This window comes from Apodemus sylvaticus, chromosome 19, assembly GCF_947179515.1.
Source record: "Apodemus sylvaticus chromosome 19, mApoSyl1.1, whole genome shotgun sequence".
NCBI classification, from domain to species: Eukaryota; Metazoa; Chordata; class Mammalia; order Rodentia; family Muridae; genus Apodemus; species Apodemus sylvaticus.
The window spans coordinates 35,046,304-35,118,218 of record NC_067490.1 but is presented as its reverse complement, the minus strand read 5'-3'; the positions used below and the strand labels follow the sequence as shown (position 1 = coordinate 35,118,218).

Sequence of the window (71,915 nt, the reverse complement as noted above, 5' to 3'; positions counted from 1 at the left end):
CACAGTCTTCTGCAACTTCAGTGCAGTTTAGGGTTTGCTAGTCATTCTGCTACCTCGTTCTCTTCTGATGTGCTGACACATCACAATAAAACTCTTCTTCATCCCTGATCAGTGGGTGCTCACACTGGACCCTTCTCACCTCTCTCCAGGCCTTGCTTTGGTGCTCTCCACCCCCACCTCAGCAGGCACGTTCCTCCCTAGCTCTTTGTTCTAAGCTCACGCTTGCTCCTTTTGTTACAATTGTTCCCACAATTCTGCCCCCTTCTCCCTATGACCCCTGTGATTTTTCTAAACTCTGCCTGTATCAGCTTTCACCTCTTGTTTATTGTTTAATTAACCGCTGTCTGACTCCTTCCCGTTCCATATAACTGAAATTCTAAATCCTGGCTGCACACTTCCAGTTTCCAGAAATTTTTGTTCCCTGGCATTTTTCTCCACAGTTCTCCCTCCCCTTCGTGCCTTTTGGAATTTCTCAGTAAGTCTTAAACAATGTTCTTAAGTGACCTCAGTGTATCTCAGTGATGACGGCTCCTATACCCAAACTTTTAATACAGGGTTCCTCCCCATATTTCAGATTTAGTCAGTTGCCATTAGGTTTCTTCACTTAGATACAAAGAAGGATGTCAACACTACATGCTTCAAACTGAATTCAGCCTTCCTTCCTATACTTATAGTCTTCTGTGATTGCCTTCTTTCACTTAACAGAATATCCTCAAGGTTCATCCCTACTGTAGCCTATCTCAGAATTTCCTTCCTTTAAAAGGCTGTCTGGATTTATATATATATATTAATACACACACATACATACACACACAAACACACACATTGTATAGTATGTATATATCACATATACATATATTTGCATATCATATGACACATGATATATATATCACATATACACAATATACATGATATATATGTATATCACATATACATGATATATATGACATATATCATATATATGATGGGTTGTTATTCACTGTAGTCATTGGACAGTTGTATTGTTTATTTTGTCTGTTATGAGCACAGAAGTTTTTATATGGACCTAGATTGTCCCCCTTTTCTCTGGTGTCTATATAGGGACTACCAGCATTTTGAAGGACTGTTGTCCTATCTTCCACAGTGGATACATGATTTTGCATTCCTGAAGCAAATTTGACATTTTCAACTTCTATATATCCTCATCAACACACACTTGTGCTCTCTCTATCTCTCTCTATCTCTCTATCTCCCTCCTTCCCTCCCTCCTTCCTTCTCTCTCTCTCTTAATGAGTTTCAGGCAGCATCTCACTGCAGTTTTGATTTGTGCTTCCACACTGGCTAATGACATTGAACTTTTTTGTTGGTTTTTTTTTTTTTTTTCCGTTTGCTTGCTGGTCATTCGTATATTGTTTTTGGAGAGTCATAAATGCAGATGCTTTGCTTATTTTTAATAGTCTTATTTGTATCCTAATTATCACAATATAAGCATTCTTTAGATATTCTAAACACAGGTCTCTTATTAGAGATGTTACTTGCAAATGTTTTCTCTTTGAGTATGTGGGATTATTATTATTATTATTATTTTGGTAACATCCTTTCAACACATAGAAGTTTTTAGCTTTAAATGAGTTTGGTTTCTTTTGTGTGTGTGTGTGTGTGTGTGTGTGTGTGTGAGAGAGAGAGAGAGAGAGAGAAATTCATTTGTGTTTATAGCCTCATATCTACGATGGATTGCCTAGATCAAGTTCATGAGTATTTATGCCTATAAGTTTCTCGGGAGTTTAGAGTTTTGGCTTTTACATTTTGGTCTATAATCTATATCCAGTTAATTTTTACATATGATATGAGAAAGGAGTCCTTTGTACTCTTTTAATTCTTCATCTTTTTCTATCACTATTCAGTGACTCATATTTACTTTCAAGCTACATTACAGTATTTGATTGTACTGAATGAAAGACATGAAAATCATGTGATGCCAAAGTACCATGTACACACTGCTAGGGCACCAAGTTCACTCCTGTTTTGGGAGGGGGGAAGATAAAGTTCAATTCTGTGTTCACATTTGCAAAACAGAGCTAAATTCACCCCACTATTGCCATTCAATATAAGTCTAGAAGCCCAAGTGATGGATTATCTTCTATGGCAGGGGTCAAATGTGAATACAGTTGTGTTAGTAAATTAAAATAAGTCTAACATACATTAGTGCATGTGTGCGTATGCATGGTGTGTGTGTGTGTGTGTGTGAGAGAGAGAGAGAGAGAGAGAGAGAGAGAGAGAGAGAGAGAGAAGTTATATTGATTCTTAATGGGTAACTTTACAGTGGGATTACAGGCTATTTTTTATCATCTTTCTATATTTTCCCAGAGCTTTAAGACAGTTTATAGAGACTGAATGTTCCTTTCCTAATCAGAGAGTAATGTCATAATTGCATTAGAAACCACTTACTGTTGCTTCATACAGGTCAGAGCCATCTCTTTCTGGGGTTGGCTGTTTTGACCTATAAAGAGTCTAAAAAGAGTTGTGTGTGAGTCACTGACATTTGGACCCCAGCCTGCCCCAGACAGAAACCCCAAGCAAAGCCTCCGGCAAAGGCAGTGGGAGAAACCTGTTGCACACTACACCACTTGCTTTGTCTTGTTAAGAAAGACAATGAGCTGCCCAACATGCCTACGTTAGCTCTAGGCCAACTGCATCTCTTCCCACCTTTGTGAGCACATCCTTGCTGAGGTCATGGACAGGGGAAATCCGGTCTGGCAGATTCAGTTTTCCCAGTGTCAACACAGCAAACCCATCCCCAGTGTTCAAAATAAATGGACATCTTTACTGTAGATATCGGCAGAATTCTACATTCCCTACTTAAATGTATGCTGGTTCATATAAATATATGCTTGAATGAGAAACCTGTGCTGGTAGCTTTTCTACTTGCTGCCAACATATGCTGGGGCAGACAATTTGTATTAGTCAGGGTTCTCTAGAGTCACAGAGCTTATGGTAGTCTCTATATAGTAGGGGAAATTGTTGGTGACTTACAGTCTGTAGTTCAACTCCCAACAATGTTCAGCGGCAGCTGTGAATGGAAGTCCAAGGATCTAGCAGTTGCTCAGTCCACAAGGCAAGCAGGCAAAGAAGGAGTGAATTTTCCTTTTTCCAATGTCCTTATGTAAGTCTCCAGCAGAAGGTGTGGTTCAGATTAAAGGTGTGTGCCACCATGCCTGGATCTAGAACTTGCTTTGTCCCAGATCCTTGAACTCAGAGATCTCCCTGTCTTAATCTGGAATTCATAGCGACTATGCCTCAAGATCTCCAAGCCAAGATCCAGGTCAGAGTTCATTCCAGATATAGTCAAGTTGACACCAGGAATAGTCACTACACAATTTTATTTTATTTTATTTTATTTTATTTTATTTTATTTTATTTTATTTTATTCATTTGTTTATTTTGAGACAGGGTTTCTCTATGTAGCCCTGGCTGTCCTGAAACTCACTCTGTTGACCAGGATGGCCTCATATTCAGAGATACACTCGTCTCTGCCTCCCTAGTGCTGGGATTAAAGACATGCATCACCACCACCTGGAAATTTCAATTTCTAAACTCTTGGCTTTCCTCACTGAAGAGTTAATAATCATAGTTTTTTTAAAAAAATAAGCAGTAAATTTTTAGAAAATTGTGGCTATTTTAATTAATAGACATTAAAACCAATCCATGCTGACTCTGGCAAAAAAGAATAAGAAAATATTTTCCATGCTTAATAAAGGGGAAAGGGCTAGCTACCAGATTCAGTTAGGATCAGGCTACATCTCTCTGTTATGTAGGCCACTTTCTGCACTCTGTACATAGAAATGAAAACAAATTCAAACTTTGACAATGTGCTTTTTCTTGTCCCAAAATGAATCACTTGTCTGGATCCATGCCATCTTTTAGACAAGTCTTACAGAGTCATCAGGGTTTGTGGCCATTCTGGATAAGTTAAAGTTTTAGTGACATCAGGTTCTTCTTTTGGGGATTCTTGAGTATTTAACAAGTCAAGAAGTGAAGGTCGTGTCTATTTCCAGCTCTGTATAAAAGATAATTACGTAGGATAGGTCATTTCAGTATGTCACATACAAATGAAATGGACTGCTTCCCTTTTGGTGGAGGAGAGACTGAAATTCACCACTGAAATGGGAGACCTGGACAAGATCATCTATACAATACCTGTTTTTTTCCTGGCTGTGTGTCCAGGTCTTGAGTTCTTTTTAAAATATATTGCTAATAGGCCAGAGATGCAAACAATGGTGTAGTCAAGGAAGACCTTGGCGAACTTTCACTTTCTACTTCCCAGTTTTCTCACCTTGATACCAATATTGGCGGTCCTGGGAATATTTAAAGAAGTGTGTGGTAGTTGTAAATACTAAGCAAGTGTGATGAAAGTCATGCTGTATTAGGATTAATTAATGTAGCTGATCAATCATTGAGAAAGTACTAAATATTAACAGCAATACATACCTCAGGGCCAATGTGTACTGTGAGGACACACATATGCATTGTCTCTTTGGGAATCTTTCTCATTAGTACAATGTAAATTGGGGATAAAAAATAGGCTTATTTTTCAAATTCTGGCATAACTGAAAATGTCTTGAGTAATATGCCCGATGCCTGAAGAATCTATGACATTCAAGTTTTCATGTTTCATGGTTTTCCTCTTGTAATCTTAGTTTTAAGGGTTAGAAACTTTTCACAGTATGGTGAGAAATTTGTAGATTGTTTAATTTCTGGCTATGGTAATGCAACCAAAAAACACTCTAGGGTATGGAGCATTGTGCAATTTGTAAGCCCTTTTGCCTGGATAAGAATTTCCTAGGACAGAAAAAATGTGGTAAGAGTTGACTAATATCCTATATCTGCCAGTAGTGTGTGAAAGAGTAGCGTTAATGTCCTGCACTGATGAAGAGTGTATGAGTCAGGTTGTTCAAGTCCTAAATTGGGAGGCAGATGTGAAGGGGAATCCTCAAAGAGTTGGGGAGGGCGGAAATGGAGGTGGTGATGATCTGAATACATTATAAAATTTAACATATAAAACAGGTATGAAATTACCAAAGAAACTTGAAAATTATCTAGACTTGATTTGAAAGTATTATTCCAAAAGATAACTTTATAAATAATCTGAAGAGAAGTCTGAAATATCATTAGTATAGTAATAATAATGTGTGTGGCTTTTCTTTAAACAGAATTTTAATTGATTTCTCTCTTTTCTTGTTCACTCCATCCTGTTTGCCATCATCTCATCCCTGTTGTTGCTGTTGTTGTTGCTGTTGTCGTTGCTATTTTGTAGCTATCCAACTTCACTGGACTGTTGGCTCTGGAAGATTTTATTCTGTTGGCCAGTGGAACAGAGTCTATTGAAAATGACACCTTCAAAACTCTGAGTACATTAAAGACCCTAGAACTTTGGAAAAATAAATTGAGACGAGTCCCCAGTGCTCTCCCAGCCAACCTTGAGGTGTTAAAATTAAATGATAATTTGATATGTGCTTTATATGGATCAGATTTTGAAGGACTGAAGAAGTTAAAAGTCCTTGAACTTAGAAACAACTTGATCTCATCGCTGTCTCCCAGCATGCTCTCCTCCCTTATCAGTTTACAAAGTTTGATGGTGGACGGTAACAACATAGAGTCCGTGGACGGACCTCTGAACCTTCCGCATCTCAAGTACATGAGCATGGAGAACAACAAACTCCACCTTATACCAGGGAATGTCTTCACTTCTCTACAGGACTTGCAGTTCCTCAGTTTCAGTGGTAACTTTCTGACTAAAATTCCTATAAATCTACCCAAATCCTTGCTATCTTTAAAGATGGAGAGAAACCAGCTCAAAGTGGCTAGGTTTCGAGATATGAGACACTTGGAGAACCTGTCCCATCTTTACCTGTCACAGAACTTCCTGTCTTCCATTGATGGGGCACAGCTGCTGACCAATTTAACTACTCTGGAGGTTTCCCAAAACCGGCTTCAAATGTTGCCCCCCAGGCTGCCATCAAGGTTACAGAAGCTTGACTGTAGCAGTAACTTCATTCAGAGAGTGACAGCACCAGAATTCCAGGACCTCCGAGACCTGAAACATCTGTTTCTAGACAACAATGTTGTCAGTTTGTTCGAGGCCGGGGCTCTTCAGAGGTGTTCTCAGCTGTCCAACCTGGCCCTGGAACAGAATCTGCTATTGTCCATCCCTCTGAGGTGAGTGAGCACTGGCTTTTACAGTAGATACCAGAAGTATTTGCCAGGCTCTGGGACACATCAGCTGCTCAATCAGAAAATAAAACTAGGACGTAGGGACAGAAACTTCAAACAGTGGTTTAGAATCCCCAGCCTGCAAACTAAATCTATAGGGAGTGAACTTTGCTGATGGAACAATACTATAGTATCTACACTGACAATACAAACATATAGTATCTACACTGACAATACAAACATAGTATCTACACTGACAATACATAGTATCTACACTGACAATACATAGTATCTACACTGACAATACAAACATATAGTATCTACACTGACAATACAAACATAGTATCTACACTGACAATACAAACATATACTAGCTACACTGACAAGCACACTGTGAATACACTGTAAAAAGTATGTCTTTGTTTCTGAGTATGGAAAACTGGCTGACTGGGCATGGGTAGCCACTAACAAGGACACGAGGAAACACCAATGAGGAATGTTTGGTAAGATATTTTTGTTTTTAAAAAGTACCAAAGTCATACTTCTATAGAAAACATTGACTATATAATGTAATTACTTATTAGAAAGCCTCATATTCTTCTCAGTGCTATGACCTAAGGGCTTAAGCAGGCTCTGTAAATCCATCTATGTCTGTATGCCTGAGTGACTCTACCATCAGCTTTGGTCTTAACCTCTGTTTTCAGCTAAGTATCTGCTTTTTTTTTCCACTTTTTTTGTCCTCTCTCTTTCTGCCTGTTTCCTCCCCAACCTTTCCCCTCTCTTAAGCTCTCCCTCCCCCTCTTCCATTTTCCTTTTTCTCTTCCTTTCCCCTCACCACTCACACCCCAGAGTTTCCTTTCACAAATACCCTTCCCTCCCGCACAATGCACTTTGACTGTCTCCCTAACGACTCACCTGTCCTCTTAACTACTCAGTCATTTCTTTAACTACTCAATCTTCCCCTTAACTTCTCGTTACCTCATCATGAATTTACATCTGTGTGCATGTTTGTCTAGGGCACATGCCAAGGCTCCTGCATGGAGGCTGGAAAACAGCTTGCTAGGGTTGGTTCTTCCCCTTCTGTCTTGAGCCCTGGGGATTGAATTCAAGCAGTCACCTTCACTGGCTGAGCCATCTTCTGGCTCCCCATTATTCAGCTTTTAAGAGATACCATGTTGTTTATTATATTTGTTTAAAAAAAATCATAGAATCTTTCCAGCACCTCCTCTAAACACAAAATGAAACAGAAGGCTGGCTGTTTTTTGTCATGTGCATTATTTTTACCAAATTTATTATAATTAATACACACACTTCTGTCTTCCATACATTCCCATGGCTCCACTTTACCTAATTCATTGTTAGTTGCAGTGACAGTCAGGAAAGAAAGAATTATATCTAACATGTACAGAATTTTTTTTCCTTACTGGGAAGGAACTTTTTATTGAATAGCATGACATGTATATCCAGTCCAAAACATCAGAAAGTAATCCCTCCCCCCACAACACACAAGGGAGGTTGACATTTAAAATACATAGACAGTGATTGGAGAAGTGAACATTTGCTCACTCTTTCTCATCCATTTTCTATTTTGTTTTAAAATCGTCTTGCTTGAGCTTTGAGACTCCTGTGTTGGGGAGATAGCTGGCCATAGCATGGCTGCTCTTCTTCTGACTTTTGACTTTGGACATGCCTTTTACTTTACAGACTTTTTAAAATTTATTTTATGAATATGGATATTTTATCTGTATTTACATCTATCTGCACGTCAGGAGTGGTCATGTGGTCCCATGAGGCTACAGTTATAGATGGTTGTGAGCTATTATGTCAGTTCTGGGAACTGAATTCAGGACCTCTGAGTCTTCTCTCTATCCCTATACAAAAATGTTTAAATTTATTGATTTATCAGTTTTTAATAACTTCTAAGTTTTTGAGGCAGAGAAGCTTTTTTTTAATAGAATTAGAATTTTATATTTTTGATAATATTTTTATAATCATATAATAGCTCATTGTTTTATAATTTCTAAAATATTGGACATTAGTGATATAATGCTTTTTGCATTTATAATTCAACATATTACAAACACTTGCAAATAAGTCTTTATTCATTTTTCATATTATTTCCTAGCTGGAGTCATGACATTATTTAAATTCGTTACATATCACTACATTGTTTCTGAAATGGGACCAACCTTCCTCAACCTTTTTTTTTATACCTCTGGGAAAGGAACATCTGAAAGCTTAAAACGAAGTCATTTTGTAATTCCATACATCAAAACATACAGTTTGCCGGGCAGTGCTGGCACACGCCTGTAATCCCAGCACTCTGGGAGGCAGAGGCAGGCAGATTTCTGAGTTCGAGGCCAGCCTGGTCTACAGAGTGAGTTCCAGGACAGCTAGGGCTATACAGAGAAACCCTGTCTCTAAAAAAAAAAAAAATCCAAAAAAAAACAAAAAACAAACAAACAAAACCAAAAAACCATACAGCTTGTTTTCTGCAGGGAAGAGGCTCTATAGAGTCTACAGAGAAGCAGTGGCTGATTGTTGCATTGGTGGCTTTGAATGATGGCTCAGGGCGACAGCCTTCCTTTTCATGATTTTTTTTTTTTTTTTTCACTTTGTAGGCTCCCGAAAACCCTGGCCAGGCTGGACCTCAAGGGCAATGCCATCCAGGACATGGCTGAAAGGGAGCTCAGGGACCTCAAACAACTCCAGGTCCTCAACCTAAGGAACAACAAGATCTCTGCCTTAGACCTCAAGGCCTTGGAGGGGCTGCCTCGGCTCAGGCATCTGTACCTGGATGGGAATCCCTGGAACTGCACCTGCAGTCTCCTACGAGCCAGGGAAGTCCTGAAGGCCAAGGGCACGGACGTGAAAGGGGGGCAGTGTGCAGCCCCAGCAGAGCGCCTCGGGGAGAGCTGGATGTCCTCCAAGAAGATCCTGAGGCAGTGCGAGCACCATTTACAGCAGAATGAGAAAAGCAAAGAGACTAAGAAGAAACCAAAACCGGACGACTCTTCCAGCAGTAGACTCGGCACGGATGACGACGACGAAGATTACGAAATAGATTAGAGATGAGCTTGGTTTCCAGTGTAGAAAATGATTTTCAGTGTCCACTGTCTTGAGCAGAAATGAGCTATCAGATACTGCAAGCCTTCTTTGTAAGTGGTTCTTGCTATTTTTGAAGATGAAATAAGGGTTAAGGATTATTTGAAATGTGTGAGGAAACAAAAGTAGATGTGTTCCCTGATCTGAAACAATTCGTGTTTTAGTCTGAAACCTAGGCAAATAACAATGTCAAATAAAATTATCATTAAAATCAACTTTCCACCAACAGAGCATTTCATTTAACCAAATAATTGTTGACATTTTTACACAAAGCTGGTTTTTGTTTTTTTGTTTTGTTTGGTTTTGTTTTGTGGGTTTTGTTGTTGTTGTTGTTGTTGTTGTTGTTTTGGGGTTTTTTTTGTTTTTTTTGTTTTTGTTTTTGGTTTTTCAAGACATGGTTTCTCTGCGTAGCTCTGACTGCCCTGGAACTTACTCTGTAGACCAGGCTGGCCTCGAACTCAGAAATCTGCCTGCCTCTGCCCCCCAAGTGCTGGGATTTAAAGGTGTGCACCACCACTGCCCAACTTACAATGCTGTTCTTAATGGCCCACACTACAAATGTAACCAACAAGGACAGACTGACCAGGTGTGCAACAACTTGCTAGAACAATTCACAGTAATTCACAGAATCAAAGGAAAAGATGGAGAGTCGGTGAGGACAGTGTGCTTGCTCCCTTCCTAAATAAGTCTGCAGGGAAGACTTCTTCCTGTTCACAGCTTTCCGGAGGCATGAGTGCAGAGTTCTTTGGAGACAGCCTATACTGGAGGCCTTGTTCACCTCATGCCGACCAGGAAGGAAACAGAGATGGCTTTTAATATCTAACTTCTTCTAGTTATTCTCTAAAGCTTCGGTGTTCCATCTTTTCAACAGTGGGGGAGGGGGGAGTTATGGGGGTGGGGTGGGTTCAGGAGCCATTTCTGGTTCAAAGATAGGACCAGGAATGAGAACTCCTGGAGGGCCTCACACAGAAGTATGCAGTGGAGACACCCTTAGCTCCTCCAGGGCTCTCCTCCCTGGAGAATCAAGTGCCTTCTAGCACTTTCAAAGTCTGTGTTCCTCCCCTCAAGATTTCTACCCTCTGTGGTGGTGGGGAGGGAAGACTTTTGACCTAGTTTGATTTATCTGTTTGTCTCGGGACAGAAGGTCTTATCATTCTTACCAAAACCAAAAGAAAAGCAGGAGAGGAAGTGTGAGTTAGTGTTGTATTATCACAGATGTCACTGCACAGTGCTCTGATTTACAACATTCAGTTTCTCCAAGTTAACCACGGTTTCCACAGTGTGCCTTTCTTCTGGCTAACTCTTGCTTGTCTGTGTATAGGAGCACAGAGATTGCAGAATAGTGCTTTTCTATCAGTTCATCTTTGGGTGCAATTGATCTGTGAATACATTTGAAGCCCCATTCAAATGTCTTTGTTCCCGTTAGTAAAAGTTCCTTGTACAATGGGGAAGGACACTTTTCATCAAATACCCCTCATAGCAGAGAAAATAAATAGTAGGGACTATGAAACTGAGCAAAGAAGGCATCAAAGATAGAACTTTCTTCTGTGGTGTGTGCTTTAAATTATAATTTCACACAGATTTATACATTTTTTCAGCTTATGTTTATATTTTCTATCTTCAAGATATTTATGAAAATTGAAATTCTTTGAGAAGAGCCCCATGTGCCTTTTGGTTTCTGAGACTCCCTGGCACACTGGCACGCCCTTGTCCAACATGGAAATACATAAATAAGAGAATTTATACACAATTTTTCTTGCTACTACAAGTGTTAGATCTATAGTTCCATCTAAAAAATTAGTTATGTGTGAGTAATGATTTATATGCTCTAAGACCTTCTGTATATTTATTATTAGTTCCCAAGCTGCAAGGGATTGAGAATGAAGCTATTCTTTTGCACATGAGGGAGCTGTCCCAGAGGGGCACACCTACAGTGAAAGACAGAGTTGGAGGGGTCTCATCACACTTGGGTTGTGTGTTTTTAGTGCTCCCCAGCACTGAACACAGGGCTGTGTGGTATCACTGAATTACCCAGGGCATTAGTATGGGATGCACCCCACTACTGCATTTATTTTTGGTCTGAGTGCAGTCTTCCACCACAGAATTCATTCATCTCTCTCTCTCCCCCCCCCTCTCTCTCTCTCTCTCTCTCTCTCTGTGTGTGTGTGTGTGTCTGTGTGTGTGTGTGTTTGTGCGCCAAGCAGGAATCGAAACACTTGCACATACTAGGCAAGTTCTCTACCATTTATCAATTTCCCCAGATCTTTCAAAATTGTTTTATTTGGAGACAAGATCTCATTATGTTGGCCAAACTAGCTTTGAACTCACTCTGTAGCCCAGGCAGGGTTTGGACTTGTGATCCTCTTGCCTTTTATGCTTCTTGAGTAGGGATTACAGGCTTGCACAACCTACACACACACACACACACACACACACACACACACACACACGTATATGCATATGTTATATAGGTATACACATACGCTTTGCTATGTCTAACATCTTTTAGATAATTAGATAATTTGCTCAGCTAAATTTGCTTAATCATAAACACACATCAATGAATTAATTACTGTGCTTATCAGTGACCCAGAAATTCTATAATTTTCCATCATATTCTTGCAGTTATTTGATGAGTATTAAAAGCTGAATTATTGCCAGAGCAACTCAAAACCATAGGGAATGACACAAAGCCCAAAGCACAATTTATGACAATAAACTCTAAGTGACTGGTGATAACCCGGTTCTAATAACGGATTATCTTAACAGTCTGATGCACAGATTTTTGTACTACCTCTGAGCCCTAGGTTTATTCTAGGTGTATCTGTTTTTGACAAGGAATAAACATATAGCGGTTTTTCCTATTTTTATATCTAAGGCAAAGTATTATTTTGATACACTCTGTAAGTTTTCACCATACCCTATTTTTCGGAACCCAATATAGAGGATTTGATGCAATAGTCATCATTCAAATTCCCAAGTAGTCACCTTGATGGCTAATGTTCAAGGTCAGCTTGAGTGGATTTAAAATTGTGTAGAAGATTAAACCCCAGGCATGTATGCGGGCATTTCCAAGAAGGATTAACTGGAGAGAGATTCACCCTGAATGTGGGCTGTGCCATCTCGAAGGCTTGGACTCAGACCCCTGAAAGATCAAGTCAGGGAACCCACCTCTCCTGATTCCCACTCCCAGATGTGAGCAAAAGCTCTCTTAATCCAGCTGTTGTGCCTTCTCCGCCATGAGGTAACATAGCCTCAGCTGAAGTACACCCTTTTATATATGCATATATAAGCTGTTTGCTATCAGGTACTCAGTTACAGAAACAAGAGAAATAACCAAGACTGTCACAGACAAATGTCTGTACAAGGTGGGTGTTTATACGGGATCTAATGTGGATTCAGAAAATGTTTTATGGTCATTTAGCTGGGTTGTTCAGCTGCAACCATTTCCTTCCCAAGACCCTCCACCTCCAAGCCTGGACTGGGTCATGGTTAGTACAGCTTACGCTATTCATTTCTTCTCGGCCACTTCTGTCGTGCATATTGTAGAGTTGGGGATTGAGCTTAAGGCCTCGTGCAAATTGGGCAGGTGCTCTGCATCTGAGCTAAACCTCCAGCACCCACTGGAGGTTTTTAATAATCACAAAGGTTACCGAAAATGACTTGAAGACTGTGTCTGAGAGTTATTTAAAATGTAGCCCAGGCTAATAATAATTCCCTGGAAATATGGTGAAATTCCTAAATAGGCTCTCTATTTTACAGGCTGTGTATTGCTAACTTTAATTGATCAAAGGTACATATATATACATATGTATATATACATACATATATATATAAATTATTTTTAGATGTCATACAAAGTAATGGATTCCCATTGTGAAGTGTTCACATACATCTGTTATTACACTTTGTTGCAGTTTCTATTGCTCCCCTAGCTCTTCTACCTCTCTTGCTGGACCTATTCTTCCATCAAAGTCCCTCCAGTTTCCATGTTACATGCATTCTGTCACCTTCTCTGTCATCTCTTTTCTTTTAGACCTTTTCTTACCTTTCATGATTTGCTTTCTTTTTTTTTTTAAAGATTTATTTATTATTATGAATAAGTACATTGTAGCTGTCCTCAGACACACCAGAGAGGGTGTCAGATGCCATTACAGATGGTTGTGATCCACCAGGTGGTTGCTGGGATTTGAACTCAGGACCTCTGGAAGAGGAATCAGTGCTCTTAACTGCTGAGCCATCTCTCCAGCCCATGGTTTGCTTCCTATTTTTAATATTTCTAGGTTATATTTCACAAGAAAATTCTCTCCTCCCACTGTTGTATTCCTTCCTAAGGAGTGAAGGTTAGGCCGTTTCCCCATAATTTCCTTTGTTTAGGGGCCTTTAAAAATGTAACGACTGTACTAAGTGAGGTAACCCAGACTCAAAAGGTGAATCATGGTATGCACTCACTAATAAGTGGTTATTAACCTAGAAAACTGGAATACCCAAAACATAATCCACACATCAAATGAGATACAAGAAGAAAGCAGGAGTGGTCCCTGGTTCTGGAAAGACTCAGTGAAACAGTATTTGGCAAAACCAGAACGGGGAACTGGGAAGGGGTGGGAGGGAGGACAGGGGAAGAGAAGGGGGCTTACGGGACTTTCAAATAAAAAAAAAAAGACAAAAAAAAAAAATGTAACGACTGTGAGTACTCACCGTGATACTGTTGTGCTTTGTGCCTTATGTATTTTGTATATGTCATTGTGACAAAATATAATTTAAGAGTTTTCACAAACTTGTCTTCCCAGAACCTCTGCTTCTGGGAATGTATCCTATTAGTATACTCAGCTGCATAAGAAACAAGCTATACATGGAGATATTCATGTGATATTTGCAATAAAATTAGAATTATCAATAGAAAACTAACTAAATAAATTTGTATACGGTGGGATTAATAAAAAACAAGTTGTAAAGTGTATGAATGATGACTCTGTTACACATAGACAGACAGACATAGACATGCACACAGACACATACACACAGTTATATATACACACAGAGACATAAGACACACAGAAACATACCACACACACAGGCACACAGACACACAAGAGACACACACAGAGACACAGAGATATAACACACACACACACACACACACACACACACACACACACACTCACACACGTCTTTAAGTAGCTTCTACAGTTTCAAAGGTCTTTAGTGTTAGTTCCCTTTTCCTCCTCTATCCTGGCCTCCCAATCCACCCTATTTAACCCCTCCTGTTCCATTCTTCTTCATCATTTCATATCCCCTCCCCTGTTGGTATCTTACTAGTTTCTTGCCTCCTGGAGTTCCCCAATAATTGGAGGAATAATGCCACCCCCCAGACACGACAAGCTATTGTAGTGGTTTGAATGAGAGATGCTCTCTACAGGTCATGTGTTTGACTATTTGGTCCCCAGTTGGTGGAGCTGTTTGGGGAGCTGGTCTGGACTTGTTGGAGGAAGCACATCACTAGAAGTGGGCTTTGAGAGTTCATAGCCTCAAGTTACTTCCAGTTCTTGCTCTACTTCTTCTTCTTCTTTTTTTTTTTTTAAGAATTATTTATTTAGTTTATGTATGTGAGTACACTGTAGCTGTCTTCAGACACACCAGTAGAGGGCATCAGGTCCCATTACAGATGGTTGTGAGCCACAATGTGGTTGCTGGGAATTGAACGCAGGACCAATGCCCTCAACCACTGACCATCCCTCCAGTCCCTTGCTCTATATCATGTTTGTGGTTTAAGATGTGATAACTTCTCATGCCATGTCTCTGTGCCACGATGGACTCTTCTTTCTCTCTCTGGAGCCATAAGACATACTGAGCTCTTTCCTTCCTAAAGTTGCCTTGGTCATGCTATCTTATCACAGCAACACAAACTTAACTGATACAGCTATGAAATGAAAAGCTCAAGGTCTGATATAGATGACCTCTTTTCAAGTTATTGATCAGTAGGGTTGCACAGACTTTTCCCGTTACATCTTGTTGCTGTCATTCTTGGTTACCCACCAGAACTCAAAGGTAAGACCCGTTGCTGAAGACACCACATACCTGAGGCACAGGGCATAAAGATCATAGGCCCTAGGGGAGAACCTAGTACTGTGAGTCTCCCAAATGGACACAGTACGAGATTACCCTCCAAGTTCTTATCTTTATGCCTGGACTAGTACCTCTCAACCACAGGAGAGAAGCTTCTTTATGCAGTAGATGGTAATTATACAGAGAGCCTTAGCTATTCATTGTGCAAGATCTGAGAGATGATGGAGTGTTCAACTCCAAGGGGACATCTGTATCACACCCTCTTCCACAAGGCCCATAGCAGAGGAGGGGACAGAAAGATAGCAAAGAGCCAGAGGCTGTAGACACTTGCAAAATGATATTTTCCAGCCATGACAGTGAAACTGAACACACGAATTCCCAGTGGCTGGGACTGCAGGTGTGAGACTTGCCCGAAGGACAGAGGGAAAGGATTCTGTCTGTCCTTCTCTGGACCCATGTATGTCTTTGCTTTGTTTCCTTTTTGAGGCAGTGTCTCATGTACCCAAGGCTGGTCTTGAACTCAGACTTGCTATTTAGTTGAGGAGGATCTTGACCTTTTGATCCTCTTATTTGTCCGTCATGAGTGCTTGGATGACGAGTGTGTCTGTCACAACGTGTTAATGCGCTGTGGTATCAAAGTCGGGTGTCATACGTGCTGTGCAGCCTACCAACGGAGCTACATCTCTAGCCGCCCTGTGATTATTTTCATTCTTTCAGCTTTTGCCTCCTAAGCCATTCTCTCCTACAGTTAGAAACTTGAAGTTTCAGGAAGACAGATGATGAACAAAAATCTTCCTGTCAAACCATGGAGTTTATCCTTGGGATGAACTTAAGGAGTGGTTGAGAATGGGCCCAGGGCACGGTTATTCCAGATCTACATAGTGGCGATGTTTACCAAATGTTTAAGAAAAAAATTATATTAATTCTCTACAATATTATTTAGCATATAGAAGCAGAAATCATCTCTCCTACATTTTCCTTAAACTAGAACCAAGTAGGACATTGTGAGAAAATGATAGTTTGGGCACTAGCTAATGGCTTATCAGTTAAGAACATTGGCTACTCTTCCAGAGCACCCGGGTTCAGTTACCAGCACCCATTTGGTGACTCATGACCACATGTAATTCCAGTTCCAGGGATATGATGGCCCCTTCTGGCCTCTGTAGGCACTCTAGACACATATGGTGTATAGACAAACATGCAGGCAAAACTTCCTTACATAAAGTAATGTCTTAGCCAGGGTTTCTATTCCTGCACAAACATCATGACCAAGAAGCAAGTTGGGGAGGAAAGGGTATATTCAGCTTACAATTCTGCATTGCTGTTCATCACTAAAGGAAGTCAGGACTGGAACTCAAGCAGGTCAGGAAGCAGGAGCTGATGCAGAGGCCATGGAGAGATGTTCCTTACTGGCTTGCTTCCCCTGGCTTGCTCAGCCTGCTCTCTTATAGAACCCAAGAACACCATCCCAAAGGTGGTACCACCCACAAGGGGCCCTCCCCACTTGATCACTAATTGAGAAAATGTCCCACAGCTGGATCTCATGGAGGCACTTCCCCAACTGAAACTCCTTTCTCTGTGATAACTCCAGCCTGTGTCAAGTTGACACACAAAACCAGCCAATACAAGTAATAAAAAAAAAAAAGAAAACTAAAAAATTGGCTAATATCTCTCATTAACACAAATGTAAAATATTAATGTTACCAAGTCAAATATAAGAATGTAAATAAAGAATCCTGTATCTTCACCATATAAGACTTATTCTAGGGAAGCAATTTGTTTAGAATTCAAAAATCGACTAATGTGCTAGGTATAGTTATGTGCTGAGGGCCATGCAGGAGAACGACAAAAGGCTGTACAATGCAGCCCACTAGTGAGCACAGGCATGACGGGAGAGGCCACACTGGGCAGTATCACTGGCACTCACAACAATAGTGCTTGATCTCTTTTAGGCATTGCTGCTGAAATCACCACCCCAGGAAGGAACTTAGAGAAGTGGATTGTCAGCAGTGACCACCACCCTTAGAAAGCATTTGGAAAAATAAAATTGTTAATGTCTTACTTAGGGTCTTACCGCTGTGAACAGACACCATGACCAAGGCAACTCTTACAAGAACATTTAATTGGGGCTGGCTTACAGGTTCAGAGGTTCAGTCCATTATCATCAAGGCGAGAACCTGGCAGCATCCAGGCAGGCATGGTGCAGGAGGAGCTGAGAGTTCTACATCTTCATCTGAATACTACTAACAGAATACTGGCTTCCAGGTAGTTGGGATGAGAGTCTTAAAGCCCACACCCACAGTGACAAACCTATTCCAACAAGGCCACACCAACTCCAACAGGACCACACCTTCTAATAGTGCCACTCCCTGGGTTGACCATTTACAAACCATCACAGTGAAGCTAGTTTAAAATGCTCTATTTCATTAATCTCCATTGTGTTTATTTATTTGTTTTTATTCTTTAAGATCCAGAAGATGAGCCTTGCCTCTCTATTTTATTTTTTTTCAGAGCGGAAAATTTTAAATCAACTACTTTCAGCAAGAAAACAAGTTAATACTTAAGAAACATGAACAGTGTTTCCAGTGGCGAGGGGAGGGAGGATAAAGGGAAGACTGTGGGATTTACCTCTTTGTCAGCAGAAGCAGGACCCCAAAGGAAGGGCCAACTTCTCTCCATTCCGCTGGGAACCCAGAGACCACAGTCTGGCAAGTTTAGGGCAGCTGAGGGCAGGATGGAGGCAGCCCAAGTCTAGGCCAGAGAAGAGGAGGAGAGGGGTCCAGGAAACAACCCGTGAAGGCGCATCACCGTGCGGGCGTCACAAGCTGAGAATTCTACAGAAGGGTCATCACCATGGCAGAGACTGCGAGCATGAAGCCACTCCGTCATATGTTCGGTGTTCTCCGTTCTGAGAGTTGGCAGAGCTAACGAAGGATCAGAAGATGGCTGCCACCCCAGGACACCACGTCAGCAGGAGCATGAGGCCTCACGCGATGAGATTCATGCAGTAGGGTCGACCAAAGCCGGGTTGCAGTTGCTTTGCAGCTTTGCACAACTCTGATGGGCCTCCGTGGGTTGGGTCAGACATACTGTTTGTTGGCGGACATAGGGAACCGCTGCTGTGCCTCCTTCGATACTCCTGCCTCTTTATTTTTTTACCGAGAGGGTTTTACCACTTAGTGGGAGGTAAAAAAAAAATTATGTTAGATTATTTGTAGTTCAGCCATATCTATAATAGATATTAAATGGATTGAGGTTCTCTCTCTCTGTCCTCCCTCCCTCTCCCCTCCCTCTCCCCTCCCCCCTTCCTCTCTCTCTCCCCCCACCTCTCTCCAATTACTGAGAACTCACCCCAGACCAGACACAGGAAGCATCCCAAGCACATCACGGCTTTAGTCTTATAACAATCAGAGGAAGTCAGGGACAACATTTAGCAGGAACCAGGAACATCATTAGGAACCATCATGGTGCTATCTCCTGTTTGATGAGGTTGCAAGAATGAAAATAAGGGGCTAGGCGGGCTAAATCAGGTTTGTTGAGTCAAAGGCTGGCTTCTTATTCATTATTCTTTAAAATGTTTGAAAAAAAATTAAAACATTTTATTCATCATCATCATCGCCATCATCATCACTGTGTATGGGTGGCTTGCCTGCGTGCATGTCTGTGTACCACACTTATGCAGTACCCACAGAGGTCAGAATGACCTCAGATCCCCTGGGACTGGAGTTTCAAAAGGTGGTGAGCTGCTTTTTGGGTGGTGGGAATAGAACCTGGGTCCTCTGGAAGAGCAGCCAGTGTGCTTAACTAACAAACCAGCCGTCTCTCATCGCTCTAGTCCTTTTGTTCACTCTTCTTAATTATCAATAAACTTTTTTTTTTGCCAAAGCAAAACGGTATCATCTAGCATACACTGATTCTTTGTTCTATGTAATAATTACATTAAATAAATGCATTTTATAAATCCCCAGAGTGCTGGGGATTACAGGCGTGCGCCGCCCCCGCTAGAATTTTTTTTCTTTTTTGTTTCTGTTTTTGTTTTTCTTTTTTGAGACAGGGTTTCTCTGTGTAGTCCTGGCTGTCCTGGAACTCACTCTGTAGACCAGGCTGGCCTCCAACTCAGAAATCTGCCTGTCTCTGCCTCCCAAGTGCTGGGATTAAAGATGTGTACCACCACCGCCCGGCCCCCAAATTCCCCTAAAAGGTGACATTACCACCTTTTGGGGGCGGGGGATAGCAAACTAAGATTCATCAGGAGGCATCCACTGTGGCTTCTCTGTTATTTCAGACTAGCAGCTGAGCACGAAAGACATTCTCTGAGTGGAGAGATGGGCAGGAGTTTGGAAATCACTACCAGATGTAGATCCACCATGCTCTGGTCATGTTGTACCACTTTATCTTAGATGCACTGTTACTATTGCCTCAATCTAATAAGGCAAAGGTGTACCCGCACAGCTAGTTAGGCAAGGTGCTTTTATTATAGGTAGGCAGGAGGAGACAACCATAGTCTAGAACTCATGATGTATCTATCCTAAAATTCTGTCCAGAGAGGAGGGAATCTCATTTTCAAATATCTGATTTCCATGGCAGACGAGGCACCACAGACGGTGGCCTGTGCAGGGCTTTATCATCTGGACTGCCTGCCAGGTCACAGTGCTGAAGAACATCATTTCTACGGCCGTATTAGGACAAAGTCCCAGTTGTCGAGGCCAGTACTTTATTGCCCCCAAGATGTCACCTTCCAAAGACATTTAGAGTTATTTCTGTGAACTCTAGGGAAGGTGGAGAACTATGTCCATCGAAAGTGGCACAGAGAACTGTCCTGCAAAAGTTCTTCCCCCAGTCTACGGAGAGCCACAGGAGCAGACTAGTGGTCCTCTACTGCTCTATCCCATTAGGAGGCTGAACATCCTTAATATGAGGAAATTGTGTAGCTGCTTCAGGTATTTTAGAAGGAAAATGGTTGCCTAGAGGTGAAGGATCCATGTATCAGAGGGCAACGTCAGATGGAGATGGGACCAGAAACCAACTGCTTGAGTTTGTAATCTAACGTAGTGCATAGATGCAGCTCACAAGCTGTGGCGGATCTGAGAACTGGCCAACAGACATGAGATCTCACCAGAGCAGGGATCATGGGAGCAAAGGACTGAGTGCATCAGAGAAGCATGAAGGGGGTGGGGCAGCGGGATGGTCAGGTTTGGCACCTCTGGAGCAGTTAGCTAGGTCTCAGTGAGTGTCTAGCAGCTTCCGCAGGACATCATCTGGGCTGCAGAACACTGGCCAGTGCAGAAGACCCGCATTTGGCTGTTCATGGTCTTCCCCCTCTTCCACTGCTTTGTCTACTCTCCGAAGAGCTACGGCCGTCAGACCATGAGGGAGAGAAGCGTGTAGGGTATGCCTCAGCCCAAGCTGACACTTGTAGATGTGTCTTCCCCTCAGAGGAAGGGATGAGATGAGAGCTGTGCCCAGGCTACATGACTACATGGCTCGGGATGAAGCCAGAGTGTTCCCTTCTCTGTTCTAAATATCCCTAGACCGGTGCCTGGAAGCCTCTCTCCTCTATACAAGCTAATCTTCCAAGCTGACTGATTCAGTCTGGCTTCTTACTGAACCTCTCTGACTGGCTTGGCAGTATGTTCTAATATGTTCTGACTTTCTCATTCTCTGGCTCATTCTGTCTTCGCCTGTATCTAGTTGGTTCTCTCTGTGACCTGTCTCAGTAAAACTGTTCTTGTAAAACTGCCATACGCATATACCACCCACCATCCCACACCATTCTCTGTCTGTCTGTCTGTCTGTCTGTCTGTGTCTGTCTGTGTCTGTCTCTCCTCTTTCTTCCCTTAAGTAGCTTCTTGGGCGTATCCTATCTCTGACTCATTCTGTCAAATCTTTCTCTGATTCATCACTTTGTCTGCCCTTCAATTAAACATCAATTTCAAACATGGATGCTTCCTTCTACAAACTAACCTTACCTTCATTGTCAGGGATTAAAGGTGTGCGAAAAGGGAGTGTGTATATTCCAGCCAGATCCTACTGCAATCCAGGGCCGGTCTGCATTCTGGCCAAATCATATCTTTAGCTATGGTTTTCTAGAGGACCCACGTTGCTCGATTAAAATTCCTCTACAGGCATTTCCTGCCAAAGGCAGGAAATCTTGCAGATGGTCATGAAATTCAAGTCTTAAACTAAAGCAAAGGAATTCTTACAGACATGAGCCCAATTGGGAAAAGGTGATAATGGTATAAACATTAAGGCCTGTAGACATTTCCCAGTGGGAAAAGGGGCTAGACAGATAAAAATATGGCTGTATTACACAGATCCAACTGTATATGTTTATATACTTGTATGAAAATGTAATACATACATAGGCTATAGGCACACAAGGTAAACCTTGAGAAGTGGGTTGGGATTTGAGCAATACCAAACTGGGAAAGAGGAACTCAGAAGGAAGAGCCTAAGCAAAGGAGGCGATTATTATCCAGAACTGCTGCAGGGGAAGTTCAGAGTGGCCCAGAGGATTAAGTTAAATGAAGATTGGCTAGAACTTGGGGCTGTAAAATAACAAGGCTAGAGGTCACATTACACCAGGTGGCAGAAGAGGATTTGTCTCTGGGGAAACAACTTCATACAACTTGCTAGACTCTTTTTGTGGTAGGGACTGAGGCCGCGAGAGTGACAGATAAATAGTATACCACCTTGACCAGGATTTCTTAGCTACACCTATCTCCTGTTTTCTATCTGTACTAAAACTTCATTTTAGGATGCACACCGTGTGCACACGCCTGTATCTGGGCACTGAATCTCTTCTCAGTGCGGCCACATTGAATCCGGTTTCCCTTTTCTGTGTTCACTATCTATTGTGTCATTGGTCTAGTAAGGACAGGTGGCAGAGCTTGATTTGTGAGGGAAGCTAGGGTCTGAGTCTGACCCTAACGGTGTCATGGTAATCTGTTTCCAGGTCCTGTGCTGTAGGACCTCATCCTCACTCTGGGAAGTTTTACTGTCAAACTGTGATGAGACATCTCCAAGGACACTCGAGCCTTTGGGGACATCTCCTATCTGGGGATCCTGGTTGATTTCCAGCATCAGCACTTGCTGACGCGGTGGATTCTCTCTGCGTAACTTCCAGTTCGTTTCGATTACTTTTAACTTCTTGGGAATCGTTTTTGTCACGGCCCGTGAGGGTGAGGCAACAAATCTCAAGATGCAGAAGTCTGAGGAACAGCCCAACCCTTCCACCAGAAAAAGGCTAGAGGCGTTGGCGAGTCGCCCTCCTCAACCCCAGGGGGCGCCAGAGGCCTGGAGCCAGCCTCTTTCTCAAGCGCACGCCCTCTTTAGCCTTGGCGTGGCAATCGCCAGCCACGACTCCCGGTCGCGTCCGGAGTTCCCCGGCAGCCAATCAGAACGGTCCATGTACTAACGGGGGCGGGGCTGCCGAGGGCGGAGGAAGATGGCGGCGGGGGCTAGGTGAGGTGTTGGCAGTGGCGAGGGGCTCGGGCGCGGGGGGTGGGGGGACGCGGAGCGATGGCCCGCGCCGGCTGCTGGGGCGGATAAGACCCCCCGTCGCGCCGCGGGTGTGGGCCGGAGGGAGGAGACGGTGCCTGAGCGCCACAGGAGTATGACGGGGCTGTACGAGCTGGTGTGGCGGGTGCTGCACGCGCTGCTCTGCCTGCACCGCACGCTCACCTCCTGGCTCCGCGTTCGCTTCGGCACCTGGAACTGGATCTGGCGGCGCTGCTGTCGCGCCGCCTCCGCCGCGGTCCTAGCGCCGTTCGTCTTTACTCTCCGCAAGCCCCCGGCCGTCGGCAGGAACCGGCGTCATCACCGGCACCAGCACGGGGGACCGGGACCGGGACCGGCCGCCACCCACCCCCGGCTGCGCTGGCGCGCGGAGGGCCGGTCCCTGCAGAAGCTGCCGGTGCACATGGGCCTGGTGATCACCGAGGAAGTGCAGGAGCCCAGCTTCTCCGACATCGCCAGCCTCGTGGTGTGGTGTATGGCCGTGGGGATCTCCTACATTAGCGTCTACGACCACCAAGGTGAGGAGGTGGGGTGACAGGGCACTGCCGAGCCTGAGGACTTCGTTTCTAGCTAGTTTGTTCCTGGTGCTTTTGCGAGGCCGCCGCCCTCTCCAGGCCCTGCGAGTTTCGGTAGCCCTTGGCCCGTAAGGAATAATCACGGTGCCAGTGCTTTCGAGGAAGGGAGATCAGTCTTACTGAACATTGACTAAGTCTTTAGATTTGGTTAGTGTTTGCAACATTTAAATGATATTTATCGTAGTCCGTTAAGGGAGATGGTTTTCTCTGGCTTTGTTTCACAGAAGAGGGAGCTGACGTTCAAACATTAACTGATTTGCCCAAGGTCATAAAAGTAACGGCGAGATGACAGTAACCAGTCTGTGAGTTCTCCAAAGTGTCTCTTCAAGGGGGCTCAGTGAACTCATCTTAAGGGTGACCGGGCGGTGAAGGGAGCCGCTTCGCAGGTTTTCCATATGAGCTCCTGGAGTTAGGTGACATTTGAACGGGGTTTCTGAAAAGTATGTGAGACTTTAGATAGGCCGGGAAGAAGGCCTGAAATCATGTGTTATCATTTCTCCTTAGAGGCCGGCATAGTACCTGATACACTTGTCTTCCGGCAAGTTCTAATCAAGGCAATGGGTTTCACCGTGGTTTTGTTAAGTACAGTACTCGACACTTAATGCGAGCCTAAAGCGCTATGCCAAATATATTTCTTGGAATTTTGCCCTCGTCTCAGACTGGAGGAGAGAAAGGGACAAACTCACATAGGTGATGGATGACATTTGAGGAGTGAAGTTTCTACTAGAAAGGAGATTCTGAAGAGAGGAACTTGAGAGTTGGGGTAGAGGAGATGAAATGTGAGTAGGGCGTTGAAGAATAGGAGAGAGATAACGTGGAGACGAAATGTCAGCCTTGCATTTCCGTCAATCCTAAATGCATCGTCAATCCTAAATGCATCGGTGTTTCCTTAAAGCTTGAGGTGTGGTGAGAAGGATGAGTCGGGAGGATTGGAATGCAGGAAAGAAAAATGACTTTTTTAATTCTCTGGTAAATTGCCTGCATGCTCCGGAGAAGCAATTTGAGTTTTACCTTTAAATCTTTATCAGCCACGTATTTGAATGCGGAGTTTGGTTGGGGTAATAGTAACCTCTGACTACTTTATCCTCTTTTTTACAGCTAGCAAGCAGTAAGGCTCCCCAGGAGCCTGTCATCTGAAGTGATAATTTGCCCTGTGGGGTAAAGTGTAATATATTCAGAGACTGGCAGTACAGAGTTTCCAGAAGGACTCATGAAACCAGTAGAAGTCTAGGAGGTGACATGGCCCTCCACTGAACCAGTGCAGTCAGTAGAGAGGGAGCTAATAAGGCAATAAGAAATGAAAATCAAAGGCATTAAGTAATGTGGATTGACAAAGGTGATTAAGTAATGTGATTCCTTCCAGTAAGACGGAAAAGATAGAGCTGCGTTGTTTGACGAGACTGCTTCCAAGCCGGAGTTCACAATACAGCCACACTTCCTTGTTCCTGCAGTTCCTGTTACTGACTTTGTGATGTGACTCAAGTCCTGTGTCATGTGCTCTTTCTTAGAGGGAAAATTATTAGCAATGAAAAGAAGTTAACTTAAACCAAGTTTTGACCTAGAACTAAATGGGGATTTAAGGAACATTTTTTTTTAAACTGAATAGACTTCAAGGATTCTGTGTGCTGTTATAAAAGCATTTTTTTAAGGCTATAATTTCATAGTTTGAATGAGAGATCTTCAGTTTATGTATCCTGGCTTTTGACTGGTTCTTTCAGCAACCATAATTGGGTGTATATTCAATACCATAACTTTTTAAGCATGAGCATGCAGGAGTAAATGAAAACCGAATATAACTAGTATTTTAGGGAAAGTCTAGCATCTAATATAAATGTGTTGGAAAATGTGGGGGAAATGGGGGAGGAGAGATGTTAGCGGAAAGGAAAAGCCTGGGTTTTAACGAGTAAAAAGACCTTTGACTAGATAAAGGTGTTTACACTTTATTCTCTTTCCTTTGGTATGCCTCTATTTAAGATTGTTTTGCTATAGATATTCAGAAATTTTTTGGTGTATTGACATGTACATAAATGATAAAACATTCAAGGAGGGATATCTACTATACATTAATGCAAGCTGATACGTGAGTCATGACAAATGAGTATGAAAGACCAGGGAGGGAAAAGAGGAAATTCTCTTAGAGGTGCTATTATCCCCGGGTGGCTCTAGGAAAAAGGGAAGTGGGACCCACCAAAGGCACATAGGATTTGGAGCTCAAACTCTACCGTGTCCCTCCCAATATGTGAATTGGAAATGCCACCTCTTTGGTGGCATTCCCATTAGCTTTTACTTAAACAATAGTGTTGAGTTGGGCAGTGGGAACAGTGAATATAACAGGTAGGTTTCTGGCACAGAATATTGGAGACAAGATGAATGCTCGGGCTGCTGTTTTGCTCAGACCACGTTTTATAGAAATCTATCCCAAAGTTCAGAGTTTTAAAATAATTATGTGTTGACTCAGTCCAATTGGGCAATCTTCCTCACAGTCGCTTACATACATAGATTTCCAGCCAGTCAACTGGCAGGGACACAAAGGTTGCCGTGTGCCATCCATTTTATGACTGGTCCGTCATGGCTGGAATGGGAGAGAGGTGGTCACCTGTCTTCAGAGGGCTGCTGAAGGCTTTCTTATGTAACAGGGCTTCAAAATGACCCACTTGCCTCCAGATCAAAGGTTCCAAGAATCCGTCCAAAGCTGCAAGGACTAGTTTAAGCAAGCAGTCACACATCTGTCTGACTGGAATGAAGGAAGTAGATTTCACTTCTCAGTGAGGGGAGGTGACAGCTGCCACTGTGGAGACACGACTGTGATTTAATTTCCCCCTAGCCTACATCTCTTCAACCTCAAATCTGTATTTAAATACCATTTTTTCTGATAGTTGCTTTCAGTCCATAGACTAAAATGCCCATTAACATTGACTTTCATCGTCTCTTCCCGTGGACCGATGGCCAAGGTTGTTTGCTTCTGTCATGGAAGCCTTGGTACGTTGGCCTTCAGCTGAAGGTTCTCTTGCCTCGGCTTCTCTGCTGCTGGGGTTACAGGCATGTGTCTGAATCTGACTTTTGTTTGTTTGTTTGTTTTGACATGAGTTCTTCCCCTGGAGTTTCTTGGCTTTTGGTGGTTGTTCTGGGGATCAAACTCTGGGCAAGTTGAGCACTGTAGCCCTGAGCGATTCAGTTAAGCCTATATAGTTTTTCATTGTACTTGCCAACTTTTTTGATTATGCTAACTTCTGCTGTATTTATTCATTGGAAATTAAAGTTTTCTTAGAAGATTGGTCAGGAATTTTTGAGCTCACAGTTCTTTTAAGGAGAATTGACTATTTGTGTGATTATGATTTAGAAAATGATTATGATAGGAATTGTGCTAAAACCGCACGTTTCTTAAATGTGTTTGTTACAGCCTTGGGGTTTCTATGCTTTTTTGTGTTCACTTGAAGCACACAGTGCTCCAAATAGTCGGGATGGGAACCCACTTATTGCCCGGTCGTGTTGGTGCTACCCTTACAGTAGTAGGTTGTTTAGGAAAGTTTGAGAATGAGTCCTTGAATGTTCATAGGAAACACTGATTCACCACACTTACCGATCGGCTAAGGTAAGGTAGTCCGACCCAAGCATCTCTATTTTTATCAAGCCACTTATGTGGTGCTTCTGCACACTGGAGTTTGACCTTAAGGTAGAACAAAAGGTACTCTGCCACTTATGTAAGAGCAATCATGGGCTGGAGATGTAGCTTAGTGGATGTGGTACTGAGCCCACAGACACATGCACACACCACGTTTTAGCTTTTACATTCTTATTCACATGTGGACAATTTGGAGGTGGCATTATTTACTATAAATAGAAATGAGTCAGCAAGGTATTATTTTCTGTATTATGAGATTCAGCAGTAGGACAGCAAAAAATATTTTCTTGTTCTTTCTGCTTTTATCCCTTTATTTGTAAATCTGTGCTGTGCAATAGATTTTGGCTAATTATTTCTCACTAGCCCTAAAGGGACTGACTGCCCAGTGCCACCTCAGTCTTCACAGCCTACTTCTCCCCAACCTCTACCTCATATCTTATCTACCCATAGGCTATTTGCTGCCACCTCTTTCTGGAGTATTCGTTTTCTGTTTTGCAAATGACTCTGATCCTTGTGTGTCTACCTCCAGCTCTTACTAGTGTCTCCTGCCCTTTGTGAGTCAGTTTTACTCTAGTCTGACTCTGTTCCTGGGTTTCCTAAGAACCTTGGGCACCTCTAAAGATACTTGTGTTTTCTTCCCTGTGTCTGCACTTGATGTTCATACATCAGAAGCTCCACAGATGTTCTCTCTGCTTCTCCTTTTGGCTTCTTCCAGGGTGTGTGTGGTGCTAAATGCCTGCTGTGGTTAGGCTGTGCACATTCTTTGACAAGCATAAGGAACTGAATTGCAGCTCTTATTTCCCAAGAGTGGAACCTTAAATCCTTCAGGAAAGGAAATTAGTCAGTTCTAGTTTGACCTGTGACATAGACACTAGCAGGAGATGTGACTCTTCTGTGATTGTTCTCCTTGTGTTGAATTAGAGAGATAGCAGGGGTAGTGAAAGTCCAAATACATTCAGAATTGTATTTGGTATACCGAACAGTATACCTGGGGTGTTTGTTTTCCTATGTGTAGAAATAGTGGAAGGGAACCTCTGTCCCCAAACCTCACCTTTGTGTAGCCCATGTTTTCCTAGAACATTACATTTTATCTTAACATCTCCTTTTTCTGGCAAGTTTTTGTTTGTTTGTTTTTTGTTTAAACCAAAATCCTATCGTGGTTCTTAGAGGATCCAGCCAAGCCCAGCTCCTTGGTAGGCTCTTTAGGTTATTTCATCCCTGTCTTGCTTCATCTCTGAAAGGTTCTCTCTTGCTTTGTTTTTTTGGTGTAAGGAATAATTTTGTTTTTAATATTCTTCTGTTAAACTAGTACTAGAGCTATGCATTAAGCCTTTTAAATGAAGATTTATTTCTAATTCGTGTATGCTCTTTAAGTGTTGGTATTCTCGGAGGCCGGAAGTGGAGGCCACAAGAGGGGGGGCAGAAGAGGGTGATAGATACCCTGAAGCCAGAGTTAGCAGCTGTATTGGTTATGGGAAGTGAACTTGGGTCCCCTGCAAGAGCTGTACGTGATTTTAACCACTGAGCTATCTCTTTAGCTCCATGTATTGAATTTTAATAGAAAAAATTTTTTTTGTTAAATTCATTTTTAAAAAGCTACACATTCTTTAAAAAAAACCCACTTAGTTCTTTGGTTCTGGTTTTGAGGTACGTGTCTCACAGCACACTCAATGGAGGTCAGAGAACACCCGGTAGGAGGTGGCTCTCCTCTTCCACCACGCGTGGCTCAGGTCTCCAGGCTCAAAGACAAGAAGGGCCTTGGCTTGCTGAGCCATCTTCCCTTCCCCTCTGCTGTTCCTACTGTGTGCTGCATGCTCTGCAAACGTGTAGTAAGTCTAAAAGGTTTGCAGCTCAAGAGACAGAATCAGAAAGCCAAGAGACATAGCCCCTAAGGAACCAAGCTTAGAATTTGAACCGATTTTTTTTTTTATATTTAAAGCTTTTGTTCTTATAGCTTATGTTGATTTTCCCATTTAGAGAACAGACAATAGCCCCGTTATGGACTGACATATTGCATCGTCTTCAGGTCCTGGTATCCTGGTACTGACTTCCAGGTGATAGAAACTTTTTATGAAAGGCATTTTAAGGCCGGTAGTTTTCCTTATCATAGTTCACTGGTCTAAACAGTCGCCTGAGCTCTAGGATACCTGTATAAATCATTGTAGCTTAGCTTATGGCTTTTTCTCTCCGCTGCACCGTGTGTCAGAGAAGTAGAGTTGTGAAGACCTTGTTTCAGAGCGTGCAGCTTTAGCTGGAGATGCTGCTGGGGTGCAGTGGGGGGTGGGGTGAGCAGGGGGTGTTCTTGCCTCGTCTGTGAAGCTCTGGGCTTGGTTCTGGATGTTGCTGAAACAGACACATAAAATAAAATGCAGCTGGAGCTGAGAAAGCCTGTGTGTCTTCTTCAGCTTATATACGTCTTGTGTTTGAGGCGCCTAAAGCCATTATGTGAAGCCACCAGCACGTGTTTGTTTGTTTTTTCTATAGTATGTTAACATTCTAGAGTAATTGTTGATCTGTGAGGTAAAATGAGGCTCTCCATTAAAATAAAATAGTTCAATGGCTTATAAGGATTTATGTTCATGATTGTGGTAGTCATGTAAAACTTTAATATATTTTCATTTAAAGTAATTGTAGTACTAAGTATATGATTTCCTCTCCAAAGATTCCCCTCCAGTAGTGTGATGGTTGTGTGTAACAGAGGTTAAATGAAGGTAGCCAACAGGTAATTAATTTGCTTAGGTCTCAGGCATTTTAGACCTAAAAAAAAATTGCTTTAATTGTATTGTTTAGAGGAGCTTAATAACTAGGAAACTGTTTCAGTTTATTTTTCTTTTCTTTGACCTATAAATCCTTTTTACTGTTTCTTAAAAGATCTGCTTCTATAAGAGGAACAATTGTAGGAAAAATAAGAGGAAAAAATTGTAATTTTTGTTATGTTTAGATATATTAAATGTGTATTTTAAAAGTCATTTTATTAGATTGATTATACATTTCATATGAGTTTTGAAGAACCTTTAAGAAGTACAGGCAAGATTTGTTGAAAGAATACCTGTTTAAAGTTCTTATTTCCTGGTTTTCTTAATTTGGAAAGGTCATGCCCTGTCTTATTGCCTGGCTAGTGTGCACCTGCTTGGGCTTGAGGATGGCTTGAGTACTGACACCTCTGTTCGATCCCAGAGTGTCGTTTACTTTTCAGAGCAGAGATTTTTTTTTTTTTCTCTGTGTGTAGCCCTGGCTGTCCTGGACCTCACTTTGTAGACCAGGCTTGCCTCAGAGATCTGCCTGCCTCTGCCTCCTGTGTTAGTACTGGGATTAAAGGCATGCACTATTGCCACTGCTACAACGTTCTGGTGTTGCTGTTGCCACCAGGACAGAGCAGAGATTTTAAAAGACTGCAGTAAGGAATCTGAGATCAGTTTGTAATCTTATGTGTACACTAGGCTGGTGGACTTATTTCTCTTTGAAATGTAGGTATTCGTGGTTTCTGTAACACCATGTTTGCTTGAATGTCTTGATTCGCATCTGTACCTATTTAGTCTCATGCCTGGTGGCTTCTCTTTTGTTTCTCTTTCAAACGTGAGATGTATGAGCCCTTGTCTTTCTGCTCAACTTGGCCATGTCCAGCTTGCTGAATGGGTATGGACAGTTCAGTGCTGTCTCAGGTGTCTCTTCTGTGCTTTTAAGTATCACTGTATTGTTTGTACCTCTAGCCCTATTGCCTCAAAGCTTGAGACTCTGTATCTCCAACATTTCATGTCTAAAACAGTATTCTTGAAAATTCCCCCAAATCTGCCCTCTCATATTTTCCTCCATGCTAGAAAGTAGGAGTCACTTTCATTAGGTTGTTCATATTGAAAGCTCAGCTGAGTATCTTGTTACATTCTTTTGGAAGTTGTAGCTTATCATCGGCCCTTTATAACCGTATATGAAGTATGTGGAGTGGCCCCCTTGTATTGGTGTCATCTGTCCCACTCAAATTTCAGCAACATTATCTTTCACTTGTGTTACTACACTAGACCCTGATTGGTCTTTATTTAGATTCTGACCCCTCTATAATCCATTCTTTATCTATCACCAAAGTAATTTTCTGGGATGGCATGAACTGGGGATTAAATCCAGGGCCTGTGAATACCTGCCGCCAAGCCAAGGTTTTAGCTCTTGGTTTTTCTGAGAAAGAATCTCACTCTAGCTCAGGCTAGCTTGAACTCACTTGTTGCCTAGGCTGGCCTCAACTCAGCATCGTTCAGCATACGTTCCCGACATTATCGGTGTACACCATCAAACCTGGCTATGATCTATTTTATTTTAAAATAACATCTTTCAAACTCTGAATTAAACCATCGAGTAGATTCCTATTGTACTTGGGATGTACCTATACTTACTACCAGGACTAATGTCTCTGGTCTCACGTAATATCCTAGTTTCAGTTTTCTCTCTGTTGTTGTAATAAAGTACTGCGACCAAAAGGGTAGGAAAAGGTTTATTTTGGTTTATGCTAACAATTTACAGTCCATCATTATGGGAAGTCAGAGCCGAAACTCAAACCAAAGAGAACACTGCTGGCTGGTTCTATCACAGGTTCATGCTTAGCTACCTTCTTAGGGCCCAGGACCACTGCTTAGGGAGCGATGCGACCCACCCGTAGAGTGCCGGGCACTCCTATATCTGGTAACAATCAAGATAGTCTCCCACCGAGTTGTCCACTCTGATCTGGGTGATTTCTTAATTGAGACTTTGCAGGTGACTCAGATGTGTCAAAATGATAATTAAGTCATCTGGGACTCTTTCTACTTTCTTGTAAATACTCACAGAAGTACTCTTCTTTCTTTAAAAAGATGAACTTTGAATGCTGATAGAATATACAACAGAGCTACCTCTAGAATAGCCTGCAGCTGAGGAAATTCTGGTTTCTTGGTTGGCTAATGTGTGGTGCTGGGGATTCAAACCCAGGGCCTTACAGTACGCTGAGCAAGGGCTCTACCACGGAGCTACAGCATTCCCTTCCAGAAATACCAGCTTCTCTATGTTGATACTTGAAGAGAACCAGCCAGACGGTTTGGGTAGAATACCAGGATTGAGAGGTCCAGGAGAGTGGAACAAGGAAGGATGCGTGTTGTATCAGTGACGGCAGACACAGCCGCTGCCGACTCCTGGAGTGCTGTGTGTAGGCATGCACAGGGACATTCCAGAAGCACAGCAGCTGTGCTAGCTGGGTAGTTAGCACAGGAGCAGTCTCTAGAGCGGCAGCATGCAAGGTCAGGGAACATGCTCTTGTTGTCTAAACTTTGCACTTAGTTTTTAGTACCACAGTTACACACATTTCTGAGGCTATAAAAAGAAATGCATTTGGCTCCCAACACATATAGCTCATGTTTATCAAGAAACATTAAACATTACGTGTTTTGTGTTTTGTTTTGTTTTTTCCTGAGATGCAGGTTTCCTAGCATAAGTTTTTCTCTTTCATGGAAATTGTGGAGTGTGTCCCTGTGTACATGCAAGTGTGTTTTCTAAGATGACTCTTTCACAACCCTTTTCTATTTATGATTATTTTCCTTTGGGAAATCAAGCCTTTCTAAGATAGTTATAGAGTAACAAAATAGAAATTCCTAAGGTCATTACAAAACTTACATTTCCAGGTTATTGCAAGAATACCTGTGTGACCTGTGAACCTTCCCCCACCCCACCCCCTCACCCCCCCCCCCCCCACAGGGTTTCTCTGTGGAGTCCTGGCTGTCCTGGAACTCACTCTGTAGACCAGAAATCCACCTGCCTCTGCCTCCCAAGTGCTGGGATTACAGGTGTGGCCACCACGCCCGGCTACCTGTGAACCTTCTCAAAGCCTTTTTTAAAAAGCTAAAGAAAAAACAAGTGTGGTATATTAGTTACAACTATCAAAGTTCCTGTGATGACGCTGTGACATACTTCCTTCAGCAAGACCACACTTCCTAAGCCTCCCAAGACAACACAACCCACAACCCACCAACACACACACACACACACACACACACACACACACACACACACACACACGAGTGATAAATACTGAATGAGTAGTAATTTAGACTTAGATTTCAGATCAAATCCTTTAACACTTAAGGACAATTATTTGACCATCCTGAATCTGTTCCCTCATTGTTTAAGGATAGTTATTTTATTTTATTGGTTTTACTATGTAACTTAGGCTGGACTTGAATTCTCAGTCACCCTGCCACATGCACCACTAGTTTTGTCTTATAATAAATGGTTAAAATGCAATACTATATTCTGCGTCTTCAAAGTTGTGTTTTCAGATGGGGTTTTCTTAAATGGTTAAAACTGGGTGTGTGTGCTCATCCTTTTCAGTCCGACGTTCTTGGTTCAGTCAGCTGGGGTTGTAGAAGGCAAATAGGCGCATTATGAAATGAGAAAAAGCCTTCCACATGCCTTGTGCTATTACCTCAGAAATCTGCCAGTCAGAGCCAGCCTTCTGTTTGAGGCCTTTCTTGTGTATGATGTGAAGTGTGTGTAGATTGCTACAGAGAAATGTACACTAGCAATACCTACATACTTCATAGATGAAATAAATGCCACAGAGTATGATCAGTTATAGTGGTCAAGCTGTGTGTCATTAGTTGTCATTTTCCTCATAATCTGATTCACGAAAGCCTCAGACAGAAACTGTAGGTTATATTTTAACTGTTTGTCTGCCCAGCTCAGCCTATAGCAAGGTTCTCTCTAACTCTCTGCCAGTCTATATAGAGATACTTTATAACTGCCTGGCTCTGACATTCTTTTCTTGTAAATTCTGCATGCAGTCAGGAAGTGTCTGCTTGTATTGTGAAAAGTTCCTGGAAACCAAAGTTTCCTTTCAGTATGCAGTCCCTTTGGGTGTTGGTGTATACTGATTATTTGTTAAATAAACATTAAATTTCTTTTATACGGGAAGTGACTTGGGGAAGGAGATTCATAAACTAGAAATTCACAGATAAGAATGTATTTCAATGGTGGCGGTGGTTGGATAAGTTGGTGCTACTTAAACGTTGAGTGTTAAGTTTATTAAGGAATTTGAACAAAATCCATGTGTGTTGGGGGAAGAATTGGACACAGGGGAGGTCTCTAGAGGGAAGTGACACAGTCACTGCCCTGCAAAGAATTGGGAGACTTCTACAGGGTAGTCCAGGGAAGGATACAGAGGATAGGGGTTGGGGCAGCTCCATCAGTGTAGGAAACATAAGACAGTCTTAATTTTGCTGATTATAGAGCCACAAAGAAATAGGCTGACTTGTTTCCTAATCGGGTACTGTTTCTACCCATTTACTGTGTGAGCACAGACAGCGGTGTTTATGCTATGTGGTGTATTACACTGTGGAGTCATGGAAGATGACAGCTGGGAGGTGTAGCCAAAGCTGAGGAATGGGTAACCTAGTGAAGCGTTGGGAGGGCGTGAAGAGGGCTGCAGTGGCTGGAAACTACGGTGGCAGGGGACTGAAGGAATGAGGGTGCGCAGTAGCCAGAGAGCTGAGCTTAGTAGTGGCATGAAGGTGGCAATGCTCCCGAGTGGAGAGGATGCCTGGGTGGCTGGGCGGCTCGTGCTGCCTTTAGAATTAGAACCGGAGGCTTGCCCACTCCCCTCATCATTTAGAGTTCTCATGGTGCCTGTTTTCCTCCATGCCTTAACCCTAAAGGCATATAACTTTTACTTTTACCCCTTCCCCTTTTGAGATGAGGTCTCAGCCTCAAGCTGTATGTATCCCAGGATGCCCTGGAATTTTAGATGTAGCCTAGGCTAGCCTCAGATCCACAGTACCCTTGATTGTTTTAGTTTCCTTAAGTGTGAGCTACTGTGCCATCCCCCAACTTACCCTGTGTATTAGTTTAGGTTCTCTAGAGTCACAGAACGTATGGGCAGTCTCTGTATAGTTAGGGAATTTGTCGATGACTTACAGTCTATAATCCAACTCCCCAACAATGGTCAGCAGCAGCTGTGGATAGAAGTCCAAGGATCTAGCAGTTGCTCAGTCCCACGAGGCAAGCTGGCAAGGAAGAGTGAGTAAGTCTTCCTTCTTCCAATGTCCTTATATAGATCTCCAGCAGAGGGTGTAGCCCAGATTAAAGGCATGTGCCTCTCCATGCCTTTAATCCCAGATGATCTTGAACTCAGAGATCTCCATCTCTTAATCTTCTGGAATTCATAGCCACTATGCTTCAAGATCTCCATGCCAAGATCCAGGTCAGAAACTTATATCTCTGAGCCTCCAGATTAGGATCATAGGTGAGCCTTCCAATTCTAGATTGTAGTTCATTCCAGATATAGTCAAGTTGACAACCAGGAATAGCCACTACACCCTGATTGTTTAGAGAGCCAGCCCTTTCGGATATCCTACCATGACTTCACTCTGCTCACATTTACTTGTTTACACAACTTGAAGGTAGAAGTGAGGGCTGGGATGAACCAGACATATAAGGAACAGAACAATAGCCTCTTACATAAAATGTAAATGTCTTGTTCAACATGAATGTTTTTACATTAATTTTATAGAGATGCTGCATTATTTTCTTATTAGGTTTCTTGGCATACCTTTACATATGCACCCTAAATTTTGCCATACTTACTCACTCTGGTCCTGTCCCCTAGTGGATTTAAAGGTCTCTGAATGACAACTCAAGGAGAAGCACATGGGCGGTGAGAGGGGGCTGAGTTGTTTTTTCCATTTGGGAGGTAGGACAAAGGTTCTGTGGAAAAGCGGAGGAGGAAGAGGAAGAGGAAAAGGAGAAAGAGGAGAAGGAGGAAGAGGATGGCCAGCCAACAATGGAGAATGTGAGAAGGAAACAGATGTTGATGTCAGTGCTTCAGGGAAGTGAAGGCGGGAAGAGTAAAGATTGGAAAACCTAAGGCCCACTTTGGTGACTAAGTACTTCTTTGGTACCTGGGATTCTAGCACTGTTGGGGGCAGAGGCAAGAGACGAGTTCTGGGCAAACCTTAGCCCAGTAGAGTGCTTCCCGGGAGTGCTCTTCTTAAAGAGAGCAAGAGTTGCGAGGTGTTCCCACTTTTAATCTGGAAGCTAAAATAAAGCTGCAAAACGAGTGAGGACTAACATGTAGGTCTTAAAGAGCTGGTCAGAGGGGGATTACTGTGATCTTGATAGGCAGAAGCGAGACAGAAGCGCATGTGAGTACAAGGGCGGTGTGCGTAGGGCGGCGTGCACTGTGGGACCAGAGCAGGCTATCAGGCTATCAAACATCAGGTTTTATTTTGCTTTCCCGTGGGCCCTTGAAGCAGGGCCTCTGACTGGACCACAGCTAGGCTGGTGGCCAGTAAGCCCAGCAGCTCTCCTGTGTGCCTGCCTAACTAGGGTTACAGGCACATATGCAGCCAACTCTCAGACCCACTCCGCCATCTTTTAAAATAAATTGATATGTCCTGGCTTGAATGTTACTAATATTTTACAGTGTTTTTTTTTTTAATTAAGTTTTTAAAATCTAAATTGTTGTCTAATTTTTTGTTTCTTTTGTCTTGTTTTCTTTGAGACAGGGTCTCACCCTATGGCACTGGCTGGCCTGGACTGCATTCTAGTAGATAATTGAGACTTGTAATACTTATATGTCTACGTCTACATCATGTATTTATCTGCCCTTTGCATGTCACGGACATTTTTGTATTATGTATGTGAGGTTTTGACTTGAAATTAACAACATCTGTAACTATCTTTGCACAAGTATGCCTATTCTCAACATTGCTACATGTAGTTCCTGATGTTAACCACTTTCCTCTGAAATTATTGTGTTTCCACTGGAGCTCAGGTTCCAGGTGGTTGGGCTGCCTGGTGTGGTATTTTTTTTTAACTCAAACTTGCTTGGATATGGGTATTCCAAAACAACCACTTTTTGGGTGTGTGTATGTGGTGTTGTCCCCCTTACACAGCCCAAGCAGGTTCTGAACTTATTTTGTAGGAAGGCTGACCTTAAATTCTTGGTCCTCCTGCCTCCATCTTTCAAATTCTAGGTTTATAGCATGCTCTACCATCCTCAGCTCTTACGTTCACTCTTATATTTCCTAATTTACAGTCTCTGTCAAAGAAAATGCCCAAGTAAGAGAAGAAGTAAAAGAAAACAAGTTTACTTTTAACTGTGTGAGTGTGAGTGTGTGTGTGAATGTGCAGGTGTGAACGCAGGCAGCCGTAGAGGCCAGAAGAAGACGTGGGCTCCACAGGTTCCAGGTGGTTGGAGCTGCCTGGCGTGTGCACTGGGAACTGAACTTGGGTCAGCCGAAGGAACAGGAAGCCCTCCTAACCATGAGCCACCCGAGGCCCCGCATACCTTTAGGCAGAAGGATAGAACCAGCGCCTTTAAAGTTGTCTTCTTATGTGCTATGGCACCCATGCCCATGGCAGACAGGCATTCCTGCCCAAATAAATATTTCTTAAGAAATGTGATTTTCTACTACCTGGTATAAAGGCTGTCTTATGTCATCTTCTCTATACTTAGGTTGCTTATAGTTGTCCTTGGCGTAACTGATTTATTTGAGGAGTCCTGTAGCAGTCTGCTGCTTGTCTGTGCATTGTCCATACCTGTTGGCAAGCAGTGTGAAGTAAAGCTCCGTGTCTCCCTCGCTCCTTTTCCCTACGTACCATTTCAGCAGCCGGTGTGTGTGTGTTGTCTAGATCCGATTCCACTTTGTCCTAAGTATTTGCCCTATCTATTCCCTCTCTATATGGAGCTATTTAAATTCCTAGATTCAGTTCAGCTCAAATCTTGCTTTAAGAAACTTTTACATTATTTATCTATTTAGTGTGTGGGGGGCGCTGCTGGTGTTGGTGTTGGTGGAGGTGTTGGTGGTGGAGGAAGAGGAAGAGGAGGAGAGGTGGTGGTGGTGGTGGTGGTGGTGGTGGTGGTGGTGGTGGTGGTGGAGGTGGTGGTGGTGGTGGAGGAGGAGGTGGTGGAGGTGGTGGTGGTGGTGGTGGTGGTGGTGGTGGTGGTGGTGGTGGAGGAGGTGGTGGTGGTGGTGGAGGTGGTGGTGGTGGTTGTGGAGGAGGAGGTGGTGGTGGTGGTGGTGGTGGTGGTGACAATGTACCAGGGCATGTGTGTGGAGGTCAGAAGACACGTGTGGGAGTTGGCTCTTTCTACCATATGAAGTTTGACTTGAACACACAGCAATCTCTTTTGCCCACCTGCTGAGACACGTTGTGGGCCCCCATGTCTTGCTTCTTCTATCTAATAAGCCTTCTTTCATTGTAAGGCACTGCTTTTTATTACTTTTTGTCTTAGTTTTCTCATGCCATGAGGACACCCTAGAATCTCTTATTGAGGAAAACATTTAATTGGGGCTCATTCGTGTTTCAGAGATTTAGTACTTTATGGCCACGGTGGAAGCCTGCAGCGTGCAGGCAGCCATGGTGCTGGAGAGGAGCTGAGAGTTCTGCATCTGGATCAGCAGGTAGCAGGGGGAGAGAATAAGCAGGAGCCTGGTGTGAGCTTCTGCAGACTCAAGGCCCACCCCTGCTGACACTTCCTCCAAGAAGGCCACATCTATTTCACAGGGCCACACATCTCCAATAACGCCACTCCCTCGGAGCCGGTGGGGGCCACTTTCCCTGAGATCACCACACTGCTGTTGCGTGGCTGTGCCCAGCTTAATGTCGGCTGATTCTCTCCTCTCCCCTTTCCCTTCTCTTCCTGCCCCATCATTTTCCCCAATTCTTTTTCTTTTCTTTAAAAAGTTAGAACATTAAATGTATGCATAGTTTTGTTTTCTTTCTAGGGGATGTAGTGGTAACAAATGTTAGCTTCTGTGCATGGTTGGAAGTTCACATTTCACGTTTGTTCTTCTGCACTTCAATTTAAATTTTCCTAATTTTGCTCTTATTTTATCTTCTACTTTGTGCATAATTTATACTACTTTTATTATAACACAAATAAAAATGAGGCAGTAACATTTAATGTGTATAATAAACCTGCAAAGAAAAGATGTTAGACTGGGAATTAGGAGCAAAGTCCAGCTCCTTCAGGACACTAGATTTCAGTTTCCTACTATGTAAATAAAGGTTTCAGGTGAGGGGGCCTCTAATTCCTTCACAGGTCTTAGTCTTTCCATGTTCACTTGCTTCCAAGTAGGCAGCCCTGGCCCCTGTTCTGACTGAGGATAAAGCCAGACTCTGGTATTACCCAGCTCTGCTGTCGCACTTCCGTTTAGATTCTAGTTTGAGATTAGTCATTTCTACTTTACTTGAAATGCGGCTTTGGGTCTAGTGTTGTATCCACAGCAGAAATCCATTAGCCATTGAAGAGCATCATCTAACCTGGCTGTGATTTATTTGTTCATAATTTTATTTTTAAGGTATTTTCAAGAGAAATAATTCCAGATTGATGGATGAAATTTTAAAACAGCAACAGGAACTTTTGGGCCAAGATTGTTCCAAATACTCACCAGAGTTTGCAAATAGTAATGACAAAGACGATCAAGGTAAGTGTGTGGGTGGTTGGGCACTTGGTGTGTTCTATCTTGCTTTTTTATTCTTTATTATCAGTAAGTTATCTTGCTAGGAGATAATGTTCAGAAAATGATAAAATAACAATTGACATACATAAATGAGCCCATGTTAAAGACTTTATTTAAGCAGGCAGATTTTATAGTCTATGAGCAGAGAAACCCAGGCATGTATAGTTGTGTGTGAGTTAGTGTGTATATAAGTTGCACAAACCTGGTTTTCCTATAGGGCAATAGGAAACAATGTTTATATGTAATACTTTTGCATTGTTACGGTTAGCTAGAACCCTAACCTTTATAAATTACCTTCCAGAGTCAGAAAGGCGTATGGATAGTGCACACACACTCTACTGAAACACAGTGTTCTTTAGTCTGTAGTTTTCTTTTATGTTACTGCTAAATTGACTGCATTTTTAGATAAACAAAAATTGTAGGTAGCCTCTTTTATAGAGGATTTACTCATAGACCCGGGATGCAGGGCTCCTTTCAGAGGAGAAAAGCAGACACGGAAGAGCTTGAGTGGTTCCTTGTTATCACAATTGTGTCTTTATTTTGATCTGAACTTACGTCATAAATCTGATTTTGAAATAAATACGGAAGAGTGTTATAAATCTTATCTTGTCTCTTGTTTTCTCTAGTTTTAAATTGCCCTTCGGCAGTGAAGGTGCTGTCCCCAGAAGATGGAAAAGCGGATATTTTGAGAGCTGCCCAGGACTTTTGCCAGTTAGTAGCCCAGCAGCAGAGGAAGCCCACAGATCTGGATGTAGATCTGCTAGACAGCTTGCTTAGTAAGTCCGAAATGTTTCCCAAACACACAGATGATAGCGAATTTAAATTCTTTTCAGGGCTAGCCAGGGCTGCAGAATCAGATGCTGTTTTGGGGTTGGGGGTCAGGAGGCTTTTATTGCTATACCTCTTACAGTGCTGATATTTAATGACTCACATATGAAAATGATTTCAGGATGTGGAGCTTAGCCTTGCACATAACAGGAAGATTTAATAAAGGAGAAGATTTACTCAGTTGTTTTAATTCGGGTATGTGTGTGGGCAGCGGTCGGAAGGTAGCTTTCTGGAATTGCTTCTCTTCCTCTGCTGTGTGAATGTGAATTTTGCTCCCAGGCCGGGTGGAGTTCCCTTCCACCATCTTGATGGCTCAAGGGAAGGGTTTTTGAGGATTTTTTAGAAAATGAATATTCTTGGAAATTGGGGTTTCAGTGGGCTGTGGCTCTTTTCTGTCCACTTCCAGTTAAAACAGTTGGTTGTGAGGTGGTTGTGAGGTGGTCGCCCCAACGCAGCCGGTTCAGCTCTCCTTTGCGTGCTCATTCATCGCATGCAGACAAACCACTGCATAGGTCACACTCTGCTAAAGTACAGCATTAAATGTAAATGCTCATACATAAGCATGGATGCGTCCCCACCTCACCCCACACTGCTTAGGATAGTCTGGTGCGCTGTTTCTCGCTGAATCCCTTTAGGAACCTTTTGCCCTAACTCAGTGGTCCTTCTTCCTAGCCTTGTCTTTAATGGTTTAAAAAAAAAGAGAATCTTTCTAAAAATGAATGTCCATTGATGGCTTGTGATACCAAGATAAGCATTGGTTTTTCATTCATTCACATAGAGTACCACGTTCCTATACTAACCAGGCAGTTACTTCCTTACTCAGTTACTTAGCTCTTCATCCCGGCCCTCTGCCCTCCCTTGCTAACTCCTGCTCTCCTCCTGCTCTGTCACTGGGCGACTGTGGGCTCAGTTAGCTCCAGAGAGCAGCAGACTTTCGGAGAGCTCCTTCAGCAGAGTTACTCAGACGTTGACCAGTTCTTGGACTGTCTGAAGCGTAATCAGAGAGGAATTTATAAATATGTCATAAATGGTAGCCTGGGGTGGCCCCATAGAGGGCCTTCAGATAGCCCGTAGGGAAGTATGTAGAGCCTAGGAGCTTCAGGATTTGTTCTTTTATAATGAAAATGTATGTAGCTTTTTAGAAATTATTTTTATCATATATATATTACATATATATGTGTCTCATACATATATACACATAGATACATAGATACATAGATACATAGATAGATAGATAGATAGATAGATAGATAGATGCATACATACATATATACATACATACTTTCTAGTCAGGGTTTCTCTGCATAGCCCTGGCTGTCGTAGATCTCCCCCCTGTAGACCAGGCTGGTCTCAAACTCAGAGATCAGCCTCCCTCTGTCTCCCTAGTGTTGGAATTAAAAGGTGTGTGCTGCTACCACCCAGCTTTCTTTCTTTCTTTTTTTTTTTTTTTTTGAGATTGGTATTCTCCCTCTCTTTCCTCCAGATCCTCTCATATTACCCTTCCACATTTTATTTTGAATTTATGTTTTTTTTTTTTTTTTTAACCTGTATGCATATCTTTGGGACTGACCGTTTGGTGCCAGATAACCAGTTGGTGTGCTTTCTCCTCTTAGCTTTCTTGGTTGCCTGTAGTGCTTTGTGTAGGAGGAGGCCTCATGGGTTTCCATCCTGTGCACTTGAGCATGACTTGCTGTTGCCCCTGTTGACTCGCGTGTGGGCAGTTATATTGGTATCATTTTATGGGTGTGGCTTCTCAGATTACTAGGAGGCATACTCTCAGAACAGACGCTCTGATTCTCTTACAGTCTTTTAAACTTAGTTAGCTGTTAGTCCTTTACTGCTGTGTTCACACTTCCCTTGGGCGCCTCCCTCCCTCCCAAAATCATAAGACAACCATTGTTTTGCTTTCTGTCTAAATTTTGTATTTATTAGAAATCGTATATAGTATGTGGATTTTCATATCCTGCCTAATATTGAGCATGTATGTACTCAGCATAATTTTATTTTGTTTTCTTTTTTTTTGAATAGTTAACCAAATATATTTATGTATATGAAACTCCCAATTATATAATGTCAATTTACAATGATAAAGTTTTCAAAAAGTATTTTTAGTGAATGTGTATAGGGATCAGTAAGTTATCACATTGGGAAAAGGGATAGAGGAGGATCAGCCTGGATTACATAGTGATTCCCAGGCTAGCCTGGGCCATACAATAAACAAAAAACAAAAAAACTACTGCTTTCAGTAGCATTCATTAAAAAACAAAAATTCATATTTTCTATGAAAAAACAACTTAAAATGGGTCATTTGACTAAGCAAAGGAGCTTTAGCTCCATTTTAATTTTTTTTATTCAATATATTTTTTATTTACATTTCAAATGATTTCCCCTTTTCCGGCTCCCCACTCCTCAAAAGTCCCATAAGCCCTCTTCCCACCCTCTGTTCCCCCATCCTCCCCTTCCCACTTCCCTGTTCTGGTATTACTCTATACTGCTTCACTGAGTCTTTCCAGAACAAGGGGCCAGTCCTCCGTTCTTCTTGGACATCATTTGATGTGTCGATTATGTTTTGGGTATTCCAGTTTTCTAGGTTAATATCCACTTATTAGTGAGTGCATACCATGATTGATCTTTTGAGACTGGGTTACCTCACTTAGTATGATGTTCTCCAGCTCCATCCATTTGCATAAGAATTTCATGAATTCATTGTTTCTAATGGCTGAATAGTACTCCATTGTGTATATATATACAATGATAAAGTTTTTATCTGATTATTCCTAATCTCTCAGCACACCAGAAACACATCTGATGCCATCTGGATCTGCGTGTCTCCTCCTCTCTTTATTTTGTTTTCTTTTAAAGAGAGTCTCACTATAATATCAGGACTGGTCTGAAACTCAGTATTTAGAACAGGTTGACCTCAAACTCATAGAGATCCACCTGCCTTTCCCTTCAGAGTGCTGGGATTAAAGGCATGTGATACGATACCCAGCAAGCACAATACTGCTGAGGTTTGTCTGTGTTTAGTGTTATTATTTGTCCATTACTTGAGAGTCTTTCATTGAGTGTATTCTGTTCTGTGGCTATACCTCATTTTATTCATTCACCAGTTGATAGACATTGTTGGTAGTTTTTGATATTTAATATTGCTGTGACCACCTGTATGCATACCTCTGTGTGGGTATGTTTTCTTTTCTCTAAGGTAGATATCTAACAATGGAATTGTTGCATCATGTAGTGAATGAGTGTTTCATCTGTTTCATATCCTTGTGAGAAAGGTCGGCTATGTCTCCTCGTTACTGATGAAGTATGTGATAGTGTTTAACTAATTTTTCTCGTGGATAATGATGTTGAATATCTTTAATGTGCTCACTTGCTACCTGTAGTTTATTTGGTAAAGTATGTGCTTAAATATCTCCGCCTATTTTTATTATAGGCTAATTTATAGTGTGTGTGTGTGTGTGTGTGTTGCACATACCTAGAGACGAGAGGACACAACTTGTAGCAGTTATTTTTTTCCCACCATATGCATCCCTGTACAATTCAAGGCCGTCAGGCATGGCCGCCGTGGCAGCCGGCGCCTTTCCTCTGAGTGTTGTTTTAGGATGATACCCTTTGATAATCTGCCTGCACTTGTAAAAAAGTAGTGATAAAATACAGGGTTAACAAATATCTCCTTACTTTCTCATTGTTAACAGTGATTTCTTTAACATGTTTAATTTTTATGAGCTCACGTTTTTATTGTGTGGTTATCATGTATACATTTGTTTTTTTATGTAAGAGCTCTTTGCTTATCCCAAACTCTCAATCCTTTCTTCTTGTGTCTTCTTCTTTTTCAAGTTTTATAGGCTACATTTAGGTCCATTTTGACTTAACTCGTAAAGGTAAAAGGCACAAGATTTCAGGTGTTTCTTTACATCACTGTTGTCCGGGCCCCTCCTTTCTCTTAAGGCTGTTTTAGATCAATGGAACACTGAAGACAATTTACAAGGTGTAGCTGGGAATTGGTGTTTTAGGTTTTTTAGTAAGATATGGGCATGGAATGAAAGGAGATAGGTATTTTCTTTTTTTCCTTCCTCTGTTGCATTTTTGTTGTGTTTATTTGTTTTGTGTTTTTTTTTTTTTTGAGATAGGCTCTCACTATTTAGACAGTGTTAGTCTCAAACTCACATTTACTTGCCTCTGCTTCCTGAGTTCTCTCTCTCTCTCTCTCTTTTTAGAAGATATTTATTTATTTATTTATTTATTCATTCATTCATTCATTCATTCATTCACGCATGCCCTGGGAATCCAGAAGAGGGTGTCAGATTCCATAGAGCTGCAGTGGTGGGTGCTGGAAACTGAAGTCTTGTCCTCTTGAAGAGTATTATGGGCTCTCAATCACTGAGCCACTTGTCCAGCCCAGAGATGGTTAATTCTCAACAAACTTTTCCTTTTTTTTTTTTTTTTTTTGGAAGTTTCTTAGTTCTGGGGCCAACATAAGCAGTATGTCCCCAAAGCAATGTTTTTCCCAAAATGTTAAGACAAAAGGGGCTTTAGAGGGTGAGAACTGAGCTACTTCATAAGGTATCAGTGTAGCTGGACAGACTTTTGAGAATTTGCGCCTTTGGAGTGAACATAGTACTTGTTTGGAGGGGGTGGGGCTGGAGATATTCAGATGAGGCGTCTGAAGGGAACAGGCAAGGCAACCTCAGAAGCCTCTGAGTGTTTGTGTTAAATGGTACATGGTAACTTTATGTGTGTCTTTATTCCCAAGGTTCACATGGCTTCCCTGATCCTGACTTAGTGTTGAAGTTTGGTCCTGTGGACAGCACATTAGGCTTTCTTCCCTGGCAAATCAGATTGACTGAGATCGTGTAAGTAACTGAACGTGTGCTGGCTTTGTCCTCTGATCCCAGCACTGTACTATTCCTAATGCTAATGCCTCCTCCTTTAACTCAGGTGCTTAAACATGAGTGGCAAAATAAAGGCCTGTATATGAATCAGACAGTAAAGTATGTGATTGCACAGATGTTTGGCATTGACATTAGTGCTCTTAGGTGATGTGAGTGAATACTGAGTGCTGGGGTTCTTGTTCCACAGACAAAGTAGGAATATAGCCAGGCAGGAGAAATTTTGTATCATAGTAACAGTGAGAAGCATAGTGAGTGGGAGAAGCAACAGAAAGTCTGTGGCGTAGGGATGCAGGGAACTTCTTCTGCTGGAGCAGTAGTATGAACGGATTGAAGACCGGTTTGATGGCACAATGAGGAGTAGACTGGGAGTGGAAATAGCTTGAAGCATAGGTAGTACTGGACTGCTGTTTTGTAAGGTTGTTTGGCCATTATGGCTGGAGCTGGACTGGAGAAAGCAGAGTGAGTGGAAGGGCTCTACCTGCTGCGATTTGGGACGAGTGCAGTGAGGGGATGAGATTACTCATGTAGAGCAAGGTTGCAGACTTGTAAGAGCCAGAAAATGAGTATCTTACACTTTTCAGGTCATGTGCCTCTTGCTTAACCATTAAACTTGCCTGACTCAGCAAGTAGAGCTAAATCACAGACTGCTCGTAAACAAGTATGACTTTACCTATAAAAATATTCTGTTAAGGTAGACATGCCTATAATTCCTGTACTCAGGAGGCTGAGACAGGAGCAACAGGTCAAAGCTAGTCTGACGTACGTAATTGAGTTCTGGACAAGCCTGAAACCTTGTCTAATAAACAAAATAAATAAACAAACAAAGACAGACTGCTTTTGGTGACCCCTGTTGTAGAATAAAAGAGGTTTTTTCTTTCCCACAAGACAGGTTTCTCTATGTAGCTTTGATTGTCCTGGGCTCGCTCTGTAGACCAGGATGTCCTCAAACTCGAGATCTGCCTATCTCTGCCTCGAGTACTGGGATTAAAGGTGTGTGCTACCATGGCTAGCTAGAATAAAAGAGAGATTTAGAAGACTTAAATATATTCAGCTTTTACATTATGAGTGGAAAAATACTAGAAATCATTTGTCCTGTGAGAATTATTTACTGAATGTGACTATACCATGCATTTTACTAATTATAGTAAAACTTAGGCAAGGAAGTGAAAATTCGCCTAAGGTTTTAAGCTGAATTGACTGGAAGAGTCATTTTGAGAGGAAATCTGAGAGTAAAGGGAAGCCCTACTTAGAAAGGGGGAATGCGGATGATCTCAAGGCTGTACACTTTTTAATGGGAACACTTAGTAGGACACACACGTGTAGAATTGGTGATGGGATAAGAAGGGTAAAAACGAAAAGGAGCACCTGTGCCCTAGAAGTGGCCGACCTGGTCAGAACAGGAGCTCTCCAAAGCATCCTGTAAGAACTGCAGGTTTGAGAGTAGAAGAAAAGAAAGTGTGAAATGAAGAGGTTCAAGAGCACACGGAGAGTATGGGCGATCGCCCAGCCGCTGCAGCCACAGCGGAGGGAGCCCAGGGGAAGCAGACCACGTGCAGCTCGGCCCTCCAGGCCTGGTTATCCTGCTCAGAGGCCTGGGTCTGGTTGCCCCAAGGTTTGCCAAGTCTTTTCAGAAAGTTCTCAGGTCGGTGCCAAGAAGTTAGCTGGAAAGTGGAGAGAAGACTGTTAGGTCTTTAGTCTCAGCTATGCAGCTCAGTAACGTGGCTTGAAAGTTGGACTAATCTGTTATTACTACTGCTGCTGCTGCTGCTGCTGTTGTTGTTACTACTACTACTCCTGCTGCTGCTCTTGTTGTTGTTGTTGTTGTTGTTATTATTATTATTATTGAGATAGGGTCTGTCTAGTCTTGACACTTTTTATATAGACCAGGCTGACCTTGAACTCAACAGGAGATCTGACTCCCAAGTACTAGAATTAAAGGCATATGCCACCCTGCCTGGTCACTGTTATTTTTTAGATAGGCATTTAATGTAGAGTTGAGGATTTGAAAAGCACAGGTGACAGACACCCATCACACAACAGGTTGCCCACTGGACCTGTGTCTGGCCATTTCTTCTAGTGCTCGTATTTGGTTGAGGTTTGTCTGTATTTGTATGCTGTTCAGAAGACTAAGACCATGATGTCAGATCATCTGAGGGGTTGGAGCATTCAGTCAGACACAGAATAGGCACACACTGGTAGGTAGGAAGACACAGGGATGTTGGCGGTTTAGGGGCATGAAGCATGTTTAAGGAGCAATGCCGTCATTTAAACATCATTTGAGGAGAGTAAGATGACGCTGGCAGCAGACATTCTTATTTTCATCTGATGTTGAGAGATTAGAGGGAAAGTTGGCCACTTACAAGATCCTTGGCAGTTGGAGGAAGGATACTAAAGAGCTGTAGCGGAAGAGAATCATGGGTAGGGGTCAGGCAGGAGTTTTTTTGATAGTAGGGTTGTGTGTGTGTTTGTGTAAGTAAAAGTGTAAGTGTGTGTAATGTGCCTGGAGTTCTGAATGTGGCTTTTTTAATCTGATCATGTGTTTGGCTCTTACAGTTTTGAGTTTCCCAACCTCATTCTGAAGCTATACAAAATAGAGGGCTTTTTAATACTGATTTTTGAAAATTTTTTCATGTATTCAAAGTACCTAGAACTCTCTCCTCTTGTGTTCATACTGCTTTTCCTCTGCTTGTCTTCACAGGATAAGTGTAACCGCAGCGGTTTGTGGGGGTGGGTTACACAGTCACTTACTGGTCGTTTACTGTGTGGTAATTGTACACAGCTCTGGCCATGAGTTAAGAAGTCCTTGGTTTTACCATGAACGTGCAGAGTTCTTACCGTGTATTTGGGTACATTGTTAATACACAGATTTCTAACTTTAACGTAGGTTTTATGTTAATGCATTGTGAATCTAATTCACTGTATATGAATTTTCTCTTGTAAAAAGAAGGGCAGATTATCTTTGCTTGAGCGGTCTCACAGCGCTCGCATTTTGACAAGATTAGCCTGTTCTGTGTTCAGTTTCCTCTTCCTGCCCCTGACTTCCCTTCGGACCCTGCACCCCGTGTTATCGTTGTTAATCTCATCTCCCCTGTGTTCTCTTCCCAGCTCTTTGCCTTCTCACCTAAGCATCAGCTATGAGGACTTTTTCTCCGCCCTTCGGCAGTACGCAGCTTGTGAACAGCGTCTGGGAAAGTGATGGTTTCTGGTTGCATAATTTGACTTCAGGCTTTTGGAGAAAAGGACCCAAGTGACACTGATGTTTACAAAGTACCTATAAAACCCTGTACACACCTAGTTCATATTCCTCATAATTTATCAACAAACACAAAAAAGTGTCTTACTTGAGAGCGAGTGAGTGCGAGCGAGTGTGCGTGCGTATGTCTGTGTCTATGTGTGTGTGTGCGTGTGCGCGTGGGTGTGTATGGAAATAAATTTATAAATGGGGCACATTGGAGAATGGAGAACACGGAGTGGAGTTGAAGCAAGTAGCAGCAGTGTGTCTCAGGACCTGAGGTTCAGGCTTCGAGCCTTCAGTTCCTGCTACTCCCCTGTTTGTCTGGGGAGTAGGCGTGAGTAGGACTGATTTAGTTGTCTGTGGTGGGTGGGGATAATTTTTGTTCAGCCTTTTTTTAGTGACCAAACTTTAATTTTTAAGAATAATATATTGACTTACTAAGGGGAAATATTCTCATTTTGAGTGACACTCAGAGGCTCCGGATGGTCACATTTGCCTGCCTGCCTGCCAAGCAGAGCCCTCAGATTTCCGTCCATTTCATTTCTTCATTAGAGTAAACAGTGTGACTTGAGAGGATTAGTCTGCTGTCTGTTCTGGGCTATAGAGATCATTTGAAAAAAAAAATTCTTACAATATTTGATGTATGGAACATAAAATGTTTAAATATTGAATTAGGCACTCAAAACCCAACAAGGTGAATAAATAATCATCTTAAAGATGGAAAACCTCTTAAAGTACAGTTTTGATCTCCTTCTTTGTGTGAAGATGCTGGATAGTACCCAAACCATCTTAAAAATGTTTCCATTAGCTTATTTAAAAATAACCATCCGAGAGAAGTTACCAAGGCAGCTCTTGTCCTCAGAAGTAACCTGCCCCTCTTGAGCGGCACCTGGGATTTTCTTCTCCCAGTCAACCTCAGTGACAGCGGCTACTGATTAAGTAGGATGGAGGCCTGTATTACCAAAGTCTGTAAGCAGAATTGACCTTGGGCTTCTGTGTTCTAGAGAACAGGACTGCTTCTGACTGAATTGAATTCTTGATAAATGGTTAATGATTTTTTACCACACTGTTAATCTTTGGATGGAAACCATTCTTTATACTTGATGGACAGTTTTCAGAAAACTTTTACCAACAGGTGTACAAGAGTCATGTACATTTAGAATAGAGCAGGTTACATATAGGCCTCAGAAATCTGAAAAAAGAAAGCTAAGAAAATGGGTTTGGGACGAATGGTTTGGAATTGCTTGTCAGACTCTGAAGAAGATATGTTTCAGCTTTGGATTACAAACCCCATTTATGATTTTTAAATATACTTGAAATAAAACAATTAAAATGAATTTTGGTTCAGTGACATTACTTTGCACTTCAGTTTTTTATACAAAATTTTAAAGACTTAATTTATTGCCAAAATTCTGTGTAAAGCTACAGTGTATCTAAAGGTTGTTAGAGAACTCCCCATTTCTGTTCCCCTGTGCTATGTATGGTCTGTGTTCTGGTTTTATTCCCTCTGGGGATGGGGGAGGGGCAGAGAGGTGTGTAATTTAAGGCAATTTAAGGCCTTTTCTAAACACAGTAGGTATAAATATCCTTTATAGACTTTCTGGGGTATGCACAGCTTTAATGAATTAAATTTACTGGACTCAATTGAAATAAGAGGACTCAAGTTTTGTTATAATGAAGTTTGTGAAATTACCCTTTGGAGTAGAGCCTGAATCCTAGAGTTGAGTTTTTATACTTCCTACCATCCATACAACAAATCCGGACCCTATGACCCAAGACTGTTTGTGGCCTTAGGAACAATTGCTTAAGCAAGTCAAGTGTTTTGAATTTAAATATAGGCCTTCAGGACCTTCCCACAGGAGGTCAACTGCACATGCAATCTCTACACTTCAAAGCACTGCTCATTCTTCAGTTCCCGCCAAGACCATCCCAAACTGGAGATCCTCAAAACTCTCTTTGCGCTCCCAAAAACTTCATGTTCACGTGTATCAAGGAGTATTCCCTTTAAATCGTTTCTCCTTGACACCTCCACAATGACACAGACACCAAGTCACACCTGCTCAGCAGATGGCGTGGGCATATGAAGACATGGAGGGATTGACTGCGTTCCGAAGTCTGACTGTAGATTGCTCCTTAATACCCAACAGTTATTGTTTGAAATTGAAATGCTGATTATAATGTGAATAGCAAATTCTGGGGTATGTTGTGACAAAGGCTTAAGAATGCCTGTTTCTGACAATAAAATGTTCCAATATTAATGAACAGTGCCAAATACACTGTGCATATCTACAATTTTCCATTTGAATGTATGTTAATTCGTTACTCCCTCCTATGTGATGGTCCCATGCTTAGAGTCAGTGAGGTCATTGTGATATTTGTTATGCTTGTAGATTTTGGCAACTTGTAAATAATGTGTATAGCAAGTTTTTATGATTAAGGAATCAAATTTATTGAATTTTATTATTGAAAGTTGAAATAAGATGTATGAACAAAACAAATCAATAAAAGAATATACTCTTTTCATGGACTGTAGTAGTATGTGAATGTTACATTTAGTTTGAACAGTTCTGAGGTATAAAGAGAAATGTGTGACCTGATAGCAATCCTGCTTTTATGTAGTATGCTCTTGATTGGAACGCGTTTTCATTTTTATCTGCTTAAACATTTGCAGTCTTACGTTTGCTTTTTATTTAATACCAGAGTGACGATCAGCTTTGTCTTCCTGGGATTCTCAGATTCCACAGTAATTACAAGTTGACTTTTCACTGAACACAGGAATGTTAACTTCAGAATAAGTGTGTAGGTGGCTGGAGCCATGGCTCAGGGGTTAAGAGCACTGATTGCTCTTCCGAAGGCCCTGAGTTCAATTCCCAGCAACCACATGGGGGCTCACAGTCATCTGTAATGGGATTTGGTGCCCTCTTCTGGTGTGTCTGAAGACAGCTACGGTGTACCCAAATGAATAAAATAAAGACATCTTAAAAAAACAAACACAAAAACAAAAAAACCTCGGTTCTTGTTAAGAAAAAGAAAACCAAAAACCAAGTGTGTAGCTTTTTAAAGAAGTACTTTAATTGAAAGATAAGAACTATGAAATCTTATGTTCCCTTTCTGAAGGCCTCATTGTAAGGCAGCTTTCTTAAATGCGTAGTGCTCATCTATATCTAGGCCTCACCAAAGGTCACATTTTAGCTCTTTAGAGGAAATGCCTTTAACAGGAGTGACTGTAGGTGACTCCCTTGTGCAGTAGCTCATCGGACCCCAGAGAGTGAAGACTGCAGGATGGTTTGAAGGAAAACCCAGGACCAGTGTTAGCAGTTGCCTAAGATTATCTGTAAAGTAACATCTGCAGTGGAGAATGTGAAAAGAATTTGCTCAAGGCTTAACATTTTTGATACAGAGTAATAAAATTTAAGAAACTAAAAGGATTCTGGGAACAAAAAAGGAAGAGCCCTGGGTTACATATTTGGTGATGATCCTCTCAGGACTCGCATACTTTTATTTTAAAATGTGATATACTATGTCAGGCTTAATAAAGATATTCTTTTAAGCTATACACCTAGAACTGATGAGTTTTTCTGTTTGGTATCTGGTTATTTTGTAGATATAAACAATAATATCAGTCCATCCGCCACATGGGAAAAGGACGGTCCACATTCATTTTAATGAATATGTAATCGTCCAAATTCTTTCCATCCTATAACATCTTAGGGACTAGAAATTAATTTTATCATTAAATATAAAGGAGAGCAAAAAATGAAAGGTAATCTCTGGTTCTTTGTTGCTGACCATCCCTTTTCTTTAGAAATAGTGACTTAAGTTTCTGTTAGGAAAACAAGAAACTGGAGCTTGGGAAAAAAGAAGTGAAGAAGCTGTTGGAAGATGGGCAATTGTCAGCCCAGGCCTAGAAGATGTGTGTGGTGGTTTGAATAGGAGTAGTGTTTGAATGCTTGGCCCAGAAGGAATGACATTATTAGGTGTGGCCTTGTTGGAGGAAATGCGGCACTGTGGGGTCGTGCTTTGAGGTCTTAGAAGCTCAAGCCGGGTCTTCTGACCAAGATGTAGAACTCCCAGCTCTTCCTCCAGCACCATGCCTGCCTGCACACTGCTGTATTTCCTTCCCACCATGATGATAATGGACTAAACTTCTGAACCCTAAGGCAGCCCCACTTAAATGTTTTCCTTTATAGGAGTTGCCATGGTCATGTCTCTTCACAGCAAAAGAAACCCTAACAAAATAAAAATGGGTGTCAATTCAAGTCTGTAGAAGATGGGTGTCAGCTCAAGTTGTGGTCTGTCAAGGAGTACACCCGCCCATTGTGGTTGATGTAATTCAGTAGCTGTGTCCTATATGGGTTTGTTGTAAGTATTCTTTGCAGTACTAGTTAATCCTTATGCTATACAGGGTTGTATTAAATTTACTCTATTTAGTGGGGAAAGTGGGGTTGGCAATAGTGACAGTGACCAAGTGTTTCTGCCATCAATTTTAGATAATTTGAAAGAAAATGGGACATCAGGAAAACTATTTTATCTGGAGATGTTGGCCCAAGGGTTTGTCCAGTGTTTTGCATGTCAGTGGAGACTTTTGTCAGTTTGTCAAGGAGGGCATGGCTGTCTTTGTTAGAAGACAACTAAGAGGCCCGACCCGCACAGGGCAGCCCTCCCTCCTCACGGAATCATCCACCCTTAGGGATGAGTAGTGTGGCACTTCAGGGTCTTTGCTCTACTTATAATTCCTAGAGTTTGGTCTTTTTTATTTTCCTAGTTTGGGGAGAAGCCATACTGGAGGTTGCCCAAAGTCATGTATGAGTGGTTTTGTTTATACTAAACTGTTTTTAAAAGATGAACCTAGGCCTAACTTCTTTCTTTCCTTTAGTCTCTTCCTCTGTGGGAACAAAGGATTTCTTGTCAGAATGTATTGTTTTACATTTATACGTTTGTCTGTTTGTGTATGTCACTTCACACTTGTGGAGGTCAGAGTGCAACATTGAGACGTCAGTTCTCTTCCTACCACCATGTGGATCCCAGGGATAGAACTCAAGTCTTGATGCTTGGTGGTAGTCGCCTTTGCACACTGAGCCATCTTGCTGGCCCGGAATCTTTTCACTGCTTAATGACTTCTAATACGATCTGTTCCTTTTGTCAGGAACTTTTCTCCTTCCTGTTTTCTGTTAAATTCTTGTACCCCCAGCTACAAATGAGCTTGAGCTTTTAGTGTTTGTGATTTCTTCAAGCTGTGGCTTGTCTCTGCCACCCTTCAGTGGTCAAATACCCCCAAAACTTCCTTTCTTACTACTTCAGAATTCTTGTCCCCTTAACTCATCCCAGTATCATCCAGCAACCTCTAATTCAGTTCTGTGGGATTCATTATGCAGTTCTTTATACAGCCTGCTTGTTGGAAGAATGCAGCAACACAGTGACATGTGTGTACCCTGGAAGGGCTGAATGAGGCTGATTGACTCCCCCTCTCTCTCTGCAATAGTAGTAGTGTACTACTACTACTACTACTACTACTACTACTACTACTACTAGTTTTCAAGAATACAGCACATTCCTATTAATATCAGTCACCAGGCCATACAATAGATGAGTTTATTCTTTTAAGAAAATTATGAGTATTTAGTGTGTGTGTGTGTGTGTGTGTGTGTGTGTACATGTGTTTGTGGACCATATGCATGCCTAGTTGGCCAGAAAAACACATTGAAGTCCCCAGGACTGGAGTTACAGATGGTTGTGAGCTGCTGTGTGAATGCTGGGAATGGCATTCAAGTTCTCTGAAAGAGCAGCCAGTATTCACTCTTAGCAGTTGGCGCCATGTCAGCGCCAACCAGTCTCTTTCCTACCCCACCTCCCAGTACACCTGGCTAAGCATAACTCAACTCTCTATCTTTGAGCTCAACTTCGTGTATACTACATGGAAGCAAGATTGTGCTACATTGGGTATTGTGCGTGTTTCATTTAACACAATGACTCCTATGTTATCACCTTAGTACATATAGAAGCAGTGACCTTTACACAAGAACATAGTACTGAATTACACCTTTATACCACATAGGTGGCTGGTGAATAGGGACATGTAAGCATTTCAGTGTACTTATTTTCTTTGCCACAAGCCCAGTGGTGGGATTGCTGGATCACTACATAATACGCTGGCTTTCAGCATGGTTCTAGTGACTCGTTCCACCACCACAGACATGGCTTTGTTTTCAATTCATTTCATTTTCTCTCTCCTCCTCCCTCCCTCACCCCCTCCTCCCCTTCCTCTCTCCATCTCTCTGTCTCTCTCTCCTCCCTCTCTCCCTCCTTACCTGCCGCTCTCTGTCTGTCTTTCTATGTCTGTCTGTCTCCCCACCCCCACCTCCAAGTAATGAGGACATTTTAGCAATGTCAGTTACTCCAGTCTTCAAACATGGAGTGTCTTCCCCTCTGGTTTATTTGTATCCTTTTTTATTCCTTTCATAAATGTTTTTGCAGTTTTTAATGGACATATCTTTTATCTCCTTCATTGAACTTTTTAAAAGTATTTATTTCTTATAGTTTTGTAGTAAGATTGTTTTCTAGTTTTTCTTTTTTATAGCTAATTGTTGGTGTGTGGAAATGCCACGAAGACAGGGACTTGTCTTGTTCAGTGCATGGTATTTATTTACTTAATGAAAATATAAAGCGTCTTTGTAATCTGATTTGCAAATTTGCAATGTTAGCCAGTATGCTACTAAAGACAAATCTATATTTTTGTTGTTTTTCTTTTTGAGCCAGGGTCTCATGATATATCCCTGGCTGGCTGGCCATCCATCTCACAGAGATCTGAATATCCTGTGCCTCCCAGGTGCTGGGGTTAAAGGCATGGACACTATGCCTGTCTCCAACAACTTCTTGTTCCATTTTACACTCTTCTGTGCCTGTGAGTTCTTAAATAATTCTTAGTTTCTATGCTTACATTGATTGGAATTGATTATTCACTCGCTTTCCTAAAAAATGAATCCCAAACAACTGCTAGGATTGTCTTTAACCTCTTTGTGTTGTAGTTGAATTTAAAAGGCGTTTATTTTGTTTTCACTTCACCATTGAAAGCTGTTAGGGCAGGAACATGAGCTGACTCACAGCTTGTAGAGGACTGGTACTTGCTATGCTGGTCAATTCTGGCTCAGTCAGCCCATAGAACTCAAAACCACCAACCCAGGGGTGACAATGCCCATGATGGTTTGCGCCCTCCCATACCAAACACTGAGAAAATGCTTTACAGGCTAGCCTGGAGACTATTTTGTAGAGGCATTTTCTCAACTGAGGTTCTCTTTCAGATGACTCTAACTTGTATAGAGCTAACAATAAAACTAGTCAGCATACTCACCAAACTCAGAATAGCATCACCATTTTCAAAAGACTGAAGAGATTTGTCTTCCTGTTATTTTATTTTTATTCTCTTGAGGCATTCTGCCTTTAAAAATCTAAGTTTTATTAGAACTATACATGCCCTGGCCCGCAGATGTACCTTGTTGCTGGTTTGTAATAAATTTCTCATTTCCAAAGCTGGCCTTTTCTACTTGTTATGTTCAGTACTAAATTAGTTCATTGTATTGTTTCTCTCCCAATTCATATCCTGAAGCAGTTCCTCCACCGCACCTTCTTCATGAAGTGCTATGTGGAAATAGCGCCTATAGGGGAGGTAATTAAAGTTAAGTAGGTTATAAGGGTAGGGCCCCAATCCAACTGAATTGCTATCTGAAGAGGAGGGTATGTCAGAGCTGAAGAAGACTGTCATCTGATGGAAGTCAAGAAGAGAACCCTCAGCCAGATGCTGATTTGATCTGAGAGCCCCAGTTTCCAGAAAAGGAAATCTGAATTTTTGTTTTATACACTTGGTGTATGGTATTTTGTTGTGACTGCCCAAGGAGACTAATACACCTCTCAGCATTTATCCCACCATCTTACTTACTGTTCTATTGCTGTGAAGAGACACCATGACCAAGGAATTGGAGGCTTCCTTAACAGTTTCAGAGGGTGAGTCAATGATTCTCATAGTGGGGAGTATGGCAGCAGGCAGGCCTGGTGTTGGAACAGTAGCTGGGAGTTTATTCCTTACCCACAAGTTGGAGACAGTGGGAGGGCTTTTGAAATCCCAAAGTACACTCCAAGTGGCACACCTCCTTCAAGGCCACACCCAATTCTTCCTAAACAGTGCACTAACTAGGAACCAAGCATTCAGAAGCATGACCCTATACAGGCATTCTCATTGTAACCACTACACCACCTTCCCTCTCTTCTATATGTTCTACAAGCTATTGCAGAAGAATTTGCCACAGCACATTTTTCCTCATTCCTGATGTAAAGCTTCCCAACGTCTGTGTCATAGGTTCAGCCTTTGTAATGCAATTTAAGAGCCGGATATATAATTGTGGCCTCCGTATCCAACATGTTTCCCATTTTAATACTCAGTAGTAGCTGGGTTTGTTGTCTCTAACCTGCAATCCTAGCTCTTGGGAGGGTCAGGAATTCAAAGCCAGCATGTGCTACTAGGGACCCTGTCTCCAAAACAATATAACATCCACAAAATAACCTTAGCTTTAATGTAATCATGCACCATTTGCTCTTGTTTATGGTATACTGCAACTTTGCTCAAGTTGTTGGATTTAGTAGGAGTGTGCTTTTGTTTCTGCCTGTTCGGATCTTTCTCCCTTTGGTGAAGGACCCACGGACAGTGTTGCTGCTTCTATGACGTCTTCTTCGTTTCTCCCAACTAACTGCAGTTTTGTCTGCAGGACACCCTACCACACAGAATTTTCTGACTCTATCAGACAAACTTCCTATGTCTGAGATGCAGTAGTTTCTCAACAGATATTGTAATGCATTATTAAACTAGAAACTTTAAGGGTTCTTTGGAGCGTCAGGTGCATTGGACAGTGTTTTGTTGGGCAAATGTGAAGGAACATTTAGCTGAAGCAGTCACAGGAGAAAGGATGTTCTGCTAAAGCAAACATGTGAAAGGACACATGTTCTTTCATGTGAAAGGATGATGTTCTTTGCTGACAACATGTGTGGATCAGTCCTCCTCATATTGCATGGTTGAGTTCCATTTGTCAGGACTCCTTAGAGAGAAACTTGCCAAAAAAACATCCGGTGGTTTGCTATGGCTTTTTTTTTTTTTTTTTTTTTTTTTTTTTTTTTTTTTTTTCTGCTTCAGCAGACTCAGGCCGATTGGCAGAGTGATGTCATCTGAGACAGGTGCATGTGCTGAGGAGGAGGACACCTGATGCTTGGAGGGTATAACTAGGACTGGATGGACAGTGCAGGAGGCTGAGCTTGGCTTGCTGGTACAGCTAACCATGCAATACTTGTGGGTCTCGACATTTCCGAGAACTTCTCCTTGTGTTCTTCCTGCTCCTTTGTACTGAGGCCAAGGCCTAGCTAGCTGTCTCTTCTAGGTAGTGCCACCGCTGCTGATCAGTGTTTGCTCTCCAGACTCTACCGAACAGAACTGCTAGTGTATCTGTAAAGTGTTTGCTAGTGGATCGAACTGCTGCTGGTGACCTGTGAACTGAACTGCCACTCTCCAGACAACACAGATGATAGGAGTTGCTCCAAAGATCCTTTCTAATATCCTTATTCTTTCTTTTATTTATATTTCTTTTATTTAAATTTATATAAATTTATATATTTATATATTCTTCTAATATTCTTACACTTTCCCCATATCCTTTCTTTCTTTTTCTTTTCTTTTCTTTCTTTCTTTCTTTCTTTCTTTCTTTCTTTCTTTCTTTCTTTCTTTCTTTCTTTCTTTCTTTCTTTCTTTCTTTCTTTCTTTCTTCCTTCCTTCCTTCCTTCCTTCCTTCCTTCCTTCCTTCCTTCCTTTCTTTCTTTCTTTCTTTCTTTCTTTCTTTCTTTCTTTTTTTTCTGAGACAGGATTTCTCTGTTAGCTCTGGCTGTCTTGGAACTCACTCTGTAGACCAGGCTGGCCTCGAACTCAGAAATCTGCCTGCCTCTGCCTCCCAGAGTGCTGGGATTACAGGCATGCACCACCACTGTCCGGCCTCTTTTTTTTTTTTTTTTTTTTTTTTCTTTGTAGTTCAGACTATCCTGGAACTCACTCTGTAGATCAGGCTGGTCTTGAACTCACAGAGATCCACCTACCTCTGCCCCCTGAGTACTGTGGTTAAGACATGAGCTACCACTGCCTGGCCATATTTGTAAATATATATAACTATATACTTCTTCATACAGATATAGATGTGGGTCTTATTTATTATATAAATATTATTAATGAATGTTAAATTTTGTTGTAGATATTTTAGAATATTCAGACATAGGGGCTGGGAGATGGCTCATTCAAAAAAGTGTTGGCTTCACAAACATGAAGACCTGTGTTTGATTGCCAGCTCCCACATAAGAAATCTGAGTGTGCCTGTAATCCCAGTCCAGGGGAGGCAGAGACAGGATCCCTGAGCCTTGTTTTGGCCAGCAAAGCCAGCTGAATCAGGTTCAGTGAGAGATCTTTTATCAAAAAATACAGTGGGAATTTAAACAATAGAATATTATTTAACTGTTAGGAAAATTGAAAAGAAGAAAACTGCAGATAAGTGGACCGAGCTAGAAACAGTCATCCTGAGTGATGTAACCCAGTCCCCCAAAGACAAATATTGTAGTTTTTCTTATATACAGAGGTTAGCTTTTAATACTTCAATAGATGTGCTATAATCTGAATAACCACAGATGCTAGGTATCTAGTAAGGGACCTGTGGAAGGAGGAGCTCTCTGAAGGAAAGGGGAATAGAATATAGTGTTATGAAGAGGTAAAGGAGAGGATAAAATAGGAGGATTAAATGGGGAGGGGGGCAAGAGGGCTGGAACAATTCCATCTAGATATAGGGAGAGAAAGCCAATACGAAAAAGGTCTTTTCAAAAGCCATATAAAGACCTACTGTGAAAGCTTTCTAAGATATATACATATGTGAAAGGATCTATCATATAATGGGGGAGACAGTGGCCCAGCTACATATTCATGCCACCAAGTAAAAATGTTCAGTGTCAGGAATGAGTTGTGTCATGCTGAGTCATTGGCCTAAGAGTTCCCATGGACCCACCCTTAACCCCCAACATCACAGGCTGTTGTCAAGGCTATTGGCTGTTCTCCACAACTTGGTGATAAGGTTTTATTGCTGAAGATAACACTTAACCTATATTGTCTGACATGGAAAAGTCCAGCTGGTGCTTAAGAACACTACAGACTAATGTTCATGGTGCTGGAAGACTCTTGTGTGCTCTCTGAGGAGAAAAGTAAACATTTACTCTCACCCAGCGATGGACCCTGTGACCTACAAGGTTGCAGGATATTTCCTATCCATTCACATTGAGGCAGTGAGAGGCCAGTGATTGGAGGGGAGAGAGGAGGAGGAGCTAAGAGAAGTGAGGGGTGGAGAGAGAGGGAGTGAGAGGCCAGTGATTGGAGGGGAGAGAGGAGGAGGAGCTAAGAGAAGTGAGGGGTGGAGAGAGAGGCAGGGGGTGGTGGGGTTGGAGGATGTGGGTGGGGTGGGTGATGGGTACTGCGCGAGTAGAGGAGAGAGAGAGAGAGAGAGAGAGAGAGAGAGAGAGAGATGTGGCTATCTGGATGGCTTCAGATGTATTTCTGGTGTTTTGGAGAGGTTAGAAATATTGGGATAATACTTTATAATTGTAAATTGGCATTATGAAATTGGGAGTTTCTTAAACATAAATATATTTGGTTAACTATTCAAATTTAAGAGTCGTGCTTTACCGGATACATGGAAGAAGTGGGTGCTGGGCAGAAGCGTGGGACTCACACCGTTTACAGAGTCTATGGCAGAGAGGAAACGCTGCTGGGATGCTGTGAGAGCTAGCTAGAAGAGATTGAACCAGCAGCGACAGCGAGAGCTGCTGTGAGCTGGACCCGGTGCACCGGGGACTTGGTGCAGAGGCCTGGCGGGGCGGTACTTTTTTATTAATTATTTACCCCCTACACTACAACAGCCCCCTGCCTTCCAGATATTGTGGTACAAATGTTACGGTGACAGCCTACCACCTTTTGATTGGTTTTCATGCTCATTTCAGGAGATGGAACCTATACCTGAGGCTACTAAAGTATCCAGAAACCTGAGCTTGCTAGTTCATGGGCCTTTTGAGAAAACTTACTATGTACGCTGCTAAAGAACATAGCAATAAAAGGACCCCTGGTGACGTATTGCCCTACCCACAGATCATGTTCAACCGTCAGCAGGGAAGCTTCTTGAGGTAGATGGGAAGTAACACAGAGACCCACACCTGGACCAACGTGCTGAGGGTGGGAGGCTTTTGAGCACTGGGTCATAAATGGAATATCTTGATCAAATCTTCCCTCCCAAGGCTCAGGGATCTCTGCAGAAGAGGAAATAGAAAGACTGCGAGCCTGGGGTGATGACTGACTCCAAGGAAAAAGTGTCCTTCAGACCACAACAGGGCCAAGGCACAGATGAGCTCACGGAGACGGTGGCAACCCACACACAGAGCCTGGGACAACTTCAATCCAGATGGAGTCCCAGCCTTGAGAGGGCTTAGTCAAAGTGCGGTCCCACCCCAACAGAGGAGCTGTTGGTAATGACACTTGCAATTTTGTATCAAATTTCCTCCCGGAGAGTGTCGCTGGGTGCTTCAACCTACATACTCAGGGTAAGGCTCAGGTCCTGGAGTAGTTGTCCAACACAAAATGAACTCCACTGTTGTTTGTTTGTTTTGTTTTTGTGTGTGGAATTTTTGTTTCATTTTGACATTCTTTTTTGTCTTTTTTGTTTTGTTTTGATTTCCAGGGGTTTTTTGTTGTCGTTTTGGGGGTGGGGAGAAAGAACATGTAGTTATGTGTGTGCGGAAGAATCTGAGAGGAGTTAGAGGAGGGGCAACAAAAAAGTCTGTTCTATGAAAAAGTTCATAGTTAAAAAAAATAAAGTGGAGTATGATGGAGGAGGCACCCGATGCTGACCTTTGCCCTCTACATTCGTCTGCACACATTTATGCTCACACAAAGACTATACAGACAGGAATGGATTTTTCTCAGATCTTTTAATATGATGAATTAATGGATTTCTCTCTCTCTCTCTCTCTCTCTCTCTCTCTCTCTCTCTCTCTCTCTCTCTCTCTCTTGGTTTTTCAAGACAGGGTTTCTCTGTATAGTCCTGGCTGTCCTGGAGCTCACTCTGTAGACCAGGCTGGCCTCAAACTTAGAAATCCACCTGCCTCTGCCTCCCAAGTACTGGGATTAAAGGCACGTGCCACCACTGCCAGGCAATGGATTTCTTAATAATCATTTTTATATTCCTGTAAGAACTCACAGACGGTAGATATGTTAACAGTATTATATGCCACTAGGCTCTGTTTGAATTTTTTTTTTTAAGAATTTTGCTCGCAAATGAGTTAATATTTGAAATGTTTCGTTCTTTGAAACATAACTCAAACGTTTGATTTGATGGTATGTTTTCTTTGTAACAGTGAGGGAAAGATTTTTCTCCTTCTACAACTATTTAAGGAGCTTGGCATGATTTGATCCTTGAAGATTTGTTGGATCTGTATAGCCCTGGTTTGTTTAGGTTAGGCCTTTGGTGAGTTTCAAAACTGCAATCGTGATTTGTCCTGTGTCGAGTGTGGTAAGTATGTTTTTAATCCTGGTAATTATCTATTTTATCTAACATAAACTTTGTTTGCAAAGAGACAAAGTAAGTAATCGTTTGTTCTTTTAATCTTTCAAGTACATGCTGTTGGCATTTAAGCTGTTTTCCTTCTCACTTCCTGATCTGTTTGTGTTCAGTCTCCTCCCCCCACCTTCTGAATGGCTGCTTGCTGACTCATTTCTTCTGTTGCTTAATGTTTCTGAGCCTAATTTTTCATTCACTTTATTCATTTTTATTTTTATTTTTTTTAATTTTTTAGTTTTTGGTTTTCCAAGACAGAGTTTCTCTGTATAGCCCTGGATGTCCTGGAACTCACTCTGTAGACCAGGCTGGCCTCGAACTCAGAAATCCGCCTGCCTCTGCCTCCAAAGTGCTGTAATTAAAGGCGTGAGCCACCACGGTCCGGCTTTATTTTGTTTTAAATTCTTTTACCTGTCTTTATTGCTATTTTATAGCTTCTGAAGTTCAGAAATATATTCATTTTTATCGGAGAAGTATATCTGCTCTAAAGGTGTTTACCGATTGGTGCTTTAATTTCATATTATATATTTCAGGTTGTAATTTTTTTTGGAATTTTTGTAGGTACCTGTCAGTCTTGATTTTTTTTGAAAGATTTATCTACTATATATAAGTGCACTGTAGCTGTCTTCAGACACACCAGAAGAGGGCGTCAGATCTCATTACAGATGGTCGTGAGCCACCATGTGGTTGCTTGGAGTTGCACTCAGGACCTCTGGAAGAGCAGTCAGGGCTCTTAACCAGTGAGCCATCTCTCCAGCCCCTCAATCTTGATTTTCATTTTTCTCTGACTTGCCTGAATTATTTGTGATCTGTTTGCTTTGGGATAGGCTCTGCTATGTGGTTCAGGCTCTCTCTGCCTCTCAGCCCTCCTCCCCCAGCCTTTGAAGTTCTAGACCATATGAACACATCTGTTTCTGGACTTCAATTTCTTTAGATTTATGCATTTTATTTTCTCTGTGTGTATGCCTGGTTCCTGTGGAAGTGAGCGGAGTTAGTCAGATCTGCTGCGACTGGTGTTACAGACCGTGTGGGTGCTAGCTGGGGGTTTTATCAGAGAAGCAAGGGCTTATAAGTGCTGTGCCATCTCTCCAGCCTGTAGTTTTAGGTTTTTTTTTTTTTTTTTAAAGATTCATTTTTATTTATATGTGTATCTGTGTTTCCAAGTGAGTAAGTGCCGTGTTTGTCCTGGGCTCGTGGAGGCCAGAAGAGGCTGTCAGAATCCTCGGGGCTGGAGTTACAGCTGATTGTCAACCAACCAATGTAGATGCTGGGAACTGAACTTGGGTCCTCTGTCAGAGCAGGAAAAACTCTTAAAGCTGAGCTACCACTCCACCTGCAATTCTTTCTTTCTTTCTTTCTTTCTTTCTTTCTTTCTTTCTTTCTTTCTTTCTTTCTTTCTTTCTTTCTTTCTTCCTTCCTTCCTTCCTTCCTTCCTTCCTTCCTTCTTTCTTTCTTTCTTTTTTTTTTGTGATATCAATTAGTTTTATTTTTTTCTGATCAGTGTAGTGGGCAGAAACTGTTCTTTGTAGTCTGGAAATCTCTAGCCTGGATATAAGTGGGAAAGTAAGGAGTGGTCCGTCTGAAGGTAAACAACGAACGAGTGCCTCTGAGGTCACAATCTGCTTCACCTGGAGCCTGGTCTGGCTCTCATAGCCAACTCCAAAAGCCACATGTGGCTTTCTGTCTGGGAGGGAGAGCCCTGGAAAGCCTGCCATAGCAATACCACAAGAGCAGTGTCCTTGGGAACTTGTTCACAGTTAGCATAGCTGCGCGGTGCTGCTTCCCAAGGCGGCTATGTGGCTTAGTAGCTGGTCACTATTTGTAGACAAACTGACAGTCACAGGTGGGTCTGAAGTCTTTTTTTTTTTCTTTTTTTTTTTATTCGATATATTTTTTATTTACATTTCAAATGATTTCCCCTTTTCTAGCCCCCCCCCACTCCCCAAAAGTCCCGTAAGCCCCCTTCTCTTCCCCTGTCCTCCCTCCCACCCCTTCCCACTTCCCCGTTCTGGTTTTGCCGAATACTGTTTCACTGAGTCTTTCCAGAACCAGGGGCCACTCCTCCTTTCTTCTTGTATCTCATTTGATGTGTGGATTATGTTTTGGGTATTCCAGTTTTCTAGGTTAATAACCACTTATTAGTGAGTGCATACCATGATTCACCTTTTGAGTCTGGGTTACCTCACTTAGTATGATGTTCTCTAGCTCCATTCATTTGCCTAAGAATGTCATGAATTCATTGTTTCTAATGGCTGAATAGTACTCCATTGTGTAGATATACCACATTTTTTGCATCCACTCTTCTGTTGAGGGATACCTGGGTTCTTTCCAGCATCTGGCAATTATAAATAGGGCTGCTATGAACATAGTAGAGCATGTATCCTTATTACATGGTGGGGAATCCTCTGGATATATACCCAGGAGTGGTATAGCAGGATCTTCTGGAAGTGAGGTGCCCAGTTTTCAGAGGAACCGCCAGACTGATTTCCAGAGTGGTTGTACCAATTTGCAACCCCACCAGCAGTGGAGGAGTGTTCCTCTTTCTCCACATCCTCTCCAACACCTGCTGTCTCCTGAATTTTTAATCTTAGCCATTCTGACTGGTGTAAGATGAAATCTTAGGGTTGTTTTGATTTGCATTTGCCTAATGACTAATGAAGTTGAGCATTTTTTAAGATGCTTCTCTGCCATCCGAAGTTCTTCAGGTGAGAATTCTTTGTTTAACTCTGTACCCCATTTTTTAATAGGGTTGTTGGGTTTTCTGGAGTCTAACTTCTTGAGTTCTTTATATATATTGGATATTAGCCCTCTATCTGATGTAGGATTGATGAAGATCTTTTCCCAATTTGTTGATTGCCGATCTGTCCTCTTGATGGTGTCCTTTGCCTTACAGAAACTCTGTAACCTTATGAGGTCCCATTTGTCAATTCTTGCTCTTAGAGCATACGCTATTGGTGTTCTGTTCAGAAACTTTCTCCCTGTACCGATGTCCTCAAGGGTCTTCCCCAGTTTCTTTTCTATTAGCTTCAGAGTGTCTGGCTTTATGTGGAGGTCCTTGATCCATTTGGATTTGAGCTTAGTACAAGGAGACAAGGATGGATCAATTCGGATTCTTCTGCATGCTGACCTCCAGTTGAACCAGCACCATTTGTTGAAAAGGCTATCTTTTTTCCATTGGATGTTTTCAGCCTCTTTGTCGAGGATCAAGTGGCCATGGGTGTGTGGGTTCATTTCTGGATCTTCGATCCTGTTCCATTGATCCTCCTGCCTGTCACTGTACCAATACCATGCAGTTTTTAACACTATTGCTCTGTAGTATTGCTTGAGGTCAGGGATACTGATTCCCCCAGATTTTCTTTTGTTGCTGAGAATAGTTTTAGCTATCCTGGGTTTTTTGTTGTTCCAGATGAATTTGATAATTGCTCTTTCTAACTCTGTGAAGAATTGAGTTGGGATTTTGATGGGTATTGCATTGAATCTGTATAGTGCTTTAGGCAAAATGGCCATTTTAACTATATTGATTCTACCGATCCATGAGCATGGGAGGTTTTCCCATTTTTTTGAGGTCTTCTTCCATTTCCTTCTTCAGAGTCTTGAAGTTCTTGTCATACAGATCTTTCACATGTTTGGTAAGAGTCACCCCAAGATACTTTATACTGTTTGTGGCTATTGTGAAGGGGGTCATTTCCCTAATTTCTTTCTCAGCCTGCTTATCCTTTGAGTATAGGAAGGCCACTGATTTGCTGGAGTTGATTTTATAACCTGCCACTTTGCTGAAGTTGTTTATCAGCTGTAGGAGCTCTCTAGTGGAGTTCTTTGGGTCACTTAGGTAGACGATCATGTCGTCTGCAAATAATGATAGTTTGACTTCTTCCTTTCCAATTTGTATCCCTTTGACCTCCTTATGTTGTCGAATTGCCCGAGCTAGTACCTCAAGTACAATATTGAAAAGATAAGGAGAAAGGGGGCAGCCTTGTCTGGTCCCTGATTTCAGTGGGATTGCTTCAAGTTTCTCTCCATTTAGTTTGATGCTGGCTACCGGTTTGCTGTATATTGCTTTTACTATGTTTAGGTATGGGCCTTGAATTCCTGTTCTCTCCAAGACTTTAAGCATGAAGGGATGCTGAATTTTGTCGAATGCTTTTTCAGCATCCAATGAAATGACCATGTGGTTTTGTTCTTTGAGTTTGTTTATGTAGTGGATTGTATTGATGGATTTCCGTATATTGAACCAACCCTGCATTCCCGGGATAAAGCCTACTTGATCATGGTGGATGATTGTTTTGATGTGTTCTTGGATTCGGCTGGCAAGAATTTTATTGAGTATTTTTGCATCGATGTTCATAAGGGAAATTGGTCTGAAGTTCTCTTTCTTTGTTGGATCTTTTTGTGGCTTTGGTATCAGCGTAATTGTGGCTTCGTAGAAGGAATTGGGTAGTGTTCCTTCTGTTTCTATTTTGTGGAATAGTTTGAAGAGTATTGGTGTTAACTCTTCTTTGAAGGTCTGGTAGAACTCTGCACTGAAGCCATCTGGTCCTGTGCTTTTTTTGGTTGGAAGACTTTCTATGACTCCTTCTATTTCTTTAGGCATTATGGGACTGTTTAGATGGTCTAGTTGGTCCTGATTTAATTTTGGTATTTGGTATCTGTCAAGGAAATTGTCCATTTCCTCCAGATTCTCCAGTTGTGTTGAGTACAGGCTCTTGTAGTAGGATCTGATGATTCTTTGGATTTCCTCAGTTTCCGTTGTTATATCTCCCTTTTCATTTCTAAGTTTGTTAATTTGGATACTTTCTCTGTGCCCTTTGGTCAGTCTGGCTAAGGGTTTATCTATCTTGTTGATTTTCTCAAAGAACCAGTTCCTGGTTTTGTTGATTTTTTGTATGGTTCTCTTTGTTTCTACTTGATTGATTTAGGCACTGAGTTTGATGATTTCCTGCCTTCTACTCCTCCTGGGCGAAATAGCTTCTTTTTGTTCTAGGGCTTTCAGGTGTGTCATTAAGCTGGTAATGTATGCTCTCTCCATTTTCTTTTTGGAGGCACTCAGGGCTATGAGTTTTCTTCTTAGCACTGCTTTCATTGTGTCCCATAGATTTGGGTATGTTGTGTTTTCATTTTCATTATGTTCTAAAAAGTCTTTAATTTCTTTCTTTATTTCTTCCTTGACCAAGGTATCATTGAGTAGAGTATTGTTCAGTTTCCACGTGTATGTGGGTTTTCTGTTGTTTCTGTTGCTATTGAAGATCACTTTTACTCCATAGTGATCAGATAGGAGGCATGGGATTAGTTCTATCTTCTTATATTTGTTGAGGTCTGTCTTGTGACCAATTATATGGTCGATTTTGGAGAAGGTAACATGAGGTGCTGAGAAAAAGGTATATTCTTTTGTTTTAGGATAGAATGTTCTATATATATCTGTTAAATCTAATTGGTCCAAAGCTTCAATTAGTTTCATTGTGTCCCTGTTTAGTTTCTGTTTTCCTGATCGGTCCATTGAGGAAAGTGCAGTGTTGAAGTCACCCACAATTATTGTGTTAGGTGCAATGTGTGCTTTTAGTTTTAATAAAGTTTCTTTTACGAAAGAGGGTGCCCTTGCATTTAGGGCATAGATGTTCAGGATTGACAGTTCTTCTTTTTGTATTTTTCCTTTGACCAGCAAGAAGTGTCCCTCAGGGTCCCTTTTGATGACTTTGGGTTGAAAGTCAATTTTATCTGATATTAAAATGGCTACTCCAGCTTGTTTCCTGAGACCATTTGCTTGTAAAATTGTCTTCCAGCCTTTTACTCTAAGGTAGTGTTTGTCTTTGACCCTGAGGTGTGTTTCCTGTAAGCAGCAAAATGTAGGGTCCTGTTTACGTATCCAGTCAGTTAGTCTGTGTCTTTTTATTGGGGCATTAAGTCCATTGATGTTAAGAGATATTAAGGAATAGTGATTGTTACTTCCTATCATTTTTGACGTTATTTTTTAAATTTGAATGCTTATCTTCTTTTGGGTTTGATGAAAGGTTACTATCTTGCTTTTTCCAGGGTGAAGTTTCCCTCCTTGCATTGGTGTTGTCCTCCTATTATCCTTTTTAGGGCCGGGTTTGTGGATAGATATTGGGTAAACTTGGTTTTGTCATGAAATATCTTAGTTTCTCCATCTATGGTGATTGAGAGTTTTGCTGGATATAGTAGTTTTGGTTGGCATTTGTGTTCTCTTAGAGTCTGCATGAGATCTGCCCAGGACCTTCTAGCCTTCATAGTCTCAGGTGAGAAGTCTGCTGTGATTCTGATAGGTCTTCCTTTATATGTTACTTGGCCTTTTTCTCTTACTGCCTTTAGTATTCTTTCTTTGTTTAGAATATTTGGTGTTTTGATTATTATGTGACGGGAAGTATTTCTGTTCTGGTCCAGTCTGTTTGGAGTTCTGTAGGCTTCTTGTATATTCATGGGCATCTCTCTCTTTAGGTTAGGGAAGTTTTTTTCCATAATTTTATTGAAGATATTTGCTGGCCCTTTAAGTTGTAAATCTTCACTCTCATCTATGCCTATAATCCTTAGGTTTGGTCTTCTCATTGTGTCCTGGATTTCCTGGATATTTTGGGTTACAAGCTTTTTGCATTTTGCATTTTCTTTAACTGTTGAGTCCATGGTTTCTATGGAATCTTTAGCATCTGAGATTCTTTCTTCTATCTCTTGTATTCTGTTGTTGATGTTTGCATCTCTGTCCCCCGATTTCTTCCCAAGGCTTTCTACCTCCAAAGTTGTCTCCCTTTGAGTTTTCTTAGTTGTTTCTACTTCTGATTTTAGATCCTGGATGGTTTTGCTTAGCTCCTTCACTTGCATGTTTGTGTTTTCCTGTAATTCTTTATGAGATTTTTGTGTTTCCTTTTTCATGACCTCAGCCTGTTGACCAAAGTTCTCCTGTATTTCTTTAAGAGATTTTTTTGTTTCGTCTTTCATGACCTCAGCCTGTTGACCAAAGTTCTCCTGTATTTCTTTAAGTGTTTTTTGCATTTCCTCCTTGTTGGCTTTTGTATTCTCCTGGATTTCTTTCAATGATTTTTGTGTTTCCCTTGCAAGGGCTTCTAACTTTTGATCCATTTTCTCCTGAATTTCTTTAAGTATGTCCTTCATGTGTTCCTGTACCAGCATCATGACCAGTGATTTTAAATCCAAATCTTGTTTTACTGGTGTGATGGGGTATCCAGGACATGTTGGTAGAGGAGAATTGGGTTCAGATGTTGCCATATTGCCTTGATTTCTGTTAGTGACGTTCCTGCGTTTGCCTTTTGCCATCTAGTTCTCACTGGTGTTAGTTTGTCTTGTCAGTGCTGGACTCACCAGTGCAAGCTGCCCCTTCCCAGTTGGCCTCTGGTGCACAGCTTACCTCCTGCACTGCTTGTAGACAGGGTGCTGCTGCCCAGGCTGTTCAGATCCCAAAGCAGGCACCCGAAGGCTCCCGCTGGGGCCCGCTGGATTCACTGGAGCACACTGACTTCTCCCTGCTGGCCGCCCGGAAGTCCAGCTAACCTCTTGCAGGACTTGGAGATGTGGTGCTGCCGCCCAGGCTGATCTGGATCCAGAAGCGGAGAGAGTAGAGCTAAGGGCTTCCGCCTGAGGCCTTGCCCCAGATTGTGTCTGTGGACCAGATGGAGCCCGTGTGCACCCCCAGGGAGTGCCGATGGTGTATGCTGCTGTGATCTCCCCTGTGTTCCGCTCACTCCGCTGGGCAGCCGATCCGCCAACCGGGCTGTCGCACACAAGGTTAGCCTGGCCGCCCAGTCCCTGAGTCCAGGTAAAAGCCTGGGAGGCCAAGGTCCGAGCAAAGTTCCCCTAGGGCTATGACTGTTAATTGGGTCCACCAGGTGACTAGGATGGTGGGCTTGCGCGCCCGCGCTCCCTGAAAGCGCCGGGAGAGTCTGCTGTGCTAACAATCCCCTGGGCGGGTTGACTCACAGATGGCCCACCAAGCCGCCCAGTCCTTGGGGTCAGTCCTGTGCCTTTTGGGGCCTAGACCCTCGCTTTGTTAGCCTCAGGCTATGCCTGTTACATGTCTGCCCGCCAGAGCTCTCTGTTGTCCTGCAGGCAAAATGGCGGCGGCACGCGCGCAGGCCTCTCTGTTGTCCTGCAGGCAAAAAACCCCCTGGCTGGGTTGGCACCCCGGTGGTCCCCCTACCAGCCCAGGGCCTGGGTGCAGGCCAACGCCCGTCGGGCTCAGACCACCGCGGTGTTGGCCTCGGATTATGTTTGTGTACCTCAGTCTGTCCGATCCCCGGAGTCCGGAACCAAGATGGATGTACCTCTCCTGACTGGTAGGAGGCCGAGTTCTGAAGTGGCCTCCGTGCAGGAAAGGCGCAGCACAACTGCAGCTGCTTGCCGCCCGGCTGGTCAGCGAAGGTCAGTGGTCGTGGGCGCAGGGCCTAACTGGTCCCTGTGTTGCCCTGGCTCCACTGCTGGTGGCCCTTCAGCTGGACCAGCTACTGCTGCACTGCCGGCGCCGCCGCCGCCGCCGAGAGAGTTCTCTTTCTTTCTTTCTTTCTTTCTTTCTTTCTTTTCTTTCTTTCTTTCTTTCTTTCTTTCTTTCTTTCTTTCTTTCTTTCTTTCTTTCTTTCTTTCTTTCTTTCTTTCTTTCTTTCTTCTTCCTTCCTTCCTTCCTTCCTTCCTTCCTTCCTTCCTTCCTTCCTTCCTTCCTTCCTTTCTTTCTTTCTTTCTTTCTTTCTTTCTTTCTTTCTTTCTTTCTTTCTTTCTTTCTTTCTTTCTTTCTTTCTAATACTTAAAAGAATTATTAGCTTCTAAAAGTCAATTCTGTGATTCAGAGAATATTGTGGGCACTCTTCCTCGTTCCTGCAAGTCTCTGAAGCTTTTTTTTAAAGATGTATTTATTTTATGTACATGAGTACATTGGATCTCATCGCAGATGGTTGTGAGCCACCATGTGGTTCCTGGGAATTGAACTCAGGACCTCTGGAAGAGCAGTCGATGCTCTTGACCACTGAGCCATCTCTCCAGCCCCCTGAAGCATTCTTTGTGATATGTCAATTTCTCTGAATATTTAACATTATTTGGAAAGAATAGATTCTCTAATGTCAGGGTACAATCTTGGAGATTTATAATATGTGCCTTATTAACTATCTCACTAGGCCTTTCATACACACAGTATATATTGTTTCATTTCTTTTGCACCAGATCCATTGCTAGCATGTCTCTGCTGATTCTGCCTTGCCTATATTGTATTTTATGGAGGCGGTATGCATATTTGATACTTAGATACTTGGAACTGCTGTATGTCTGCTACGGCTTTTGGCCATTCACTGTAATGACGCTTTGGGGCCTGAATTCTCGCGTGTGAACTCTCAAGCACTCAAGTCTGCTTTACTGTTTGCCCCTGCCCAGGCTCTTTTGCCTATTCTCCTATTTTTAACCTTCTTTGTGAACCAGGCAAATGAGTTAGACTCATTTACATTCATCAATGCAGCTTACTAGAGATTGTCTTCACAGGCAGGAGCCTGACTTGCAAATGCACGATTACAACCACCCTGGTGGTTTGCAACAACCGTGGTGAAAGACTTCACAAACACAGCTCATGTCAATAAGCTCGTGTGTGTTTGCTCCATGTTTATAAATAAGAACATTTGGCAGCCTTGCCAAAACATGACTATACTAAGTCAAACTTGAACATTTCAAAATTATCTGACCCTCCTGGGCGTGGAAGTGTGTTTTGATACCAGCACTCAGGAGGCTACGACAGGTG

The 71,915-nt window shown here is 42.2% G+C and overlaps 2 protein-coding genes across 2 annotated transcripts in view; both read left to right on the top strand.

Moving 5' to 3' along the window:
* The window catches only part of LOC127669383 (nephrocan), an 11,840-nt gene extending 2,582 nt beyond the window's left edge, over nucleotides 1-9,258 (top strand). Inside the window, exons 2-3 of the mRNA XM_052163197.1 lie at nucleotides 5,294-6,195; nucleotides 8,811-9,258. Of these exons, the coding sequence (XP_052019157.1) occupies nucleotides 5,294-6,195; nucleotides 8,811-9,258 (1,350 nt within the window). The remainder of the gene's footprint in view (nucleotides 1-5,293; nucleotides 6,196-8,810) is intronic.
* Nucleotides 9,259-22,845: 13,587 nt separating this feature from the next.
* On the top strand, nucleotides 22,846-49,849 carry Nus1 (NUS1 dehydrodolichyl diphosphate synthase subunit). Its single transcript, XM_052163480.1, has 5 exons — nucleotides 22,846-23,399; nucleotides 39,393-39,518; nucleotides 40,181-40,330; nucleotides 45,139-45,238; nucleotides 48,383-49,849. Exons 1-5 carry the CDS (start codon nucleotides 22,979-22,981, stop codon nucleotides 48,471-48,473), a joined length of 888 nt encoding a protein of 295 aa, XP_052019440.1. The 5' UTR covers nucleotides 22,846-22,978; the 3' UTR covers nucleotides 48,474-49,849.
* The last annotated feature ends 22,066 nt before the right edge of the window (nucleotides 49,850-71,915 follow it).

Excerpts from the sequence above, each read along its gene's own strand:
- Nus1 (XM_052163480.1), top strand. The coding sequence starts at position 22,979 with ATGACGGGGCTGTACGAGCTGGTGTGGCGGGTGCTGCACGCGCTGCTC. Across the intron at positions 23,400-39,392 it reads TAGCGTCTACGACCACCAAG|GTATTTTCAAGAGAAATAAT; the intron begins GTGAGGAGGTGG and ends TTTATTTTTAAG. Across the intron at positions 39,519-40,180 it reads TAATGACAAAGACGATCAAG|TTTTAAATTGCCCTTCGGCA; the intron begins GTAAGTGTGTGG and ends TGTTTTCTCTAG.